General features: G+C 45.9%; 2 protein-coding genes across 3 annotated transcripts; one reads left to right on the plus strand and one right to left on the minus strand.

Annotated features, from left to right (window-relative positions):
• Positions 1–23,534: 23,534 nt before the first annotated feature.
• LACTB2 (lactamase beta 2) lies at positions 23,535–38,930 on the minus strand. Its single transcript, XM_083187239.1, has 7 exons — positions 38,759–38,930; positions 38,250–38,413; positions 37,449–37,575; positions 34,571–34,749; positions 33,049–33,197; positions 27,538–27,619; positions 23,535–23,792 (listed from the first exon to the last, which is right to left on the minus strand). Exons 1-7 carry the CDS (start codon positions 38,881–38,883, stop codon positions 23,749–23,751), a joined length of 870 nt encoding a protein of 289 aa, XP_083043365.1. The 5' UTR covers positions 38,884–38,930; the 3' UTR covers positions 23,535–23,748.
• Positions 38,931–46,944: 8,014 nt separating this feature from the next.
• On the plus strand, positions 46,945–58,701 carry XKR9 (XK related 9). 2 transcript variants are annotated; one of them, XM_083186232.1, is made up of 3 exons: positions 46,945–47,381; positions 53,494–53,696; positions 57,007–58,701. In XM_083186232.1, exons 1-3 carry the CDS (start codon positions 47,110–47,112, stop codon positions 57,639–57,641), a joined length of 1,110 nt encoding a protein of 369 aa, XP_083042358.1. In that variant the 5' UTR covers positions 46,945–47,109; the 3' UTR covers positions 57,642–58,701. The 2 variants fall into 2 exon arrangements, with proteins under 2 accessions (XP_083042358.1, XP_083042359.1); XM_083186233.1 differs by having other exon boundaries at positions 53,494–53,597.
• The last annotated feature ends 2,269 nt before the right edge of the window (positions 58,702–60,970 follow it).

Raw genomic sequence — 60,970 nt, forward strand, 5'->3', positions numbered from 1 at the left:
AAGCCAAAGTTGAGTAAAAAAAGGACCCAAAAAAATAAATTAAGATCATTGGAGGAGAAACGTAAACTTGCCAATGTGCCATGTACGACACGGAGTGGCAAGGAACGGTTAAGGCCCTGGCCTGTATTCATGATTGGTGGTTGGACTTCACATGACGATGCAAGCCCTCCTACTCCCCCTTTAGAGATTTTAAGAGATTTCACCTGTCAAAGCACAGCAAACATCTCTGCCTACTAAAGAAGACATGTGATCACAAACCTCCAACTAGAGTCCAAAGGTGTTGGTGGTTGTGATGCCTGACCTTCCCATCGCTGTACGGGAAGAATCCCACTCTATATCTAATCTGCACTGTATCTGCATTGTACCAATCCTGCTCTATATACCGCACTGTATTCTACTCCGCCCGGTGGCCCTTATTCACATCAGATTGCAGTACAAATTTGCACTCAAAAAGGGCAAAACCATGTGCACTGCAGGTGGGGCAGATGTAACATGTATAGAGAGAGTTAGATTTGTGTGAGTTATTTTGTTTCCGTGCAGGGTAAATACTGGCTGCATTATTTTGACACTGCAATATAGATCAGTTTCAACACACCCAACCCAAATTTAGCTCTGCACATGTTACATCTGCCCCATCTGCAGTGCAGCATGGTTTTGCCGATTTTGAGAACAAATTTGTGCTGCAATCAGATCTGAATAAGGGCCTGTATACCGCTCTATGGGCCTGATTCAGACCTGATCGCTGCTATACGAATTCACAACGCAGCCGATTATTGATAGACGACTCATGCGCATGGGTTGCAGCACGCATGTGCGTGGCCGTACTGCGATGAAGGCCTGCTACTTTCTATAATCACTGACCGCTCACAAGATGATTGACAGGATGCTGGCGTTTGGAGGGTGGTAACCGACCGTTTTATGGGAGTGCCAGATAACTGTAGGCGTGTCCGGGGAAAGCACAGGCGTGAGGGAGGGTGTGTGACATCAGCTCCAGCCCCGATTAGGCTGATTTCATCACAGCCAGTGGCAGGGGCGGATCCAGGATAAAATGACAGGGGGGCACCATGATAAAAGAGGGTTTGGGTTGGGGGAGGGCGGTGTCAGTGGTGCCAGTGTACATGCTAAGAGAGCGGCAGAGAGAGGGTGGGAATGGAATTAAAAATAGGCCCTGGTATTTAAAGTACGCAGGCCCACCATGGCGACAAAAGTGAAGGATGTAGTTGTGCGCGCGCCGAAGGCGCACTCCGGAAAAGGGGTGTGGCCACTCAACAGGGGTGTGTCCTTGAGTGTAGTCTACAACACCATAAACAACTTCTACACATTATGCAACAATATACCAGAACCCATTATACTTCCCCCTTACACATGATGCCAAATGGAATGAGCCAAAATTCACATAATTACACACGGATTGAGCCAAAATTCACCGAATGCCACACGGATTGAGCCAGAATTCACATAATGGCACACAGATTAAGCCAAAATTTACAATACGCTTCATAAACAGGGACATTGTCCACCAAAGGCGTGCATTAAACATTTACACCATAATGTCCATTACACATTAAGTTACACGCCATTATGTCCATTATGTATTATGCCAAACACCATAATGCCTATTAAAAATTATGCTACATAAGTGATGCTTATCTACATGCTCATTGCCAAGGGTTCCATGCTCATTGCCAGAGGTTTCATGCTCGTTGCCATGTGGGATTACATGTTCATTGCCAAGGGGGAATACATGCTCCCGGTAAATGGGGGACAGCCGCCACCAGGCAGAAGTGATAGCCACTGACAGTGGCAGAGCCTGGCTGTATTCAGAGCACTGCAGAATACCCCTTTCTCACCAGAAAATGCATTCCCAGGTTGGCCCCTTTTACACCAGCCTAGTCCCTGCATTTTCTGGGGTGAGGGGCATAGGCGTGCGCAGCCCATTTTCTTAGGGGGTGCACCATTGGAGGGGCGTGTTCATCACGCCTACTGGGCGTGTCCATCAAAGCCTACTGGGCGTGTCCATCACTGCCTACTGAGCATCAATGCAAACTAAATAGGTGACTTTTTTATGTATATGGGCTTCAGGATTAATTATTCCCATCACACACACCAGAAACAGGGACAGTGCGCGTCGAAAATTTACACTGTAATGGCCATTACACATAATGCCACACACCCTAATGCCCATTACACATACTGTAATGCCACTCACCCTAATGCCCATTACACATAATGCCACTCACCATAATGCCCATTACACATAATGCCACACAACATAATGCCTATCACACATAATGCAATACACAGTAATGCCCATTCCACATAATGCCAACCAGCATAATGCCCATTTCACATAATACCACACACCATAATGCCCATCACACATAATGCCACACACAGTAATTGACATTGCACATTATGCCAGGGCTTGACAAATTTTTGTAAAATAGGGATAATAGGGATTACATAGTATACCACATGCCATTATGCCCAACACACGTTATGCCACACACCGTAATGCCCAATACACATTATACCAAACACTGTAATTCCCATTACACATTATGCCACAAACTGTAAGGCCCATTACATATTACGCCTCACACTGTGATGCCCATTACATGTTGCACCTCACACTGTGATGCCCATTACACATTACACCTCACACTATGATGCCCCTTACACATTGACTCAGACCACTATGCCCATTACTCCTCACACCGTGATGCCCATTACACATTACGCCTCACACCGTGATGCCCATTGTACATTATGCCAGAATGCCCAGTACACATTATGACACATGCCATAATGCCCATTACATATTATACCACACATTGTAATGGCTATTACATATGATGTCACATAAGTGTCGCTGGGAGACCCACACGCTGTACACCCTTCACCCATTTAATTCTACTCACCTCATCATCGGTCCGGCAGAGCAGCGGTAAAGACCACTGGGAAAATGGCGGCATGGTGACCCATATTCACATTACACAGCATGTAGTGACCCATAATCACATTACACAGCATGCAGTGGGGGCATATGTGTATCTGGCACTGTGTGGGCATATCTGGCACTGTGGGGGCATATGTGTCTCTGGCACTGTGGGGGCATATGTGTATTTGGCACTGTGGCGGAATATCTGGCACTGGGGGCAAATCTGGCACTGTGGACATCACATTGTGTGGTGCAATAGGCATCATGGTATGGGGCGTAATGGGCATTACGGTGTGGGGATCATTGGGTAATTGCCATCACAATATAGAGTGTAATGGGCATCAAGGTGTGCGGCATAATGTGTAATTAGCATCACAATGTGCAATCTGCAGGTACACAATACAATCATGGAATAGGCCACGCCCCCTTATGATAGGCCACACATCTAGGCCCTTATTCTGATTGATGCGGACTTTACCGCGTTCTTACGGATAGCGTCTTTACGGCGTCTGCGCATGCGTGGAGAACGCTACGCGCATGTGCCACGCCTTGACTCGGTACCAGTTCGGACAAAGCCCGTCCAAAACTGGTCACCGCAATCAGTCGGGAAATAGGGGCGTATTATGGGCGTCATGCGGAATGACACATGGGCGTAGTTTCAAAGTGGGCAAAACGGGGCGGAAACATGGGCGGACACGGGGGAGTACACTTATGTTGGGGGGCGTACATTCGGAAACCACTCCGAATGCACGCGAGCAAAAAGGGCTGAAATGTGCGGTGTCCACAAGTGTACTATTGCTTTGCGGACACCACTCGTTCATGCGGTAGGCGAACGTACGCCTAATGACTACAAGCATTAACACCTGAACCCAATAGAATCGACTCCTTTACTCATTACTCACTAATAGGACGCTTGTCAGTGCTTTAATTGAAACCATTGCACTTCAATTGCTGTAAGGGTTAATGTGTGCAATGCATGTGTTAGGCATGCTTGTAAGGATATATTGGAATCTAATTGATTCCAATTCCAAATAAGCAGTTTTTTATGAGGATAGGTAATTGAATAAGTGGGTCATGTGATGTCTTGCAGAAGATACTTCATAGTGGGTTGTTTGGCGTAAATACTCCGCTTACGTGCGGTAGCACCGCTTGGCTCCCGGTCGGATGCGGTATTCCCGAGCATACTCTGTAATACTCTGTAATACCGTGCCGAATCGGAGTGTTTCTCCCGCACACGCATGGTTTGTATGTCGTCCGTAAACACGCCCTGTTCTTAAAGAGTGAGTCCGTCCGAATGCGGAGGACACGTGGGCGTTTCTACGGACGATGGCCGCATGCGGCAAAACACCGTGGCGTGCGGACCGCTCCGTAAGAATGCGGGAATTTCCGCACAGATCAGAATAAGGGCCCTAATTTTTCAGCGCACCTCTGGCGCGCACAAGCGTTCCATCTTCCAGAAAGTTGGGGGGGGGGGGGGTATGGGCCAGTGCTCTGGACTTGCCCCCTAGGCTAAAAGTTGCCAGCCAGCCCCTGCTCCTGCAGAATGTAGGAGGGGAGGTAACTATGATGTAACAGTGTAATGTGGTCTAGGTGACATGAGGGAGATTGCTAGACTAATGAGGGAGAGGGGGAGATTGCTGTTATTTCAGGGAGTCTCCTGCAGAATGCGGGAGGGGATGTAACTATGATATAACAGTGTTATGTGGGCTATTTGAAATGTGGGAGATTGCTAGACTAATGAGGGAGAGAGGGAGATTGCTGGTATTTTAGGGAGTCTCCTGCAGAATGCAGGAAGGGAGGCTACTATGCCATAGAGTAAATCAGTTAAGGACAAGTTATTACCTAACTATGGGGGTTTTTCAGAGCTGCTTGTTGTGTGTTGATTCGCAGGTAGATTGATTATTGAATGACTGCGCATGCGCAAGGATTGTAGCACGCAAGCATGAGGCCAAACAGTGACAAAAATCAATTGACTGACAGGTAGCTGCTGTTTGTGGGTGGTAATCAGCCATTTTCTGGGAGTGTCAGGAAAATGCAGGCACGCCCAAGCGTTTTCAGGGAGGGTGTGTGACATCAGCGCCGGTCTCGATCAGCCTGGCTCTGTTGCAGAGTTGTGGAAGGGTCAGAGTCACACACACTTGCACAGACTGGAAAAATAATTTAATGGTGAACGAGTTGCGTATAAATTTGAAGTAATTCGCAGGCTCATTTGGGCAGAGACTATCTGATCGCAGGATGCTGCAATTTTGCACAGCAGCGATCCGGTCTGAATAACCCCCTATGTGAGTCATGGGCATTTTATTTTTATCTGCATTGAAAGTGAAGCTACCAACCAGGTGTTCACTAAAGACATCTAGCTGCTCTATAATATCTAATTAGGTGACAGCTCATCTCCTCCATTCTGTAAATATTTTAGAAATCCCAGAATGAGTGTAATTAAGCCAAATAGCAGTACTTGGAGGGTGTGTTCTCTCCACTTTAGGGAAATTACTAATTACATTCAGTGTAGTAGAAGAGCACGGAGAGAAGAAAATGTTTAGCCTCAGTGGTCCAACCATCTCCACTAATCTCAAAATCAGGTTTCTACAGATGGATCCTCGCTCATTGTTGCATTTTTTTTAGGTTTTGTAGCGCCTCAGTTGGAGCACGCACAGGCGCATTGAGGACCGTTGAAGCACAACATACACAGCATGCAATACACTTCGCCACCACTGGGTGGCTAATGCTCCACTATTCTACACGTGATTGTTGTGCCAGTGGCAGATTTGTTTATATATTTATTAACAGTTTCTTATACCCCTTTTACACTGCCGAAAAATCCGGTTCAGCGGCGGGTCAGACCCGGATCATTGGCGGTGTGAATGGGACACACTGTGTCCCTTTACACGGGACTTCTACCCAGGTCCTGACCTAGGTAGAACACGGCCAGGACCTGGGTAGAGGGCGGTGGGGGACGTGCAACCTGCGGACTGCAGCGTCCGCAGGTTGGATGTGGGGAGGGGGGCACAGACAGCCTGCGCTGCTGTCTGCTATACCCTGCAGACAGCAGCAGCGGAGGAGGTGAATTAATGCCTGTGTGCAGCACCCATTCACCTACCGGACAAGGGCTGGGGGGTGCACGGGAACTGGGGGCAGCCCAGCAGATTACCTTAGTGCTAGGCTTGTCCCCAGCACAGCTGTCCGGGTCCCAGCGGCGGCGATCAGCGCTTGGAGATGATGTTATTCCCTATCACATATACATGCGCACACATTCAATCTTGGGTTAATTTTGTTGAGACCCAATTAACCTACCAGTACATTTTTGGATTGTGGGAGGAAACTGGAGTACCCAGAGGAAACCCAGGCAAGCATGGGGAGAATATACAAACTCCACACAGTTAGGGCCATGGTGGGAATCGAATCCATGACCTAAGCAATGTGAAGCAGTAATGCTAACCATTACACTGTTTGTGCTGCCTTGGATATACAGTAAAATACACATTTTTTTTTATTCCATGTTTTTGGTCTAACATTCATACATTTAAACATGAAAATAAGCAGACATTGTTGTGCCTAGTGATGCCCTCATACTGTATGGAAATCTGCCCCCAATTACTGAACTGTGCATGATCTCAGTGTCTGCTAATACAGTACTCTGTAGCGTGAGGGGAAACTGTTCCAAGAGATATAGATTTTGACAAAAGGTACTGTAAGAAACACCTGGACCATCTAGCCTTCAGATAAACAGACCAAAAATACAAAGTTTAAAAAATCCTTTGAAGTCATAATAATGCTTTATCCTGCCATATACTGTAAAGTACAGTATGGCGCAGCTCAAATGCTATAGACTGAGATGTACTGTACTGTAGCCATGCTTTGTAAACTTTAAGTACGTTTTCAAGCACATTTGCAACAAAGAAACACTTTTGAATACAGAAGTCTTTTCAAAAAATGATCTTTGTACTGTACTGTAGATGTCATTTTTACAGTAATGTACATTTTGGCCATAGAAAATGTGTACTAGATGCATATTTTAGAAATGGACTACTGTAAGTCGCTCATTGTACTGCAGCATACAATTTTGTATGCACACTGTACAGTACTGTATGAACTGTACAGTTGTTATTACTGATACTGTACTGTACATAATGAACACAGCAGGAGCCCCATGAGATGCATGTACTGTACAGCCGTGCCCTTACACAAGCAAAAACACAGTATGCGATCGCTAGCTGCGTACTCCCATGAAGCCCTGGTTCAAACCCATTAGCCATTTAGTTAACCCGAGTCTAGCCTGCTACAGTATGTAGCAGGCCAGTTCCAGCATGGTTAAAAGCTTGATCCCCAGATGAATTATGGGAGATTCTAGGTACTGCTTAAAGTCCTTAATTTACAGATCGCAGTATCGGGTGGGACAGTATGGAATCGGAAGCTGCTTCAGGTGCCTTGGGCTTTGGTCATGTTGGGCTTTGAAACTCAGTAATTTAATCTTGAAGATTATTCACCGTTTTATAGGCAGTCAGTAAAAGGAGTAGAGAATGGGAGTTATGTGGCTAGAATGGTACTGGTTGGTTAATAGCCTGGCAGCTGTATTTTGTACCAGCTGTAATCAGTGCAATGCTTTTGCTGGGAGACCAATTTAGAGGGCATTGCAGTAATCTAATTGAGATAATACAAATGCATGTAGGACTTTTGGAAGATCTTCAGAGGGAATGAAGTGTTTGATTCTGGCTAGGTTCCTAGATGAAAGAATGAAGCCACCATCCAACACAATGCCAAGATTCCGCACATGGTCAGAGTTTTGGAATTCTGTACTCCCAAGTGTCAGTCCAGTTAAATGGCTATGCTGCAGTCTTGTACTTTGATGCTGAGGTTCTATCATAAGGACCTCTGTTTTATCAGGATTCAGGGCCTTATTCTAGTTCACTCTTTCTGACAAAATCCTTCTTAGATGGACAAATCGATTTGCACTGCAGGGGGGGCAGCTGTAAAATGTGCAGAGTGAATTAGATTTGGGCGAGTTATTTTGTTTCTGTGCAGGGTAAATACTGGCTGCTTTATTTTTACACTGCAATATAGATCTTACTTTGAAGTAAAATCCCACCCAAATCTAATTCTCTCTGCACAAGTTACATCTTCCCCACCTGCAGTGCACATGGTTTTGTCCATCTAAGAAGGATTTTGTCAGAAAGAATGAACTAGAATAAGGCCCTCAGTCTCAGGCACTCATCCACTGCTCGAGCTCAGCTAGAGAGCCATTTAGGGGTGTTATTGGGTTCTCAGTGCCCGGAGCAAAGGAAAAGTACAGCTGTGTATCATCTGCATAGCGCCTAATTAATTCAGCCAGTGGCAGTATGTACTCTCCAAAAAACATGGGGAACCTTGTGGGATACCACACGGCAGTTGCACTGATGGTGACGAGTATACTCCAGATGACACTCTCTGTGACCTGCCAGTGAGAAATTATTTGAACCAGCTAAGTACTGTGCCATCCAGTCCACAGATATTTTTCAGGTGCTCAATCAGTAGCCCATGGTCCAGTTTATTCTGATGGGTCAGTCCTGATTTCTGTGGCTTTTCCTGCACAATCAGGACTGTTCCCCAACTGAAGAGAAAGTCAAGATGTATGTCCCACTGCACACTGCTTTGCTGATGAAGGAGTAACCTAATAGGGGTCTGCACATTATTACCTATATGTTTGAAGAGGAAGGAGTTAAAGGGCAGCCACTATCTAAAGTTCCCCTTGCATACTGATAACATCTACTCCAGCAGCAATGTGTCACACACAGCTGCAGTGGCACGTTCATTGTAAGTTTATTTTTTACATTTTTTTACAGTTTCTTGTATATTGCAGAAAATTCCGTTCTGCTTTACAAAAGGAAATAGTGATAAAAAAAGAGGTAGTAACAAGCCAACATGGAGGTAGGAGGGTCCTGCTCGTAAACTTACAATCTATAGGGATAATAGGAGGGATACATAAGGATAGGATTCCATAGCATGGAAATCCCACCAGATTGCAAGACAGTCCTGATGGGATGCAATTAGATATGACTGCTAATGGAGTTTATGTGGGGGTCTGGAATATGATAAGCTTGCCTGAAGAGGTGAGTCTTCAGGGAACGCTTGAAAGTTTGGAGGCTGGAGGAGAGTCTTATTGTGCATGGGAGGGCATTCCATAGGGTGGGGGCTGCCTGATAAAAATTCTGCAATTGTGAATGAGATCTAGTAATAAGTGTGGATGAGAGACGCAGATCTTGTGCAGAGCGGAGAGGTTGGGTGGGGATATATAATGGCATATATTCAATGCCGTGGGCGAGCGGTGACTGCGAGCAGGACTTTTTGCTCGCAGTAACCGCTCACCCTGTCAGTATTCAACTGACCCCCCTCATTCGCAAATTCCCCCTCGCTCCGTTTTTTGAGCGAGGGGGAATTTGCAAATGTGCCTCCAAAAGCTGCGAGAATCGAGGCTAATTACAGCGAGTTTGCTGCACTAGCCTCGGCTCTCGCAGTTTAGGGGAATCCTCACCGTTCTGTGACGGCGAGGATTCCCCCGGAACGTTGCATAGTGCGAGCAGCCGGCGTGGGGGTTAAACTGCGAGGATCACTGGTTTTCTGTGATCCTCGCAGTTTAACCCCCTCGCCGGCCGCTCGCACCGGCATTGAATACCTGCCTTTGAGATAAGCGAAGAGATATACTGTATGTTGGTGTATTCAGGTTAATGGTCTTGAATGTGAGTAGTAGTATTTTCTATAGAATACGATAAAATACAGGCAACCAATGAAGGGACTGACAGAGTGGATCAGCAGACGATGAACGTCTAGCTTGGAAGATCACCCTTGCAGCTGCTTTCCTTAGGAAGACCAGTAAGGAGGCTATTGCAATAATCAATGCATGAGATAATCAGTGCATGGATTAGAGTTTTTGCAGTGTCTTATGTAAGATATGGACGAATTTTGCATATGTTTTTTAGATGCCACCTAGGCAGCGAGCTTGTGGAGTATGCTTGATTGTTGTGTTTTCAAGAGTTCTAGAGAAGTTTAACAATATGTTCATGAACAATTAGATGAAAAATAAATTATGATATCTTTGTGATTTGTAATGTCTGCACTTTGAGTCAATGTATGGAATGCCAGTCACTGGTACTGTATGGTGTCATGGGGGCTTTGTGTACATTACAGCAATCACTGAAATGCTGTGTATACTATATGGGGGATTGTGAGAACAAGGAGGAGGGGTTCAGGAATCACCATCTCCATTATTTAATTTTGGCAATTTTATTGGTTGACCCCATAAGTTAAATGAACTGGGGTCCCCCACAAACCTTAATTCAACCTGGGCAGTTCTCAATCATCAATAGAATAATTTATTTCTGCTGGGAATGATCCTCCAACATAACTTCTCTATGTCCTCAGTGTCTCCTCTAACATAGCTTCTATATGTCCTCAGTGTCTCCTCTAACATAGCTTCTCTATGTCTTTGGTGTCTCCTCGAACATAACTTCTCTATGTCCTTAGTGCCTCCTCCAAAATAACTTCTCTATATCCTCAGTGTTTCCTCTAACATAACTGCTCTATGTCCTCAATGTCGCCTCTAACAAAGCTTCTCTATGTCCTCAATGTCTCCACTAACATAACCTCTATATCCTCAGTGTTTCCTCTAACATAGCTTCTCTATGTCTTTGGTGTCTCCTCAAACATAACTTCTCTATATCCTCAGTGTTTCCTCTAACATAACTTCTCTATGTCCTCAGTGTCTCCTCTAACATAACTTCTCTATGTCCTCATTGTCTCCTCTTACATATCTTCTCTATATCCTCTTCTAACATAACTTCTCTATGTCCTCAATGTCTCTTCTAACATAGCTTCTATATATAGTCAGTGTCTCCTCTAACATAACTTCTCTATATCCTTAGTGTTTCCTCTAACATAACTTCTCTATGTCCTCAGTGTCTCCTCTAAAATAACTTCTCTATGTCCTCAGTGTCTCCTCTAACATAACTTTTCTATGTCCTCAGTGTCTCCTCTAACATAACTTCTCTATGTCCCCAGTGTCTCCTCTAAAATAACTTCTCTATGTCCTCAATGTCTCTTCTAACATAGCTTCTATATATAGTCAGTGTCTCCTCTAACATAACTTCTCTATATCCTTAGTGTTTCCTCTAACATAACTTCTCTATGTCCTCAGTGTCTCCTCTAACATAGCTTCTCTATGGGCCTTATTCTGCTTGGTGCGGTCCATTCCAAATTCTTTCGGAACTGACCGAACGCCACGCCGTGCTGACATTCTAAGAACACACGCCCACAGTTCTTCCGCATCCCTTCGGACGGACTCACTAAGAAGAGGGAGTGTCTTCGGACTTCATCCAAACGTGGGGACACAAAGATTCTGCACGGTCTTACCACGTCCGAACGGACGGGAAGCTGGCCGTACGCACCGATTTGGTGTATTTCCACAAACCTCACTACCTCACTACTCTATTCGGAACTCATGCTTCTGCAACATAACACACGTTGCAATTAGCCAACCTCATTACAAATTGTTTATTTTTAAATTTAAGTAATTAATTCCTAATTGATACTTAAACACATTACTAGCACTTTAGATTAACCCTTACATCATGTTAAGTGGTATTACTTCATTGTTGCCCCTTTACCTATGTTTTATATGATATACATGTCAAATGCAATAATCTACAATGTGCAAATTATGAGTAACACATACTAGATTACATTTCTGGATGGTCTTGGCGAGGACGAGTGCCGAGACACTACGTTGCACATGCGCAGATGGCTAAAATGCGCCCTCCGAAAGAATTCGGAACGAACCGCACCAAGCAGAATAAGGCCCTATGTCCTCAGTGTCTCCTCTAACATAACTTCTCTATGTCCTCAGTGTCTCCTCTTACATAACTTTTCTATGGCCTCAGTGTCTCCTCTAACATAACTTCTCTATGTCCCCAGTGTCTCCTCTAAAATAACTTCTCTATGTCCTCAGTGTCTCCTCTAAAATAACATCTGTATGTCCTCAATGTCTCCTCTAACATATCTTCTCTATATCCTCAGTGTTTCCTCTAACATAACGGTACTTGTTTCCTAGCACGGCCACACCGATTTGCAACGGGGTGATTGTGTCGGGAAAATAGCGTCGGTCGCATCGCATGCGACCGACGTGATCGACCCGATTTTTACATTGAATCAAATGTGAATAGGGTCCCTGGGACCCTATTTTACATTGGATTCAATGTAAAGTATTCCCCAGACCCCCAATTTTACCCCCTCAACGCCACCCCACGATTGACGCCAACCCGAAGCATGGCGAACACAGCAAGCCCGCGAGGGGCGGTGGTGCGCGTCCTCCGACCTTTTCATACCCCTACTATCCACGTCGGCGTGGAGTTGAGAATATAATGTGAGGGGACGCGTATAACTTCACAGGTATACGCGTCCCCTCGCGGGGCTCGCTGCACTCGCCACGCTTTGGGCTCGGTGGCTCGCTGCGCTCGCCACACTTTATATTCTCAACTCCACGCCGACGTGGATAGTAGGGGTATGAAAAGGTTGGAGGACGCGCACTGCCGCCCCTCGCGGGCTCGCTGCGCTCGCCACGATTCGGGTTGCCATCAATCGTGGGGTGACGCTCACAATGGGGTTGCGTAACCCATGACGGGGCCATATACAATGTGAAATGGGTCATATTGGCCCATTTCACATTGTTTCCTATGTGAGATGGACTTAATCAAGTCCATCTCATCTTGTGCCATTATAATACAAGACCGACATGATGCTCCCGATTTCAATGTTACAAATATTTTAACATTGAAGCCTATGCAAAATCGCGGGCATCGCGTCGGTCGCCATGTTAATGCACGCGACCGACGCGATGCCCCCGATTTTGCCTTTGCCGGCAAAATGGACCTGATTTCAAAGGAAATCGGGTCCATCGCGGGCATCGTGTACCTTAACTTTAAGGTACACGATGCCAGCGATTGTGGCCGTTCTAGGAAACAAGTACCAACATAACTTCTCTATGTCCTCAGTGTCTCCTCTAACATAACTTCTCTATGTCCTCAATGTCTCTTCTAACATAGCTTCTATATATAGTCAGTGTCTCCTCTAACATAGCTTGTCTATGTCTTTGGTATCTCCTCTAACATAACTTCTCTATGTCCTCAGTGTCTCCTCTAACATAACTTCTCTATGTCCTCAGTGTCTCCTCTAACATAGCTTTCTATGTCCTCGGTGTCTCCTCTAAAATAACTTCTCTATGTCCTCAGTGTCTCCTCTAAAATAACTTCTCTATGTCCTCAGTGTCTCCTCTAAAATAACTTCTCTATGTCCTCAGTGTCTCCTCTAAAATAACATCTCTATGTCCTCAGTGTCTCCTCTAACATAACTTCTCTATGTCCTCAGTGTCTCCTCTAACATAACTTCTCTATGTCCTCAATGTCTCTTCTAACATAGCTTCTATATATAGTCAGTGTCTCCTCTAACATAGCTTGTCTATGTCTTTGGTATCTCCTCTAACATAACTTCTCTATGTCCTCAGTGTCTCCTCTAACATAACTTCTCTATGTCCTCAGTGTCTCCTCTAACATAGCTTTCTATGTCCTCTGTGTCTCCTCTAAAATAGCTTCTCTATGTCCTCAGTGTCTCCTCTAAAATAACTTCTCTATGTCCTCAGTGTCTCCTCTAAAATAACTTCTCTATGTCCTCAGTGTCTCCTCTAAAATAACATCTCTATGTCCTCAGTGTCTCCTCTAACATAACTTCTCTATGTCCTCAGTGTCTCCTCTAACATAGCTTCTCTATGTCCTCAGTGTCTCCTCTAACATAGCTTCTCTATGTCTTTGGTGTCTCCTCGAACATAACTTCTCTATGTCCTCAGTGTGTCCTCCAAAAAAACTTCTCTATGTCCTCAGTGTCTCCTCTAACCTAGCATCTCTATGTCTTTGGTGTCTCCTCTAACATAACTTCTCTATGTCCCCAGTGTCTCCTCTAAAGTAACTTCTCTATGTCCTCAGTGTCTCCTCTAAAATAACATCTGTATGTCCTCAATGTCTCCTCTAACATAGCTTATCTATATCCTCAGTGTCTCCTCTAACATAACTTCTGTATTGTCACAGTACCGGGGGGTACTTACCGGGTCTGGGGGCGCTGGTGGCGTGGGCAGCAGCGGCAGGGGTCCAGGTATTGGTGGCGGAGGTCCGGGCAGCGTGTGGACAGGGAGACCACGGGCAGCTTTTTGACATCTATGTCCTCAATGTCTCCTCTATCATAACTTATCTATGTCATAACTTCTTTATATCTCCAGTGACTCCTCTTGCATCACCTCTCATTGTCCTCAGTGTCTCCCATACATACCTACATCCAAATGTAGGCAAGTCCTAAAGTAGCGGCTAGAAAGGACCGCCCAGCGTATTATGGGCGGCCCCATGAAAATGGTGGGCGTTCCCTGCTCGGGGCAGGCAGCTGATGTTCAGTGAGGCAACGATAAGGTTCTCACTAGGCAGTGACTGTACACTCCCTAGTGATCCAACTTGGATCAGGCCCTTTGTTTGGTTCAGTGGTGGAATTCAGATCCTTTGTATTATGTGATTATAGCAGAGGTGTATTAAATTACCACACCATTATTAATAATAATAATAATAATAATAATAATAATAATAATAATAATCATGACAATGTAAGTATTTTAATACATTCTATAATGATATAATAGTAATTAGGAATACCGGTTATACATTTTGGAAAAACAGGTTCACACCCTGTACTGTCCCTGTCACTCTGCACTTTAGCTGAAGTTTCTTAGTTAATTTTTAACATAACCAAACATTGAGCTCTCTAACAACCTGCCAAAACTAACACTCCTTGGAAGGGTACTTCAATGACACAGACCTATGATAGTTTCAAAATGAAATGTTACAAGTCAATAGTGGTAAATTGGTTCCATTGTGTTTAGATTCTTTTAAGTCATTAGCAGGGGTGCCATCACCACCTACAGAGTACATGTAATAGAGCAGTGATGGGTAACAGGTACTTACGGATGACTATCAGAGCCTGTGGTCCACACATCCTTTCAGTTTTATGTCCTTTCCTCTGCTTTCTGTTCCAGTGTCCCTGGCTCTTCTTCTCTGCAGTGTGATCTCCATGTGAAAGCACAGTGCCACAGTGGTTACAGTGGTTAGCATTGCTGCCTTATGGTCATAGATTCATTTTCAAACATGGCCCTATCAAAGACTGGTGTAAGGCTTCTCAGCACTACTGAGAAGCCTTACACCAGTATATACTGCCACCAGTATATACTGCCACCAATACCAACCTACTGCCACCAATATCCACTTTCCAGCCCCTTAAGTGTGGAGTTGGCATCTTCGAAGTTTCACAGTTGCCACCTGTATAAAGTACAACAAGGATGTCTCCCTCATAGCGATACTATGGCAATATAGGCAGGCTCGGTGAAGTCCACAGATCCCTGGGCTCTAGGCAGCTGTCTAAAGTTGCCTTATGCTACAAACTGCCCTGTCCCTATCTGCGTCTGGATGCTTTCCCCATCGCTGTGAGAGTTTATCCTGGGGCCTCAAGCTTCCCCTTATAGTCCAAATACAATAGTAGTTCACTTGGCTTCAGACATCAGGAAAGCATGGGAATCAGGGCTGGATTAAGGTGTGTGGGGGCCCTGGACAAAAAGGTCTGTGAGGCCCCCCTCCCCTCCACCGGATGGAGACATCATCTCCCCCCCGCCCTCCGCCGGACAGAGGCATCATCTCCCCCCCCCCTGCCAGACGGAGGTGTCACCCCCCCCTTCCCCGTACCTGGGCAGCGTGAGGGTGGGTGACAGGGTGTCAGGCAGCGAGATCTGGGAGCACAGGGTGGGTAGCGCTGGCAGGTAGGGGCCCCGCGACCTCCTCCTCCTTCAGCTGCGCATAAGTCATTGCTGTGGCCAGATGCCCGGGACCTTCACCGCTGCAGGAGGACCCTTCACCGCCCACCCGGGCACCTCAGCAGCAGTCGGACCCAGCTCTTCAAAATACAGGCAGCTCCCCAACACCGACACCCTGCAGCTTCAAACCGCCAGAGGAGCCCGCTGCAGGAGCCGCCGGGATCTTCACTTTTGCTGGCTGCCCTCAGTTCTCAGTCTTCTGCAGCTTGGAAACTTTAGATCAGAGGGAGATACATCTTCACATGAGTTCTTCCTCTGCAGGACTCGACTACATGATGTGAACTCCCTCAACTCCCACAGATTTGTCAGATGTTTGTTATAGTCTGTAATTATCTTGTATTAAAATGAGGTTAGACACTGATGTTGGACAAGAAGTCGTGTCTTGCAATCCCCGTTCCAGTTCATCCCAAAGGTGCTTGATGGAGTTGAGGTCAGGGCGCTGTGTGGGCCATGTTCTTCCACACTGAACTCATCAAACCTTTGTCTCTATAGTTTTTTCTTTGCGCACTGGGGTACAGTCATGTTGGAATAGAAACGGGCCTTCCACAAACTGTTGACGACTTTTTTTGAGGCATACTGATGAGCTAGCATTGCTTGCTATAGACAGAACTTTTTCACCCTGCATGGGATGGCTGTACGATACCGATGATGGTAACTAGGTCTATGGATGGAACATCAGTGGGTGTGCAACTATACACATGGAGATGGAAGCATATATGAATGGATCCTTACATCAGCACAAGGTAATAAATCCGGCTGCCACAGATATCCGCAAAATCACTTTTGTATTATTAAGTTAACAAGCTCATCCATAAAGGCAACCAAATGTTTCTGTATTTCCCCAAGGGCACTATTGTTTAAGCACATGTTCTAGTCTGTGTCTACTCACTACCCAGAGGCTTCCAGCTACATCAGATGATGCAAATCCTGGTGTGGTCAGGGTGCAAGGTGTGGTCAGGGGGTAAGGTGTGGTCAGGTTAATCTTTGCACAGAAATAGTCCTATTTAATCAGAAATAAGGTTCTTGTGTATTATCACGGCGCCATCCGTAGCCCAATGGCAGCCTAGCTTAGTCAGCGTAGTGTCCCTGCGGCAGCCCTGTGTAGTCAGCGTAGTGTCCTCATCAGGCAGCGTAGTCACCGTACTGCCCTCGCGAGCTGCAGCTCTATCCCCGGCAAGCCTAGTGAGCGCCTTTCACAGATCCCCTGCACTGACGGAGAGGCAATCATGCGGGCGCCGGCGGATAGGCGCTCCATCTGCCTGAGACTCACGAGTGTCTCATACGCTTGTGAGTCACAGCAATTCTTGCAGCTGGGTACGGCAACCCTACCCGTGTCCGCTTCAGGGAGAAGGATAGGGTTAGGGGTTTGGTAGCACGTGCGTCTCGTGCACAAAGGGGGGTTGCGGTGTGCAACTGCATCTCATGCACAATAAAGGAGGCATTTGCCAGTGCTCCATGTTACATACTGGCAAATGCTTCCATTTCAAACCCCCACTATCCACACCAGCCCGAAGCGTGGCCAGTGCACGCGTTACACGTCCTCCCGACCTGTTCATACCCCCACTATCCACGTCGGCGTGGAGCTGATTTTATAAAGTGCCGAGCCTGAAGTGTGGCGAGCGCAGCGAGCCCCACGAGGGGATGCGAAATACACGTCAAGTAATATGCGTGTGCTCGCCACGCTTCGGGCTCGGTGGCTCGCTGCGCTCACCACACTTTATGAAATCAACTTCACGCCGACGTGGATAGTGGGGGTATGAACAGGTTGGGAGGACGCGCACCGCGTCCCCTCGTGGGGCTTGCCGTGCGTGCCATGCTTCGGTCTGATGTGGATAGTGGGGGTTTCAGGAACACATCATTCACACCTGTCATGTCAGGCAGGTTAACAATTGTCAATGGTTTCCACACAATGTAATAAGCGCTGACACAACACTGACTGACTACGCTAACTACCTAAGCTCCGGCTAGCCGCGAACGTACTGACTACTCTGGCTGCAGGAGCACTACGCTGATTCTGACAGGGACGCTGACTGTGCTGTGCAAACCCAGTGTGGACGCCATTGGCAAGTATCAACTCGCAGAGACATCCACACGGCAGGGGAGAAAGGGGGGTAGGCAGGCACGGCATCATTGGAGCGCCACGTGTCTTATGGGAGTCCCCATGAAAATGCTGGGTGTTCCCTGGGATGCAGGCATGGTGTTGCCTGCTCGGGGCGGGTGGCTGAGGTCACATGATGTCAGCATCCACCCCATATTCGTATCAGCTACAGAAATAAAAGTCAGTTTAGACTGACTTTTTTTATCAAAGGGGAGAAGAACACGACCATCAAATAATTTCTCTCTCCTCGGAATGCGAGGGGATGAGTTCTCCTACACATCCCCTTGCATGCTAGCGAGTGGATGCGAGCGACGCGGGTGGGCCGGGTGTTCTGCGCTGACCTGTTTCCTAGGCTGTGAGTATCAGGCCCAATGTACGAGCCAATAAGCTCCTTCCATTTTTCCAACACAGCCTGGAACATAACAGAAACTAATTGGCTGGTATTTTAGCTGTCTCCAAGGTTTGATACTTATCCCCAGTGAGAGCTGCATGTCATATAAGGTAGACTTATGAATTGATTTTCTAGGGATAAAATATTACAGGGACCAATCTGGATCTTGGAACGATTTGTGAAAAATTGCCAATTCAGTTCAAGTGCGTGACACCAAAACTCGGCAAAGTGGATGGTTATACAGAATACCTGGCGCGCAATTAACAAGCATACATATCTTACCAGGACAATGAACTTGTGTACCGTGATCATATGGGTCTCACTGTGAGCAGCTGGCAGACAGGATAGAAGTTCTATCGCTGCAGTCTGTCTTTGCAGTGAACCTAAAAGTTTAATTTACATTAGCAAACTGTTGCCATGTAAAACATTTCTCCTTCTTGTGGACATAAGTTTATGATAGAGAACACGCCTTGACTAAATGTGTATCTTATAGGTAAACCGTAAACATGTATGTTTGATGTATTGAGCGCAATGTTTAATTCCACATGTTGCATTAAGATAAAGGGTCAGTTACTGCTGACACATAGCAATGCTTCAAGGTGCTTACCTTCCAATGCAGATCATTTACAGGATCTCCAAACTGGTTTGAAAGACAGCCAAGTGTCAGCTTTGGAAGTATTTGCTTTCTAGCATTGTTTTTCAGGGTGATATCCTTCCCACAATGCTTTGCTACAGAACAAGTGCCCTTAGAAATGAGAACTTTTATCAACCAGGCTAACTCGCAATGTCTCGGTTTGTGCTTGTAGCAATTTAGCCTTAAAAGAGCAATAGTGTTTTATAATTGTAACTAGCAATCCGGACATGCTTCGCACGGGTACATGGTTGCCTCAGTTTGGAGAATATCTGTAAGGGCAGAGGCGTAACTATAGCTCCGCAGCCCCCACAGTGGCGGGGAGGTGCAGAGAAAGTGTGGGCGCTGGAGGTCTGCGGGGCTATAGTTACCCACTGCTGTCTCTGCCGGTACCTGCCTGTCGTGCTGTCATGGTCACGTCTCTCCCAGCGCTGGCTCCGGTCCTGCTGCTATAATGAAAACTGACACTTAGAAAATGGCTGCCCCAATACTGCAGACAGTTTTTTGTCTGCAATATGGGGGCAGCCATTTTCTAAGAGTCACTTTTCATTATAGCAGTAGGAGCCGGCGCGCCGGGAGAGAGGGGACCGTGATCGCAGATAGCAAAATAGCTACTTACGCCACTGTGTAAGGGCACCCGCAGCCCAGTGCGTTCCCCTAGAGTGCTTAGGCTCTGTCTAGTGTCCTGCTGCGGTGTGAGCGGCAGGCAAGGTCCAGGGTCATGCAGAATTGTGAGTGTGTAGCTGGTCCCCCGCCAATCAGATCAGCAGTGCCTGCGACCATCGATGACTAGAAATCATCGGTGGATTATGGTCGATGGGGGGGGAGAACCAGATGTTCCGGATATTCAACAAATAGTTTTGTTTTGCTTTCCCCCCCCAAGGGGCCGGGACACGGAGCATAGCTCCGCCCCAGACAGCCGTGAAGCCCCACCCTCATATTTAGATTGGCTCACAGGAAAATGGATAATCACATTATGTGAAAACAGTGATGTCATCCATTGCATAGTTATACACTATTGATGGCCAGTTGCACTTTTCAAATCAATGGCAACCATCGATGGCAAAGGCGACGATGGCCATCCCTAGCCTGCATGAGTCCCCCAGGGCGTCCACGTGCGGGAGTCGGAAGAGAAGTGTGGAGATGTCTCCTGCATCGATGTGACCCTACGTCTGGTCGCCGGTCCAAGCTTTTGTCCAGTCTCCTGGAGCGTGTAGTACGGCCCCAATGAATTTTCCTGTCAGCTGGTGGTGTTGTTTCCATGCGTTGGTCACTGGGGTCTGTAGGCGTTCCCCAGGGTTTGTATAGGGAGATTAGGTACGCCCAAATCTGCATTATGACAATGTCACAGGGAGGGCATATAGTAAAGCAGGTTACAGGGCTTAGAATGATGTGTACATGTGGGGAACCTGAATGCAGGAATAACAATTTGTAATGCGATCAGTAAGGTGTAACTTACACAGTGGCCCTTTCTAATCTGTTCGGATCCCCCTCGAATTTGCACGGCAAGCAGACAGTCCAAGCAGACAGTCCACCAGGTGCACACATCCAAGGCTGCGGCAGGGGGGGGGGGGGGGGGGGGGGCGGCGGCGGGTAGGCGAGCTTATGGGAACACCCAGCGTTTTATCGAACGATGTGGGTGTTTATGTTAACCACCTTTTGCAGCCTGTGCAAATGTACGCAGTATATGGAGGGGTTTGTACCAGCATTCAACGGGCTGTGTCTGGTGGACTTGCAAGGCTGTGAATTTGCAGCCTTGCGAATCAACCACAATAACCCCCATTGTGTCAGGCATGGCAACATTGAGTTGTTCCCTGCTTCCCTACTTGGAAAATGCTCATCATGCTCATGGACCATAGGCTTTAGGTCAGGCATGTCCAAAGTCAGGCCCGGGGGCCAAATGTGGCCCGTACTGTCATTTCAAGTGGCCCGCAGCCTCCAGATGGAAGCGGGCAGAGCATCAGATGTGGGAAGCACAGCACAGGACACTAAAGGTGGGGCCCCGGCCTTTACCTTGCTGTCTGCTGCAGTGAGGAGGTGCCGGCCGCCACAGTCAGATGTGTTTGACGTCCTACCCCTGCTGCTGCAATCGTATATCACCCTACTCCACAATCACAGTGACAGCAGTGTTTGGGGAGGGGGGCAGCTTGCACCCGTAACATGCAGAGCGGAGGAGGGCAGCAGCAGGAGCCCAAGCATCTCCTGTCCAGTTCCTGCTTGTCCTCTCCTTCCTCTGGCTCACACAAGGGGCAGAGTGGGGGACATACAGTGAAGGAGGGTCAGGCTGGGGGACATACAGTGAATGGAGGCAGTGATGGACATTCAGAGATGGGGGAGCAGGGGCAGGCTGGGGGACATACAGTGAATGGGGGAAGAGTGGGGTACATAGTGAAGGAGGCTCAGGCTTGGGGACATACAATGAATGGAGGTACTGATGGACATTAAGAGAGGGCAGGCTGGGGGACAGAGTGAATGGGTGCAGAGTGGGGAATGTTAAAGTTGAGTTGCACACACGCCATTTTAGAATAGTATGGCTGCCATTTTGGTTCGCAGAGTTGCGCAAATAAAGTATAATACTCGAGTCTGTGTAAAAAAGTGGATCATAAGCGCAGCCATACTAATACACATAAATTCATAATATCACACTAACACAAAATAAAATATAGTTAATTAAAGGATTAATGCACTACACATAGTTTAATTAGAAATACACGATTGTTTCTGTACATGTTTGGTATCTTTATGTTCTGTGTCCCGTGCGCAGCATTCCGGTCGCAGCCAAATATTCGCAAGTCCTATGGTTTGATAATTACGGACAAAATACTTATTATATGTACTTTTGCCATGTGTCCTGTGTAAGACAAAGGAATCAAGTTGTAACCGGTTCTTGTTGCTGATTTACGACTCTGACGACGATGCCAACAAACAAAGGACACCAAAGTACCCTCCCCCCTGCACCAATCCAAACCAGGTGTAATACCTTGCCCCAATCACTGAGGACTGGACATTTGAACCCTTGACCAATCGTAAGGGCCTTTGACCCCCCTTCTTGGACCCTATAAAATAGCTATCCCTGAGCTGGCTCGGTCACGTTGGCACTGCATCTCTCCCTACAGCTTGACCGGGCTAAGTTCAGTTTGAACGTAGCGAGCTCCGACCGGACTGCGCTGCGATATTCTCTTTACGGTAACATTTGTATTCCTGTTTGTGTAAATGTGGCTGATTATATTTTGTATCTGTAACCGTTCCCTTGTTAGTTTAAAGTGTACTTATTATTGTTAGTTTAACTGTATCACGTGTTATCCTATATTTCTTCTTTCTGTAACCCCCTTTTGTCCGCTAGGGACTAAATACAGTATAAAGGGAGAATCTATTTCCTCACTTTGTCTCGTCTATTATTCGCATCTAGCGATAAGGTATATTACGGACATTGTCCTTAAAAGGTATTCGCAGTTAAGGGATTAAGTACTGTGAAGGGATATTCTATTACTGGAACTGATCCAGCGTGTACAACGCTTCACGGAAAAGGTCCGCTACGTTGCGCTACGCTTTGTTCGCACGTAGCTAGGGATAAAGGGTACGCAAGTTACGAAAAGAGTACGTAAACTGCGCATTTCACTTATTGTCCTTCTGGTTATATAAATATCGGTATTAACAGGAATATACAGTGAATGGGGGACATACAGTGGAGGAGGGGCAGGCTGGGGGACATACAGTGAATGGGGGCAGAGTGGGGGAAATACAGTGAAGGGGCAGGCTGGGGGACATAGAGTGAATGGGGGCAGAGAGGGGGACCATTCTGATGTGATTAATGATTCAAAGAATGTCAGGCTGAATGGTCGGCCCCCACACATTTACACTTCACCAAATCTGGCCCTCGTCACAAAAAGTTTGGACACCCCTGCTTTAGGTCAATAATTAAAAAAAAAAATTAATAAAAAAAAAAAAACCTCCTGTAAAAAATGCTGTCCGAAAAGTGCAGTACAATTCCACCTGTGGGTTGTGAGATTACCCCATTCCGACAGATGTGACTTTGCTTTATACTATGCAAGGATAAGGATTGTTTCAGGTTACAATACCCTTTGAAACAATGGACAATGGGAGATGAACAATCTGATGCTATAGTGTATTGTATTCTGCATTGTTTTACACAACCTCATTGCTGACTTTGGGTCGAATTTGATTTAAGGTGGAAAAGGGTGAAATATTCAATATTTAACTCCTGGGGCTATTCAATTCCATATCTTTTTTTTTCACTTGAGCCCTTCTTAACACCTGCTAAATTAATCTGTTAATGGGCGTTAACACATAGAATGCATGAGAATTCTAATGCGTTAATAGTGTTACGGCACCCGCTAACACGCTCTTTATTGGGGGATATATAAAACCCTGTTAAGTGTAGCCACCAGGACGCCTTCGGGTCACTTGAATAGGTAAATGACCACAGTTAATAGAGTTCCCACCTTTTATAGCAAAGTTCCGGCCATCATGCTCTGTGGTAAACAGTCTTCGATTTTATATTAAAAACAAGTGACCAGAATTAGAATAAAATCATTCCTGAAACCTTTAATAAACTTTATTTAAAAATACAATTCGTTATCCAAAAATGTGTTACAGTAAATATTCAACTAAATACAATTAAGAAAACATTAAAGTAGTTTGTTAATCAGAATGAAAGGCAACAATACATTTGCATATCGAATCATTAGCTTATCACAGTTATGCATTATGCAGAAGTTTATTTGAGCAAGATCCTGCGGTTTCCTGTTCACAATTGACTTTTCCATCGGACAGTGGGCGATTGTTCTTGTACTGCAATCAGACAATTGTACAAAAAATAAGTTTCACAGAAATACAGTAAGAATGTGCAACAAACAGTGTGCCCCGTGGTGAGAGCATTACTTATTTCTTCTTTGTCAGTACATCAGTGTCATCTGGATCAAGCAGTATCAGGTGATGTGAAACTCTTGTACCCCAGGGACGTGCAGTCAGGGGAGGCAGTGGAGGTGGCAGCAGGGGATGGTTGCTGGCTGCTGTGTGGGGGGGGGCAGCGGCTGAGGACGGAGGTTTGCGGCAGGGGACGGATGCTGGAGGAGGGGGGCAGCGGGTGTCGGCGCAGAGGCAGAACTCTGGGAGGCAATGGAGTCATCTGCCGCCGGGCTCCTGCTCCCAAGGGGGCACCTCACCTCCCCTGCAAGTTTAAATCCATTAATTGAAAGCCAACAATATCACTTCTCTGGCAGAGTTCTAAAATATGTGTTCTCTATATATTTCTATAAATATATATATATTTTATAATACATATTTTATAAGGTTGTGGGGGGTCACCAATATAGATCTTGCCTCCGGGCAACTCAGACAAACTTACGCTACTGTGTCGGCGGCAGCCAGGAGCGTGGGGGGGGTTGTTGCAGTGCGGTGGTGGCTATGACAGTGCTTCTCCGCTCACAGCCACCACCGCACGTCACTGACTAACCCAGATCCCTAACCTTCTCCCTAGCTCTAACCCGCACCCCCAAGATCTGCTTGGATCCCTATGACAGCACTATGCAGAAAGAAGGGACTGTAAGCAATTGTTAAACACTGTATTGTGAATAGGAAACTGGTGCAATGCTCTTATATTGGCTTCTCATATTTGTACCTATCAGCACTTTACAATAGACGTTTGTTAAGTAACCACTTCCTAATCATTTGCAAAAAAAAAGGAAGTCAATTTAGTGACTTGGAGCAATTACCATATATAAAAAGAGTTACTGACTGCACACCGCTGACCAGAAGTGGAACATGCTGGTACAATTTTTTTAAAGTCGTACAAAATTGAGGCCATTGGGAAATCTTTTTTTTTTGGGGGGGGGGGGGGGGGGGTCCATTAGTTAACAAGAGACATTAGTGTAATTGTATGAGTCACTCATTGTAATGAAGATCGTACTGTGGAGCTGTAACGTAGGCCTGGTACAGCAACACAGACACCTGTAAATGTGGTATCACTTACAAGTGCCTGAGTATTGGTACAAACACAATAATGTCCTGCCTAAACTCTGCTACCGCAGACGGGCCTGCCCACGTATTAGTGATGCTAATCACTATACTGCATAAATCATTTTTTTTTATTTAAGGTTTTATTGAAACCTTGTAGCGAAGAAATGGTCAAAACACATGTCTGTGTTATAAGTTTACATGACGTATGTGCATTGTACATCAGATCCGTATTCTACTGACCTCATTGACTAAGGAGATCCAGAGCTACCATATCTTCCATTGGCCTACCGCTAGTTGGTGTAGCCAGAACAGCACCATGACTGAGCATTTGCAGAAGCATTTATAGCAACACATAGAAAGTCACAGGAAATTCTACTTCATTCACAAATAGAACTTTAAATACACCATCTGTACTTTCCCATAGACATCAATAGGAACAGCTGATTCAGTAACAGTGGGTTTGTGACTACAGTACCTCAATAGAACACAAATAATCACCATTTTTAATATGACCATGTGAAGTTGTCGGAGACCTCAATATGATGGATAAACACGGGAGAGAAGCACATGGGGCACTGTGCATACATCATGGCTTATAAAGGCACAGCAATGGGTATGCAAATTAGCCCAAGATCTTCATGTATGTATGTATGCTGTATGTGTAATACAGTGCATGTGACTTGTTTTGGCCAATAGAAATGCTTTTGTATAATTTTGTCCATTGAGGGTGAAAAACACAATTAGAACTTCAAATAGAAACCAATGATGTATTTGAGCTATTTGGAATAGAAACACTGGGATACATTTACTAAGTTGGGAGTTCTATTTTGGTACTTGTTTCCTAGCACGGCCTCAACGATTTGGATCTCGGGCATCGCAGGTAAAAAAAATCGCGTCGGTCGCATCGCATGCGGGCAAAAAATCGCATGCGATGCGACCGACGCGATGCCCACGATTTTACATAGGGAACAATGTAAAATGCCTCAATTCACCCAATTAAACATAGGGAACAATGTTAAATGGCCCACAGACCCCCCAAAAAAACCCTGAAGTGTGAAATGGCCCCCCAAAAAATTGTTAACGCCACCCCACGATCAATGTGAACCCGATGCGTGGCGAGCGCAGCGAGCCCGCGAGGGGCGGCGGTACGCGTCCTCTGACCTTTTCGCAGCGCAGCGAGCCACCGAGCCCGAAGCGTGGCGAGCCCCGCGAGGGGCCGCGGATACCTTCACAGGGATCCGCGTCCCCTCGCGGGCTTCACAGGTATCCGCGTCCGCTCGCCACGCTTCGGGCTCGGTGGCTCGTTGCGCTTGCCACACTTTCTATTCTCAACTCCACGCCGACGTGGATAGTGGGGGTATGAAAAGGTCGGAGGCCGCGTACCGCCGCCCCTCGCGGGCTCACCACGCTTCGGGTTGACAATGATCGTGGGGTGACGTTAACAATTTTTTGGGGGGCCATTTCACAGTTGAGGTTTTTTTTGGGGGGTCTCTGGGCCATTTAAAATTGTTCCCTATGTTTAATTGGGTCAATTGAGGCATTTTACATTGTTCCCTATGTAAAATCGCGGGCATCGCGTCGGTAGCATCGCATGCTTTTTTTGGCCGCATGCGATGCGACCGACGCGATTTTCACCTTTTCAATGCATTTCAATGGCAAATCGCGGGCATCGCGTCGGTCGCATCGCATACCATTAGAAATGACCCGCGATGCCCGCGATTGTGGCCGTGCTAGGAAACAAGTACCTCTATTTCAGATGTGATGTTGCTATGGGCAACCAATCAGAATATACTTCTTATTTATTTAGCATCTTCTAGATTCAGATACAATAATAGATAGTATCTGATTGGTTGCCCATAGCAACATCCCATCTGAAATAGACTTCCCATCTTAGTAGATTTACCCCAGTGTTTCTATTCCACAGCTCAAACACATTATCGGTTTCTATTTGTAGTTCTAATTGTATTACATTTTCCCCACTGTGGTTGATTTTGTGGGGATGTTGGTTCTATTCTGGTCAATTTTAAATGGCACCCAAAATTAACTTTTAGTAAATATATCCCCAGGAGTGCTATAGATCTATTCACTTTCTACATCCACACACAGATAGTCAAATACAGATATTTCAAGACAAAACTAAAAAAAATGAAAGAAACACTGGTGACTACATGACACAACCCATTGAGAAGACTGCAAAATACAAGTCTACATGGCAAGTGCATATATACAGTTACGCCTGTGTGCTCCTGGTGACATTGGCAAAAAAAAAAAGAGATGCATAAAAGAATTTGACTAAAAACACTGATTGGGGAGAACGTAGCTGTAAGACAGCGGGAATCAGGTCGTACGCAGGTCGTGATGTGCACACAATCCGTCGCACGACCAGTCGAGGTTGGACTGTTGGGTCCAATCTCGTTCTGATGTATGGGGGGCCTTGAGGCTCTGGGGACAAAAAACCCTCCAAGCTCCAATCTTGTGTATACTACAAAATGATAGATGACTCAGCATATTACAGCTTTGTAATATACTTTATAATAGGATGAATGCATTTGATATGTATTACTACAGGCCAACATACCTATTTTATCTTCTTTCTTCAGTTTGTGTAAATGATGAGTAAGGTTGTTTTCTGCAGCTGCATGCAAATACTCTGGGGTATCCTGGAAGAACAGCACAAACTGTGTTACAGGAAAGTGGATCCACTTTGTAGAGATATATAAAACTACCATGCTTGATAAACACTGCTTCTGTCTTTGGGTTTTCATGCAGAGGATTATCTGTCCATGAGGGACCTCTAGTGGCTAAAACTGGTACTCGTTGCAAAACCTGGCCTATACAGTATATTCTGTATAGTAGTACATCAAATCTTTTTTAATGACTTATATTTGCATTTATGTACAATAGAGACTAGAAAGACCTTCAGTGAATGGACATTGTAGAACAACAACAGACACTATTACAATGGGTGTGGTATATTTCACCGACAGCTATTTAATTCTCCCTCTATGGGGGTCGTGGACCCCCACGAGGGAGCAGTCGGGATTCCGACGTTGGAGTAATGACTGTCGGAATCCCGACTGTCGGGGAGCCGTCCGGCACCCATTACAATACAAACAATGCAACCAGCTTCAAATCATCCAACTGTGCAGAACAGACCTACAGCATAGTCTTAAGACAAAATGGTTGATTTGTTTGTCATTCACATGTAAGAAACAGTGCAAGCTATATAATATGATTTTATTTGGGTAGTTGTATTGGTTAAACTTTGATATCTGTAAAAAAAATGTATATGTATATTAATAAAATTGGCCGTGTTACGTCATTTTTTAAAAGCTTTGTAATGTGTTTTATATATGCAGGACACAAAGTAATGCAGAAGAGCGAACAGGGTCAAATGAGATTTTCAGTAATTATTGGCGCATATATCACATGATTGATGTGTGATGTGAACCCAGATTTACGCCCTTGGCTGAATAGTATTAGCTGCCCCTTCGGTTCCCCACTGACTAATAAGTGTCATTTTTCAGGCCTTTCAGAGGGGATATTACCAACAAATTCAAGCTAGACATTTGATATTTAGGGGCTTATTTACTAAGATGGGCGTTCTATTTCGGATGATATGTAGCTGTGGGCATACCTCCCAACTGGAAAAAAAGGGATATGGATATCCACAGAAAAAGGCGCTATGTATGAGCTGATTGGCTAAGGGCAGCAGCAGTCTAAAAAAGGGGGAGTCAGCCCCAATAAGTGGAAGGCAAGAAGAAGGTGGTTGACTGCGCTAAGTGGTAAAAATTTGATTAGTGTGAATGATAAATTACATTAACATAAACATATAGGTCAGGTGTGTGGTAAAGAAATTTTTTGACAATTTATTAATTCACATAAAAAATGGGGGTAAATTAAAACAAACAATAAAATAGATAAAAATGACACTGATATTAATAGTCACCCTCAGATGATAAGGGACAGTTCAGTCCGATATGGCGGTCTTTGGTTTTCGGAAATTGTAGGATTGGATGAATATGTCCACACCAAGAGATGTTGAAATTTTCCACTGGAAATAGTAACAAAGGCCCTTATTCTGATCGGTGCGGCCCGATCAGAATATGCGGCCGCAACCGTGCAGGCGAATCCCCGCCTTCCATACGGATCGCCACCTGCCGTCCGTACGCGGATATGTGGCGATCCGCATGAAATTGGACGGGGATACGCCTCCTCCGTCTTGGGAGCTGCCCCTGCATTCGATGGTCGTCGAACATCGAATGCAGGGCCGCACGCTCCACCAGGTCCCGCAACACAAGACCACACGGACACTTGTCCGTGTGAAATCATGTATGGGGGCGGGCAGCTGACATCCGGCGATGTCAGATGCCCGCCCCGTACCCACGCGTCACGGCCTCATTACCATGCATACGCCCCGCGTTTGCATGGGAACGCCCATGAAACGCGGGGCGTATGCATAGGGTAATGAGGCTAAGTAGCCCCTCACGCCCCTCTACGCCCCCTGTGCGGCGTATAAAGAATCCATGCGGCGAAATCGCCTGCACATGCGCAGAGTGACCTCTGCACATGCGCAGACGATAAACATCGGCGGGCCGTACGCAAGCGGGAATATCCGCACCGATCAGAATAAGGGCCAAAGTGAGGGGCCAGTTCACTTTGTAGTAGAAATTTTGTAAACCATGGTGGATGGTACCAAAAGGTGGTAAGCGTGGTACTTGGGGGAACACTGGACCTCTATGGACCCAACCGGGCTTGTTAAGGGGGTGGCGTGCCTCCAGATGAACCGAAGCCTCGGATGGGGATATGGGTATCCCAAATGTTCCACTCGCTGTTATAAATGATGAAAAGAAGGTATTCTGGGGGGGATGCGGTCATTCGTCAGACTGCATTTAGGTCTACAGTCATTAGGTCGACCCCACTAGGTCGACTGGCAGGAAGGTCGACCTGACTTAAGGTCGACATGGGCCAAGGTCGACATGACTTAAGGTCGAATTTGCATAAAGGTCGACATGAGGAAGGTCGACTGGTCATAAGGTCGACATGAGTTTTTCACTGTTTTTTGAGCCGACATGTGCCGACAGGCGGTATTTCATGCCCTACCATCCACTAGGGCGTGGTGGGAGAATAAAATAGTGTGCCGAGCGCAGCGAGGCACCGTGCCCGAAGCATTGCGAGCGAAGCGAGCGATGCGAGGGTCCGATTCTCATTGCCAACTGTGTCCATGTCTGTGTCTGTGTCGACATTCGGATCAAAAAACAGTGAAAAACCCATGTCGACCTTATGACCAGTCGACCTTCCTCATGTCGACCTTTATGCAAATTCGACCTTAAGTCATGTCGACCTTGGCCAATGTCGACCTTAAGTCAGGTCGACCTTCCTGCCAGTCGACCTAGTGGGGTCGACCTAATGACTGTAGACCTAAATGCAGTCTGACGAATGATCCCATTCCTTCTGGGGGTATATTCTCCTGATGGAAAGGTGTGGAGTCCAAACCATAAGACCATTCTCAGGAACAAAGCTCCAAACTAACACCTGCCTCAGCTACTCCTGCAAACCCCCTAACCAAACAGAAACCTAATTTAAAATAAAAATTATTTCTGGAAATAATTTTTATTTTAAATTAGGTTTCTGTTTGGTTAGGGGGTTTGCAGGAGTAGCTGAGGCAGGTGTTAGTTTGGAGCTTTGTTCCTGAGAAGGGTCTTATGGTTTGGACTCCACACCTTTCCATCAGGAGAATATACCCCCAGAATACCTTCTTTTCATCATTTATAACAGCGAGTGGAACATTTGGGATACCCATATCCCCATCCGAGGCTTCGGTTCATCTGGAGGCACGCCACCCCCTTAACAAGCCCGGTTGGGTCCATAGAGGTCCAGTGTTCCCCCAAGTACCACGCTTACCACCTTTTAGTACCATCCACCATGGTTTACAAAATTTCTACTACAAAGTGAACTGGCCCCTCACTTTGTTACTATTTCCAGTGGAAAATTTCAACATCTCTTGGTGTGGACATATTCATCCAATCCTACAATTTCCGAAAACCAAAGACCGCCATATCGGACTGAACTGTCCCTTATCATCTGAGGGTGACTATTAATATCAGTGTCATTTTTATCTATTTTATTGTTTGTTTTAATTTACCCCCATTTTTTATGTGAATTAACAAATTGTCAAAAAATTTCTTTACCACACACCTGACCTATATGTTTATGTTAATGTAATTTATCATTCACACTAATCAAATTTTTACCACTTAGCGCAGTCAACCACCTTCTTCATACCTCCCAACTGTCCCGCTTTCTGTGGTACTAAATAGTCACCACCTGTATACAAAACACAGGACCGGAGAGACACTTGACCCCAGATAAGTAAGAATGAACCAAAACTTCAAAAGAAGACTTGGTTGAATTTATCGGTTTTGCAAAACAATGATAAACAAAAAAACAAAATGAACTAATCCTGTCTGTATAACACTCAACTTTTTTTTTTAAAGATATTTTGCTAATGACTTTGTAGCCTTAAACAGACATTAAAATCCAGTAACATATGGAGGTACAAAATACAGCAGTAGAATGTACATGAGACAGTCAAACAATGATGAGATGTTTAATCTCACATACCGACAAACAAATGTAATCATCATAAACAAAGCACACGGATTGTGGAAGACACACCGTGCGAGGACCCCGAACAATAAGATTACCCTATAATGGCAGGTAAACAAACAACTTTTAATACATCTTTATTTGAAAGCAGAATCTACGCGCTCAATGTTTCGCAATTGCTTGTTCCTGTTTGACTCTTCGAATTTGCACCGTGGCACCGAATCACCACACAGCGACATCGCCGCTCAATGCTTTTCTATGAGCCATGGCAGAAAATTAGATGCATGCACATGGCGTGGGATTGCCACAACGTCGATTAGCATGTAACGAGCTATCATTTATCCCCAACAAAGTGCAGTTTATATGGTACTTGCCACTTTTCTCCCTGGTGCGATGACTGAGCGCTGATTCACAAACACACACACAGACACACACACACACAGCAGACTTGGTAGGAAACCTGCTGCTACTGGATATGTGCAGCAGCTGCAGTCCGCCCTTTATACAGCATGTAGTGACAACTGGGCTGTGGGAAAAAGTGGTTTCTGGGCAACTGGAACCCACACCACCACCATCACCCTACCCCTGCATTTGTGTATGGGTAAGGGAGTATTCTAATACACTTGTGATCTTCCATTATGTATGTTTCTTTACATATTAAAAGCAACATATGTCCACTGAGCTAAAGCCTTCATCCTTGATATATGGCTGTTATTCCATGCAGTGGAATCCCCCAACAAAGCACAGTGCAATTTGCATTTCTCAGGAACATCATTCTGTGATCTAATATGCTGTATGTGCATCGTGAGTGATGTTGGGTATTTCTGTTTTACATTGGATTTTGCCCCATGCACAATGTAAGTCAGATCGCTCTTCCTAATCACTGTGTCACAGATGGTCAAGCAGCTACAACCTTAGACACACTCTCCACAGTGATTGTGGAAACATACAAATGGCTTGCCGTTGTGCTGCACCTTGCGATGGAGTGTAGGAGCGCTGAGACTCCCACTTTCAGGCATTGTGGTCTGTGCAGTTGCGATGGAGATTGTAATCATGCCAACATCGATGCATCGCAGCCGCACGATTGTGTAGCCTAGGCTCTAAAATCTTTAATCAAATCAAAGCACACATGGCCTCTGAGGCAGTGGATCTGTGCCTGAGAATGCAGCACTGCTCCTAGACATGCTTCTGACACTCCCACAACACGCCCATGAAACTGTCACTTTAGGTCACCTCCTATTCTCCACCATGACATACTGAGGGATCACAAACCTCTACTCAAGGATCTGCGATGCCGTAAACAATTGCGAAGCCGTCGGACTCTGGGGTGTGTGTTTGCGCAGTAACGGTCTCCAGGACTTTTCGCACATGGGCAGTAACAAACTTAAAATAAAAAATTGCTCAACTGTGGGAACATCAACACTGCGCCTGTCCCTGCATCAGTCCCAGGGTAATATAGTAACTGATAGCAGCCGCTTACCTTGTAGACAATTTTAACAAGCTCCATAGCGGTCAGTGCTTTGCCTGAATTCTCTTGCAGAGCTTGGAGGATTTGCTGCTCCCTGGCCTGTCTGTGAGAGATATACTCCTGAATTTTGCCCATTGCACCTTGAACAACTGGACCGTGTCCTGTAGGATAAAGGCGAAAGTGTAAATAACATTTCAAATATAATATTAACAACAATAGTATAAATTATTAGCTATGACTTGTCTTGACTCCAGCATGCATGAGCCAGGACAGAGCTAGTGCCACTGAAGAGGGGGACCTGGCTGGCCACCGGGAACAGGGTAAGTAAAGAGGCAGGAGGTGATGGATCAGGGGGGTTATGGGTAGGGCAGAAGCGAGGAGAGGAGGTAATGGTGAGAGGGCGGGAAGGGTGTAAGGACGGGCAGCAGTCAGAGTTGGGGGCCAAGCAGTGGAAAGAGGTGGGCAGGACAGAGCAAGTGGGCAGACTAAGGTGACCCAGTCCCCTTTACTAGTAGTAAAACAATCCACAAAGTAACCACATATTTCATGTCATGAAGCGTTAGATCAGATTTGTAAGGTTTCTTCACTCTTATATAGCACAATATAAAATGTTGGTTATATAATACAAATGTAAAGTAATATTAAAATGATAATATACTAGGTGACATGGTAATTTCTCCCCTGACATGCCATTTTAATAGTTTTGCTAGGTTAGCTAATAAAAACTGGATGTTGTTGTGCTGCATTTTAAAACTTTGAGTTGCACAATGTATGTGATGACATGGGATGTATTGCATGACATGTATGGGATACTAGAAAGCCTGGCACATATCAGCGCATATGTGGCCTCAAGTGTTATGTGATGCCTGAAAATAATCCAGTCTAAAGTAACTGGAGAAGTTATGATGCAGGAAGCACTGAGCTTAGCCCCGCCCCCTGACCCTACTAAGCTCTATCCCCATATCTGATTGGCCTGCTGCCCTCATAGCAGGGATGGTCTTCATTGGTATAAACCATTGATGCTCTGCATAGATGGGTTCATGCATTCGATGTTAAATAATGATGGCACCAATCATTTGATGGCCATCCCTTTAGATTTATATAGAATGATTATAGGACAAGGCAGATCGGCAAACCAACTACACAGGGACAGACGTAATGCCTGCATGGGAGGGAAACCAAATTTAAGGCGATCTATTGCATTAGTGATGCAGAAAGTGGGCAACATTAAATGCACTAGGGTTGTAAGTAGTGAACAGCCAGAACTTTGTCCCAGCTGCAAAGACAGAAATGAAGTACGTCCTCCATGGTGCTTATCAGCATGAAAGCTAAATCACAGCATTACCAGGGAGAATACAGGGGGCTAGAAGCAGACTCACACTTGTTAAGTCCTAGCCTAGCCCACAACAGTCTGACCTCACCCCTCTTAGGGGGGTCATGACCTCTTTATCTGCACAGAACCTCATATTAGCTCTCCTGGCCTGTATGAAGAGATTAAGCACTGCACACACATGCACATCTGTACTGTACCAACCTGGGTAAATCTTGTCAGCCTTAAAATCCAGAAGCTTTTGCAAGGACTTCATATAATCATACAGCTCCTCAAACACAGCCGTCCCTTCTCCAAGGATACAGTCGCCAGAGAAGATGGCATTTTCCTCCAATAAGAGCAAAGCCATGTGATCATCTGTATGTCCCGGTGTATACAGAACTCTACATAGAAAACACTGACTGGTTAAGGTATTTATACTGATATTCTGTACTGGCTAATGAGAATTATTCTGCAAGCTTTGTGTACACACTTGTACAATCTGCATGAGATCCAGATGAGATTTTGACTATATAGTCAAAATCTCATCTGGATCTCATGCAGATTGTATGGGTTTTATCCCAGATGCGTTCAAGATGCGTTCAAGATGCGCGCTCCCGTATCGCAGCCAGAAAGTCTTGGCTGCATAGACTATATGGTGCAGATCTGCACTATATAGTCTAAATTGTATGCAGATAATTGTAATCTCATCTGGATCTCATGCAGATTGTACAAGTGTGTACACAGACTATTCAGGGGGAGATTTATCAATTTGTGGAAATTGGTAAATAGAGATTGCACACCAATAGAAACTTATTTTTCCAGCACCGCCTGTAAAATGACAAGCTGATTGATTGGTGCTTTCTCTTTTGCCACTTTACCGCTCTCCAAGATTTGATAAACAACCCTCTTAATTTAATTTTTTTTTTTTTTTAATTGGATTGCAAATAGAATGGGATTCAGTGTGAGGATTGGTCTTTATATACTGTGCACTGTATTTATTTATGATGCTTAAGGCCCCTATCCACTATGGCAAGGTATCACATGCGCTACCATGCATACGATACCCCATCATCTCTGTTGGAAAACAGGTGGATTGGCTGCAGATCCACCTGCTTTTGACATAAATGCGGCCAAATCCAACAGGTTTTGGCCCCATTTCCGTCAATATGAAGCCAACTTGAAAAGATGTCAGATTGAGCCAGGAGTGACTGGGCCGGGTGAGTAGCAGTAGCTCATCCGGCGCCGTCCCAACTCCCACCGCCTCCTGCCGTCGCTCACCCGGTTCCGGCCAGGTGAGCAGTAATCAGCAGCCAAATCCGACATTCGGATCTGGGAGCTGTCAAATGAATGTCGGAATGGATTGAACACTAATTGAATATATACCATAGCCCATTTAAATCTAAATCACTCTGTGCATGCATTACAGCTACCCTACCTATCGTGCATCGTGGTTATGCCAAGGTGCTCGCTTTTTTTGCTTTACTTACTTGAGTCAGGCCCACAGTACAATTACAATCAAGGAGATTTAGATCAGTGCTTCATATTAAGATTTAAAGCATCTGCAGTAGTAGAGACTATTCATAAATCACTGATTTTAACCATAATGCTCAGTCATCCCTCTTAAAGCCCTGTACACACAGGGGAAATATATTGCTCAGTTTCTCCTTTTCATCAGCGACCAGAGATGGTCGCTGATGAAAGGGAACCTCTGCCGGCGGTGCCGCATAGGTAATCAGCTGGTCGCAGGAGGAAGCTCCTGCGACCAGCGATTAGAACGGGGCTGAAAACGGGAGCGCGCTCCAGTCGATTTATCCCCGGGGCACACTCCCAACACTGGCAATATGGTCGCCTGCCCCTATCGCCCCCGTGTGTACACAGCTTTAGAAAGGATTTTGGAAGCCTTTTAGTGCAACTTAATAAAGCTTTATTGATTGGATTTGATAATTGGACTTTTGCTGCCCAAACCAATCAAGATGCGCTCTAAGCCAGTACTTATAAGCTGGGTAAACAATAGACTTTTTTTAACGATATGCACAATAACGTTAACTATATTTTTGTGCATATAATTTCTTATGTACACACTATGGGTGCCGGACGGCTCCCCGACAGTCGGGATTCCGACAGTCAATACTCCGACGTCAGAATCCCGACTGCTCCCTCGTGCTGGTCCACGACCACCATAGAGGGAGAATAAAATAGGTGGCGAGCGCAGCGAGCCGGCAAGGGGCATCATTGCGCTCCCCACGCTGTGCAGTCGGGATTCCGACGTCTGAGTAATGACTGTCGGAATCCCGACTGTCGGGTAATTATACCACCCCCCACACTATATCATTAACGATGTGTGACCCCACGGGTCTTAAATACCCCCCTCTGTCGTCTGTACATTCAGTAAAATCCTGATTATATCGTCAACAGCTATATTCCTGGATGTGGTGACTGTGTAGGAACTATATTGTTTGTCATGGAAAGCAGCCAGTTCAAAAGAAATTACTGATAACTTTGCATCGATTGTGGTCTAATATATACTCAGCTTAAGGGGTCAATCAAATTAGATGCATAGGGTGCAATGTGCTGCATTTCAATGCTGGCAATGGCACGCATTCTTGTAGTCTTTGCGGACTATTTCTGCCAGAATTTTCACAAAATCGCTCAGAGCCCTATGTAAGTGTTCATTCTAGCACCCGCCATATTTGAAAACCCATGCAGTTCCTCTTCCCTGCCTGGGGTGTCGCTGTCTGCTGTAGTGCTTCTAGCACAGTGTGATCTGTATATGAGCACTGATATGCAAACCAGATCTGCGCTAGAAACGCCACAGCAGACAGCGACACCCCAGGCAGGGAAGAGGAACTGCATGGGTTTGCAAATATAGCGGGTGCTAGAATGAACACTACTATGTGGTAGCTCCACAATGACTGTGAAATGTCATGGGTGGGAAGCAGCAGGTATGTAGCTACAGCCATACTGTACTAACTGGATGGCTGCAGGTGTACACAGTGATAGTCACCTTTCTACATTAGGCACATCAACCCTTGCATGTCCTGCCCCCTGTCCTCTGCCTGCTGTGTCGCCAATGATTAATAGACCAGGTCAGAGCACTTACTGAAGAGTAGCTCCTTCTGTGGTTATCATATCTCCATCTTTAAGATATTTGTACTTTTGCTCGCCTGTTCCGATGACCTCCTCTGTGTGTGGGATGCGGGGAAGTTTACTGACACAGAGGTCTGACCCTTTAGAAAGAGAAAGGATCAATTATTCTTAACTTGCACACAAGAGTATTTCAGCATCAGAATACAAGTATTTACTATTTAGCAGACAAACAAAACCAGGACAACATGAAGCTTTGAGTGTGAGTTATCCAGAAAGCACCTGTCACAGCGTGGGCTTGCCTGCCGGGCATGTGACAATACTGATGGAATGGAAGTCATGTGGTATGTAATTCCTGACTGTGATTCTAAATAGTATCATCAGATGAATGGACATATGCATGGGCAAAATTGCAGAGCTTTACAGAGAATATATGAACATTCACATCAGTCCCTGCTCCAGTGGAGCTGACAATCTATATTCCCTACCACATGTACATCATACTTGCCGACTTTTAAAATAGCCTCTCCGGGAGAAGCCCGGGGAGGTGGGGTGGGGGGGGTGGAGTAAGGCTCTGGGGGGCATGCGGGAGACTTGTCCACCTTCATGGGGGGGCTGGGAGGGAGACCCGATTCTGGGAGGGTAGGTAAGCATGATGTACGTGCGCACACAGACATGCTAGGATTCATTTGTTGTGAGCCAATTAACCTACCAGTATATTTTTGGATTGTGGGAGGAAACCGGAGTACCCGGAGGAAACCATGCAAGTAGGGGAGAATAAACTCGAGCTATACCAATTAAAGAAATGACATCCTACCCGTCACAATATCCCTGCATATATCCGTTACACCGCCGGAATGGTCGTGGTGCCAGTGAGTGACAATGACTTCCTGGATGGCCGAGCTGGATTCCCGCAGAACCTGCTTCAGGCAGCTGATGTATTCTGGGACCGCAGGCTCTCCTGTGTCTATGAGGATTCTCCTAGGCAGATCAATAACACATTAATCCACAAAGTGTTTAATAGCAATGCAGACAAGTACAATGTCACAAATATCATACACATCAAAGGATGGGAACAAATATATTAAAAACAACTTTAGGTGCCACCATAAAAGCAACAGATAGAGCACACAGGTGGGTTTATCTGATGGCACAGCTTGGTGAGGTAATGGTGAACACACCAATAACGGGATATATACTGTAGTAGCAGGACACTTGCATTGATTGCTAGCATAGCTGTCACCGGCCCACATTATACACGCACTATCCCCGCACCCCGCCAGGGGCGCTGTCCGCTCCACAGCAGCTCCGTGCGTCTATATGTACCTCCGGCCGGTGCCCACCAGGTATGTGTTGGTGCCCTGTAGTGTCATGGGTCCCGGATTACAGCCCAGAACCCGGATTACCCGGGAGGACAGCTGCTCCACACGGGGAAGAACTGACAGCGCCATGGTTGAACTTGATAGCACACTAGCAGCAGCTGCAATCCACCTAGCGCACAGACCAATCTCCGATCGTAACGTCAGAGGGGGCGTGACCAGTGGGGATTGTCGCTGCTGCTGCTGCTGCTGGTAGTGGTAACACATTCGCTGCCAGATAGTACGGCGCACTCTGGCATATCCGTGTTATCCCCGGGCGCTTCCTCCAGCTGGGGATTCCCGCTACACAATGCGGTGTGATTATGAGTAATACACGGGCTTTTCTTGTCTGTAACTGTCACACCTGGGTTTGGTCCATTATAAATATTTTATATATGTGGGTGCATACTTTGCCTGCTTTTGAAAACTAGTTTTAGGGAGATTATAGTTGGAAATAGAATTTTGCACAGCGCCCCACTGAGTGGGCTTGTCATGCTCCATTTAAAGGGCGTGTCTAGTGCCTTCGATGGCAAAAGTGCAACTGGCCATCGATAGCGTGTAACTATTCACTGGATGACCATCAATGTTTCTGTATATAGATGGTCATCCAATTTCTGTGATTGAGTGGCCTGTGGGCCAATCAAAATGTGGGGTCGGGGCTTCGTGGGTGTCCCGGCACTTTAGGGAAAAAACAAAAAATAAACTATACGTTTAAGCTTTACATCGATGGTGGGAAACCATCTGGTTCTCCCCCATCAATGGCAAAACATATTCGACATCGGCCCTAAACCATTGATGATTTCTAATCATCGATGGTCGATGACCATCCCTACTGTGAAAAGAGATTGTGAACGTGGCACCTAGAAGCGTGGGTGCGTACTGCTACATCTGAGACAGGGCCGGTGCTAGGGGGTTCGGCGCCCTCCTGCAAACTATAAATTTGCGCCCACCCAAACTTTACAAAGGGACAGCGCACACCAAAAGAAAAACGTGTGATCTCACAAGCAAGGGGAATGGCCACACAATAGTACTCCCACTCCAAATTACACCACATAGTAGCACAATTTTGGTGCCATGAGTTAAAAAAAAGAGAGCGTTTGCGCTGTAGGCGCACGCAAAAATGTAGGAGCGTAGCTTCATGAGAAAGCTGTGTGGTCACATAAAAGTACCAATTACACAGTTATCCCCATAACACATTATGCTTCACACCTCAATGCCCATTACACATTATACCACACACAGTAATGCAAATTATACATTATGCCACACATCATGATGCCCATTACACATTATACCACACACAGTAATGCAAATTATACATTATGCCACACATCATGATGCCCTTTACACAATATGCAGCACACTATAATGCCCATTACACATTATGCCACACACCCTAATTCCCCTTACAAAATATGCCATGCACCATAATGCCCATATGATATTGACACACATAATGCCCCGAGAACTCCTGCATATGCCCACATTTGAAGGGCTGCTTATTCATAACGCCCACACAAGTTGCAACCATATGAACACACCAGTTGCCAACAGCAGTATCGCTGCCTATACACGTGCCCACACCAGTTGCCGACATTAGTAGGGCTGTCTACACACATGCTCACAGCAATTGCCGACATTAGTAGTGCTGCCTATAGATGTGCCCACACCAGTTGCCGACATTAGTAGCGCTGTCTACACACATGCTCACAGCAGTTGCAGACATGAGTAGTGCTGCCTACACACATGTCCACACCAGTTGCCGACATTAGTAGTGCTGCCTATACACATGCCCACACCAGTTGCCGACATTAGTAGTGCTGCCTATAGACGTGCCCACATCAGTTGCCGACATTAGTAGCGCTGTCTACACACATGCTCACAGCAGTTGCCAAAATTAGTAGTGCCTATAGACGTGCTCACACCAGTTGCCGACATAGAACACTCACACTTTACTCTCCTGGCAGCTGCTCATCCTCTCCTGTGTCTTCTGTCTTCTTGCTCCCTCATAGCTCCGCCCCTTCGGTTCCATGTAGCCCCGCCCCTCCGACCAATTAGCCCCGCCCCCTTTCGCACATACTACTGCTGCGTGCTGAGCACTGCTGACCTCTGACCTGGCCTGATCTGATGTTTAGGTAGGAGCCTGGAGCGGAGGGAGCTCTGTGCCTCGGATCTGCTCCCTGTCCTGTCATTAAGTGTGACAGGCGCAGCAGTAGCAGCCGGCAGCCACAGAGACAGACAGCAGGGGATGCACAGCAGGGACAGCGCCTCTCCTGCCTGGCACCTACCTGCTTTGCATCCTCTGCTGAGCGAGTAGCGCCGGCTCTGATCTGAGAGGAATCTTTTAAAATTATTTTTATCCAAATGTAGATGAGCCCCAAAGCAGTTAGTAAGAGTTACTATACTTGCTGGGAAAGGGTGCTGATGATTCAATGTACATGTATCTGTCTCTCATTCCTTTTCCCCCAAAAAATTTAACAGTATAATGTGGGCTAGGTGACATGAGGGAGATTGCTAGACTAATGAGGGAGAGAGGGAGATTGCTGTTATTTCAGAATGCAGGAGGGTAGACAACTATGTTAGGGTGTCGACAATCTCGACATATATGGGGTGGTCGTTATGTCAAATTCCTACTCTGACATAATGTAAACATTGCCAGAATGTCGGCACTGTGGATTTGCCATGGTAAGGAGAGTGGGCCTGATTCAGACCTGATTGCTGCTGTGCGAATTCGCCTGGGCCCCAATGTGCATGTGTGATACCGTCCAGCGATAAAATCCTGCTAATTTTATTTGCTATCTGCAGTGTTGCCTACCCTCCCAGAATGGCCAGAATCGGGTCCCCCTCTCGGCCCAGGGATGGTGGCCAACCCTCCCAGATACTGGTGCCCCCCCCCCCTCTCATCTCCCCCGCACCAGTGTTAATTTCCTGCAATTCAGCCATACACATCTATTTGCACGGCATCTACATTAATTCACAAGTTGGGATTTCACTCTGGCAGGGCAGCATTCACCTGGGGGGGGGGGGGCCCTAGTCATTTTGTCCCCCGTATTTTAGGAACCAAGACCGGCCCTTGAGCTTGGCGCTGGTTTTAGAAAACCTGGGGATCCTCTATGTTTTTTGTCCCCTGAATTTCTAAAACCAGGATCAGTTCTTTGAGCCCGGGGCTGGCTATGCTCAGGAGGGGGGACCCTATGCCGTTTTACCATAGCTAAAAAATCGCACATGAGCATTAATTCGCACATTTTCATGACGAAAATTCACACTTTATCGCATGACATCGCATTTTTCATACCTCAATTCGCATTCCATTAAATTGTCAATTTCTTCAAAAAAATGTACGATTTAAAACATGTTGCGATTTCAGAACCCTACTAAGAATCACATCCTATTAAATGTCACCCTTGGTGTTGGTGTAGAACTAAAGGCGGAGCTTAGGGTGGGACTAGCGGGACAGCATTTATACACCCTGTTGAAGAAAAAAGATTTTGTTAATGGTACCAGTGTGGTTCTTATTAAATACAATGGGATAGTGGTGGTTGGGACCTCCCAGTATCGCGGGGATCTTTTTATGATTCTTTAACCCTTTGAGTGCCAAGCCAATTTGTCAAAATAGGTGTGAAAATTTCCTAGCAAACCTTTTTGTTCTTCATAATGACCATCATTTCCTTATATAGGAAATATGATCTATTATTTACACAACATTTTTTTATTTGAATTTATATAACAAATGTGATTTTTTGCAGATATTTTGAACATCTCTCACAGAGATGTTGGCACTCGAAGAGTTAACAGTGTTTATTATATGGCTGCTCCAGCTTGGATAACTAATGCATTATTCCCTCATTGTATGAGCACCTCAGAGTACACGGGTGTAAATGTTTGCTGATGCTATTTCTAATAATAGAAATGTTTCGGTATCTAAGTTCCCTGGTTGTCGCAGTCACATTATTAATACTTAAATCTTATACGTGTGACCTCTCACCTGACTTGTTTCTAAAGGAACTCAGTGTAAATTGAAACCAGCCCTGCCCATTCCCGGAGCACTTCCTTCATTGTCATGGTGTGTGTATACCTGCTCCTCTGCTTACTTCTTGGGCACGGTACATTCTTTATATCTGCATACAGATCAGTGTACAGCCCGTTATCGTTCTCCTGCAATAAGCTGCAAGGTAAGGACTTTTGTGTCATATTAGATTTCAACAGTGTTCTTTATTGTGTTATATATTCTGTATACGTACATGTTCTATGTAATGTACCAATATAAAGGTCCCACTCTGTAGGGCTGGTTTTCCCTGTCTCATTCTTCGAGGCACACTAAAGGTGCAGACACACTGGCCGATATATCTGTGAACCACATTTTTCAAAGATATATCGCAACACAGCCGATGCCCGATATGTCTAAAGATATATCGGAGCAATGTTCTGTGTGTACGGGCAATCCGCCGACCGTCCGTGCAGCCGCAGCTAGTGATTGACAGCTCAATGTGCCCGCCCAGTTCTAATGTCAATGAAGACGGATCGGGCAGTGGGTATGGAGAACATGCTGCCCGATCCCTCTGTAGATATATCTGCAGATCGATTGATCTGCAGATATATACTGTATACTAGTGTGAACCCAGCTTAACTGTCCTGGTTGCAATGATAACCATGCTTGAGCACAGATAGTTAAAATAACTGAGATACTAATTGTCACCTGTGCTTATGTATGGCTATGCTTAAAACCCTATTAACACATACCCTTTGGGCCCAGTTTTTGACCCGGGTCTCGGCTATATGTGAACCTACCTGACCTGTTTTAGGTATCCCCTGTCCATGACCCTGCTCGGTACCAGGGTTATTCCCGAGACCGCCCTGGGTCATCAGTAGTGTAAACGGCATTACTTGGGTAAGAGCCGGGGTTTATATGTTTAAGGGCCATAAAGCTTTAAAAAGTGATAAAATGGAGAGTGATAAACAAACAGCCAATCAGCTCCTACCTGTCAGTTTTCAAACCCAGCCTGTAACATGACAGGTAGGAGCTGATTGGCTGGCTGTTTATCACTCTCCATATTATCACTTTTTAAAACTCGATACATCCGGCCCTAAGTGCATTGAGGACCATCTTCGGGAACCCTGCTGTAGGTTTTTTTTTAGGGGACATGAGGGAGAAAAGCGTGAGGTCTTTTGAATATAACTCACCAACAGGTGTGGGCACACCCCATTTATTTGCACCAGAACAATGTTGGGAGGTATGAGCATCTGCATTTCATATGTGCAGATGCGTAAAGAACCATGGTGCCCAGGGCAATTTAAAATAAAATTTCATCCCCGGAAAATGTTTTTTAAATTCCGTCTCTATTGTTATATTTTTACTCAGATAAACATACTGTACACTGTAAACACAAATCAGTGCGACAGTGGTGAATGCTACGTATTCTCTGCTCTCTGTGTGCAACCTCTCTCTCCCATCCCTACCAAACAAACACTCCTCTAGTGCTGTTTCCGGCAGCACAGCATCACCTGACTTTCCTATTACACATAAATGCGGCATTGGATAAAGATGTTCAAAGAGAAAAATTCGAAATAAATGGTTGGGGGTTTGGGGGCTGCTTAGGCAGTTTCATAACGTGACCGTCATTTAAAATGCTTTTTTAAAAACTTTCCTGGCATTTAAATGTTAAGGCCCCCACACACTAGAACGATTTTTTGTCAGATTTACGGCCAATTTATCGGATATCGGCCAAAAAATCGTTCTAGTGTGTGAGGGCCTTTAGACCATTTAGGGTGGGAGGTATTGTGCCCTGCATGTTGTATGTGGTATATCCTGCCACTTATCGCATGCATAGTGCCATTTATTAATGTTATATTCGTGAATAAATACAATTATAAATGTAAAGGACATGTGCACTGGTTCCACAGGTCAGTGTCTTAGGTGGTCATTTCCATTAGTACTAGGGATGGCCATTGACCAGCGATGATTCGAAATCATCATTGGTTTATGGCTGATGTCAAATACTTTTGACATTGATGGGGTAGAACCAGATGATTTCCCTCCATCGGTGGTACAGCAAAACTGATGTTTTGTTTTTGTTTTTCAAAGAGCTGGTGCACTGAGCATAGCTCCACCCCCAACACACGTGAAGCCCCGCTCCCGAGTTTTGATTGGCCCACAGCCAATTAGTCAAAAAAATGAATGACTTTTGATAGGTAAAAACATTGATGGTCATCCATTGCATAGTTTAACACTATCGATGGCCAGTTGCACTATTGCCAATGATGGCAACAATGGCTATGGCAACGATGGCCATCCCTAGTTAGTACTCATTTATTGCCATGTGACGGATGTAAGCAAGGTCAGATTTAGAGGTCAGGCCACCTCTAGGCACAACATTATCGTCACCCACTATCATGTCAATGCATTTTTCATTGTGAGGCCTGAGTCCCAAATCCCAAAGCAACACTAACCTCACCCCTAACACTACCACCACAATTTACTGACCACCATCCGGCTGCCGATGCTACCCGTCACCACCAGTGACACTGCAGTATGCCCGGTTTTGAGGGAGAGGGAAGAATAAAGTTCATCATTACATTGGTTTACACAATCCCGGGTATCCCAGGAATGAGCATTTTTCAATCCCGGGATTGAAAAAGTACCCCAGGATTGTCATCCCTAACTGGGAGCAGAGCAATGGAGGTTGTTGGAGCCTGAGACTGTGAAAATCATCTTCATCCTTACTGGCTATTCCCCACGTGACAGCCAACAGGACAGCCGTGGCATCAACCAGCCATAACTTCAGTGCCGCAAGCCAATAAGAATAAGAATTGAAAAGAGATTTAGGGAGTGCAAAGAGATCAAAACAAAGTCAGTTTATTATACACGTTAAAATACATAAAAAATACTTTCAATATAATAACCACATGTCATCATTTAAAAGGAATTTCCAAGCATTCACAAGCAGGGAGGAATACTGTGGGTACGAGAGTTCATATAATTATTTGAATGCACTAATCTCATTTGAAAGTAATGGAAACCATGGCTTCTGAGCACTATTTTCGACATTCTATGGATAAAGCTGCCGCAGTGTGGTGACATCAACAGCGCAACTCATGTACTCCACTGATGTTTCATGTGTGTCAGAAGTCGATGGGGGAGCTGTAGTGTGGATGACCGCGGGACAGGTGTCAGCGTCTGAACACCATAGGGCCTAATTCTGACCTGTTCACTAGGCTGCATATACTCGCAAACGCTGCCCGACCAGCCAATTTCCCCCCTGAGTCCGCTTGCTAGAATGCGAGTGGATGTATTCACATACACATCCACTTGCATGCAGCCAAATGGAAGAGAAGTCATTCATTGGTCGCTCACCATCAAATGTTTTATCTTCCATTCGCTAATAAAAGTCATGTGACATCAGCCGCCTGTCCTGAGCAGGCATCGATCCGCCTGCATTTGCACATTTTCATGGGCCCATCCACCATTTTTGTGGGCCTCCAGCCCGGTCCGTCGAGTGTAAAACTCGCTGGAGCCGTTCGCTCCTGGGGTTTGCGCATGTGAATATTCGCACATGCGCAAACCCCAAACATCGCCGACGGACCTTAACGAACGGGTCTGCAGGTATTAGCCGCCGGATGAATGGAGCAGTCTGTGGAGCCTTGCTGGAATCACCCGTGAAATGGGATGCTGGTGGAGATATTGGAGCCAGGGAGGAAGAGCGCTCAGTCCTTAACGTTTTGCAGTCCAAATTTTCTTTTTGCAATTCAAACAGTCTGGTTTAAATTAATTTTCATTTTTTATATATTTTTTTATTCAAAAATGGTCTACATTTAATGTTGAACAATGTTAATGTTCTTATTTTAAAGTGGCTCACCACTGGATCTGCTACTAGCGCTAGGGCTGTTGAGCCTGAGTAGACGTTGGACTTGAAAGGTTTAAATTGGAGATTAGTAGAATGACAATGGGAACTCCAGGGTCCTTGACGCAATTCACTGTTATCACAATTTTAGTGGTTTCCTCTGAGATGGATACCAGCAACAAGGTGTACCAATGTTTGAGGGATATGGGGTTTCAGAAACTATAATAGAAAATTATTGTTTCACAAGCAGAACATACAAAAGGAAAATAACATCTTCACTTTTCAATTTCAGATTGGTCAATTTGTGAATAACTGAAAAGGTCACCAATGCAGCATGGTGGATTCTACGTGTTTCAAAAGTTTGACTTCATTACTTGACACATACTGTAATGAAAACACGAACTTCAAATTATTTTGCAAACAGATTTGCAAGTTATTCGCTAAAATGGCGTAATCCACAATCACACCAGGGCTCAGGAGGATGAGCTTTACAAAATGGAATTTTTTTATGACCGTCTCTGGGATTTTAGCCTTCTTGTTTGACATCGGAGCGGATTTGTGGATTTCCCTCAAATACTTTGAGCAGGAACTTTACCTTTTTGGGCTGTTAACCATATTTTTTGTTCTTGTATCCACACTTATAGTTCAAGCTTTTAGTTACACTTGGTTTAAAGATGATTGTGGTGAGAGCAGCTCTAGGAGAATTAAATGGATTCTTGTTGTTCACCTGTTTCAGGCTGGTACCTTACTAAGGTAAGTTAGCGACCAATAGGGTGATTAAATATCTGTTCACTCATTTGTATTTTGAGAGACCATACATCAGGGGTGGCTGGACTATTCGGTACTCTTTACTTATCACGGCGCCCATCGTGGGCATCGCATGCACTAAAAAAACGGGTGCGATGCGACCGACGCGATGCCCGCGATTTCCCATAGGGAACAATGTTAAATGTCTCAATGGACGCGATTTTCCTGTTCAATGCCTCAATGGACCCGATTTTTCCATAGGAAACAATGTTAAATGGGCCACAGAGGCCAAATAGGCACCCTGAAGTGTGAAATGGCCCCCACAATTGTTAACGCCACCCCACGATCAACGTGAACCCGAAGCGTGGCGAGCGCAGCAAGCCTGCGAGGGGCGGCGGTACGCGTCCTCCGACCTTTTCATACCCCCACTATCCGCGTGGAGTTGAGACTAGAATAGTGTGGCGAGCGCAGCGAGCCACTGAGCCTGAAGCGTGGCGAGGGGACGCGGATACCTTCACAGGTAAACGCGTCCCTTCGCGGGCTTCACAGGTATCCGCGTCCGCTCGCCACGCTTCGGGCTCGGTGGCGATTTTTTACCCCCGATGACCACGATCAAAATCGTGGGCGCCGTGCTAAGTAAAGAGTACCGACTATTCTATCCCAACTTTTTTAAACTTACTGACTGGTGATCTACTAGCATCTCCCCCTTTGCAAAATATTTCCCTCCCAGTGCATAACCCCCTCCATGCAATTCTCCGCTGTACAGAATACCCTCCCCTCCCTATACACCAACATCATCTGCAGTAATAACGGACAGGCTTTAATAATAATAATAATAATAATAATGGTGGTGAAGCTGATATAGTACAGGAGGATCAAAGGCCTGGAAAGTAAGGATGTGGTGAGCAGCTTCCAGAAGCTTGGGGTGGTTATGCGGTAAAGATGGTACCGGCACCGATATGAAGCCACTGCAGCGTGTCTCCCCCATCTCCAGTCCACGCTGTCAGCGATATCCTCACTGCAAAGCCCTACACAGGGGAGCCAGCAGAGCGAGGCTGACCGAGGCATCTACCCACTCAGATGCCGCCGCTGAGCTGTCCCTGCTCTGCTGCTGAGTGGATCAACATGGATCCAACTGGATCATCCCATGCAGTGCGTTGATAACGTGATTACGTCACCCGTGCACTGCATTGCTGGGAATGCTGAGAAGCCTCTGCTCGCTTGAGAGGCTAATTAAGGCTGCGACTACAAGAGTTGGCCACAATCTACCGGCAAGAGGTCCGCGAGCTACAGTAGATCGTGATTGACGTTTTGGCTACCCTTTTCATACATCTTAAAGCTGCACTACCACATACATAAAACATTTTCTACAGCATCTCTCCCCATAGCCTCAAGTCCAGAAGCTGCTATATGCAGTGCCTTTTCCCAAGACTCTGTCGGTACAGAACCAGCAAACAAATTTACTTCACCATCTTTAAATGTTGGCAGAGGAATGTGTGATCGTAAAGCAGGACGACATTAAAGTTTGTGGGCCCTATGGCAACTTACTGTAAGTTAGAGGCTTCTACCACATATTTATCCATATCTTTAATGGGTGAAGTGTGTGCGGTGCACGTTGGCCTCTGCGTCTGCACCCATATACAATACTCTCCATAGTCCTGCAAAGGTGCTGCAGTCCTGAACAGCCCTAGCTGGGATCTCTGGGGTAGTAGGAAGACCCCCCAAAAAAGATCACCCAAGGGCCATGGCTGAAGCCTGGGTCTACCCCAGGTACCCTTGGGTGGTGGGAGCTGGGTTGAAAGTTGGTAAAGTGTTAACTTTTTATTTAATTTTGGGTTTGGCTGTAAAACTAAAAGTCCCAGCAAGCCTGCCACGTTGGTACTTGGAAAATCACAATTACCAGCATGCGGGACATTTAAGGCCCGCAGGCTCTTGTACAGTAAATGTACAGCTGGACTAATACTAAAATAAAAACACATACACACTCACTGTGATAGTATAATTTTATTAAACATACAGTCACACAATCATGCAAACATACATGCACACTTGTCCTGTAGAAATCCAATAGGCACCCAAAAGGGTTAAAAAACAAACAATGTCCTGTCAACAGTCGGACTGAGGAGCAGCATGTTTGTTTACACCTGCTACTCCTTCCCCGCGTAAAGGACGGGGATTTCACTGACTTCTGTCAATGGGATTCCCCTCAGCCAACTAGGAGCTCTGTCAATGATTGGCTGTCAGTGTCCTATAGAAGTCAATGTTAAGAAAATAACATTGACTCTTATGGTGGAAACTGGCACTTCAGTTTGAACTGAGGATTTTGTGCGGCATAGTGTGAAAAGGGGTCACCTTTGTGGTTTCCTTCAATTAAGTTTTCAGTTATTGTGAAGTGCTCCCATTTCACACTATGCCGCACAAAATCCTCAGGTCACATATGCTACTGTGCCACCCATGCTGGTGATTGCCCTCATGTGTGGGGACGCCTGGGGTACAACCCCTTACTATGGTATAATTGGTGAAGACCAATCAAGAGATTGCAGCTTATTATGGGTTTTCCTGTGTTAACATCCGTGCTATGTAGGATGGGCTAGTTCTCTTATGCTGTGTACACACGGTCTGATTTCCTTTCCGATGTTGACGATATAGTCAACATCGGATCGGAATCGGATGCAGATCGCAAGGGTTTTAACCCTTGCGATCCCGATCCGATCCCGATGCGCGTTCATGTATCGGAAGCCAGAAAGTCTTGGCTGCCTTGTCTATATAGTGCAGATCTGCACTATATAGTCAAGATAGGATGCAAATCGGATGTGCCTTAAGATCCTATCCACGATCCTATCTGATCAGATCATGGATAGGATCTTAAGGCACATCTACCGTGTGTACACACCATAACATACTGGATCTCAATCATATTGTATTACAAGAAACTGAAATAATGTATGTTTACTTTAAGGGAAGAGAACAATGACTAACAGCGATTTGTTGATCTTGAAAAGGTTGCAGGATATAATGGAAAACATTTATTTCATATATCAAAAATTTTGCTGAGAGATTATACTGTAGTTGACAAGTGAGAAATGATTTGAGCTTTGGCCTAACATTAATAATAGATTAATGGTGTTTATTTGTGACTCATTACCCATATGTAGACAAATAATCTTGGCTTCTATTGCATGACTTATACTATAAATAAATGAGACCTTTCTAGCTTTAAAGTTGAACTACAACCTACTGTAAAATGTAACTAATACCCCTTTCAGACAGAAAGGGTCAACAGGGGTCTAAGGGCCTTATTCAGTTCCGATGTTGCCCATCTGCGCATGCGCAACATCGGCATATGGTATCTGCGCATGTGCAGGCATATGGTGCGTGCACCCACGGCGACCTTTCGGGTCGCCGGGTGCACGCACCCATGGCAGCGAGGGGGGGCGGAGATGGGCGGGGGGCGCCGGGCTGACCCATTACCATATGGGAATGCCCAGCGTTCCATGGGCGTTCCCATGAGAACGCTGGGCGTTCTCATGGGAATGAGGCAGTGACGCGGGTGTGGGGGGCGGGTGGCTGACATCACTGGATGTCAGCTGCCCGGCCGTATCCACACCAGCGTGCACGCATATATACGCAACTGAAAAGTCACTTATATATGCGTGCACGCTAAACATCATTCGATGGTCGGTGACCATCGAATGATGTGGGCGGCCACCCCAGCAAAGCGAATGGATGTTTATGCAAAACATCCATTCGCTGCTGTGCGGGCGAAGCCGCACTTTGCTGGGGCGGCGGGGGGGCGTGCGTTCGCCGGGCGGGGTTTGGTGGACTCGCAAGGCTGCGAATTCGCAGCCTTGCGAATCAACCTGAATAACCCCCTAAATTCCCTGGACTTTGACCCAGGTATTTGCCTGGGTTTTTCCCGTGTCTCACCCGTGTTCCTGGTTGTGTGAAATTTTTATCCCGGCAATTGATAAAAAGTGCTTATTGGCTGTGTAGCATGGCGCTGTGCAATTGGCTGGGTATTTCTGGGTTCCTGATTGGCTGAGCGGGCGTGGCAGAGGCATCAGACATGTGCTGTGCTGCAGCACAAAAGCAGACAGGCAGGGCGCATTGGAAAGACAAGGAGGTCTGTGAGCTGCTGGTGGTCAAAGGGAAGGAAGAGATCAGGAAACAAATCACTGGCACAGTCAAGGACGCTGTAGTCGGGTTCAGCAACTTGTCAGCCATGTTTAATGCAATGCAATGAGCAGACACCTCCCACTTTTCATGACCTCATCTCTGTGTGCCTTTGAAACTGTCCTTTACTTATGACTAGAGACAGGATTATATGCAACATAAAAAGCTTGAAATATGCATGAAAAGTGATCAAATATGCTACATTAAATAATAAAAAAAGTAATTTTAACTTATTTATTTAAAAATGAGCATACAATTAGTTGCAAATAAACCTCAAAAATAGGCCCACAGCATCTGCAGATGTCTAGTGATGTACACATGATATTTTTTCTTCCTGGTAGCTACAGCAGACTGCAGCGTCCTAGGCTCTTCTTGCATCAACTACACGGACCCTCATCTCCAGCACTGATGGATCAAATGTCAGCATAGCATGTGAGGGTGGCGCAGTGGAAGGCTTCCTCCCTGCACCGCATACTCACTGTGACGCAGCATTTCCTCCGCGCCGCGTGATGTCACAAACCTTCCACCCGCCTCCTCTGCTGCAGAAGTCTGTCTCTTGGTGTAAAGTCCCAGGCCAGGGGCAGGCAAAGGTTCAGGAGCTTCATAATGGCATCCGCCCAACTGACTTTTATCAACAAGGATTGGCAACCTAGAGCAGTGTCAGACATAGCTTACATCCAAGGTTCCCCACACTGCACACATATTGCCCCAGCCTGCACACTCTACCACTATCTGGCCAGCAGCAGCAGGGCAAAGCAGTGCTCTGACTCGCGGGTGGGAAGAGGGTGGAGTCTAAAATATGCACCATCACTAGATTTTAGGTAAAATATGCAATAACCAGTGAGAATGGGCAAAATATGCAAATGCATATGCAAATTTGCAAATGCATATAATCCTGTCTCTACTTATGACACACAGATTTGCAGGAAAAATCCGACTTCTGTGTGAAAGGGGTCGACACAGAAAATACCCGGGTTTTTTTTTGCTGTGTGAAAGGGGGTCAGCACCTTTCAGCCTAGTTCTACCGGGGTTTTTGTATCCGGGAAATAGCTGGGTTTTTGGGGATTTTCTGCCTGATAGGGCTATAACATGCTCTACTGCCAGGTATTAAAAATGAAGCCAACAGATTGGTCAACCCGCTCACACCCTTCCCTAATGAGGTTTTAAAAGGCGTGGCAAAAGGAAAAGAGGACCAGCATATACAGTATTGCTAGGGAGAGGGACACATTTGTCAAACACATTTCTGTCTGCCCTCTCAGCATCTGAGTTTTCTGTTTTACATATGTTATAATGTGTTATAGTTGGCATAGCCTTGAATAACTTATGTTAAAAACATAGGTGACTGTGAAAGTGTTTTCATCCATTGGCTCTTTCCTGGACTCAGAACACCAACATGTCCTTTTGGGTGTTCCGTAATTGAAGACCTCACTGAGGGCCAGATGTATAAAGCTTAAAAAAGTGATATATTGGAGAGCATCATTGGATATAACCAGCCAAGTGTCTCACAACTGTAATTTTTCAAACCCAGACTGTAACTTGACAGTTAGGAGCTGATTGCCTGGTTGATTATCACTCTCCGCTGTATCACTTTTTAAAGCTTGATACATCTAGTCCTAAAACATAAATGTCTAATAGAACCCATAAATTTGACAACTCTGCTGATGCCTGGGTCAGTAAATTGGGGAAATTAAATACGTTGAAAATCTTTGATTTTCTGACTGAGGGATTTTTAACTTGCTGTATTTTGCCAATTCACTGATGGACCACGAATCATTGGTGACCACCAGTCTGCATATTTTGCTGGATGTTGGCAAAATGGGGAATCACCCGTAGATGTAAAAGCACTGAACAATACTTTTTCATTCAACTTGACATAGCAGCACTTTTTTTTTATTACTAAATATAACTAAACTAACTAAATAATTATTTTTCTATTCACATGTAGATACTGGTATGCTGTGAAGTATGGATACCAGGCCACACATGATCCTAGTAAAGAGAAACGCATGGATACCAAGAAGAAAGCGTTGGAAGCCATGACAGACTTGAGTATGTTGAGGTGCTTTAAAACTTATTTGGAAAGTGCTCCCCAGCTCATTCTTCAACTTTACATCTTGATGGATCACGGTCAGATAACTGTAATTCAATGTATGTAGAAATATTTATCATTTACACTGCATTGTCAATTTAAATCACAGATAATCCCAAAGGAGAAGCGCCTTGTATGAAATGAATGATATATACAGTATATGGCACTACTGCTAGTCATTACCCCATCTTTTAGGTTTCAGGTTGTGTTACATTTGACAGTGTCATAAATTTTGCAACAAGTGTTCCAAATGGCCTGATCAGGACCGTGAAAGTGTAGCAGTAATATCATGATGTCACAATTGGTAGCAAACAGGAAGCCCAATTGCTGGCTGTCCGTGAGCCAACTAGAACAGGGGAAATGTAATAGGGGTCTTGTTATAAAGAACCTGTTACATTTCCCTGTTTACAAAGTGTCATCAGCAGAGCAGGGCGCACGTGTGTGTGTGTGCGCATGTGTGTGTGTGTGGGCGCGCATGTGTGTGTGGGGTGTTTGTTAGGAAGGAGAGGGAAGGGGATAAACGAAAATTGGGGGGGGGGGGGTATTGGAGTTAGGGGTGGGAGGGGCTGGAGTTAAGGGTGAGGTGGACTGAGGGGATCCATTTATTAGTGTTACAATAGGATAATAAATAAAAAAAAGTAATGCTAAATAGCATGAATTATATCCATTATGCATAAAATATCAATAAAAAAAAACTGATGTTGTGTCAGCTGCCCGCCCTCTGCGTTATCGGCCCATTAGCATGAGAACGCACTGCGTTCTCATGGGAATGCCCATGAAATGCTGGGCATTCCCATAAGCAAATGGGACGGCCTGCGTCCCACGCCTCTCTCCGACCACCGCCCGCACACTTGGGTGCGTGTGCCCGGCGAACAATCTGTTTACCATGGACGCACGCACCCAGTGTATGCACATGCGCAGAAATGACCCTGCGCATGCACCCACCATCGATGCCCTTACGAAGATTCTGGTCCATGCGAACGGACCAGAATAAGGGCCAATGTATCTGCAATGGATCTGCACCAGTGGCAGCTCCAGAGGTGGGGCTGCAGTGCAGTTCAAAATTCAAATACTGTACTGCCGCACCAACTGCCACAAACTGCCATTCCAAAATGACTCACTGGCACTTGATGTGGCTCCCCTATTTGAATTTTTGACTGTGCTGCAGCCCATCTTCTGGAGCTGGCACTGACCTGCATTATTATTCAGATATTATGTATAGGTATTGAGCTAAACCACAAAGAAACATGAAAATAGCAGATATAGGAGATCTTCCAAGTTACAGGCGTATTTTAACACCAATTCAACATATATAATTTAATAGTTGTTATAAAAACTCCACCCACTGTTATTCCTAAAGGTATGTACAGTCACACTGGCATTACAAGCGAATAACATAGTTTAGTTTAGGTGACATTAGCTACATTAAGGACCTTATTCTGGTTGACATGCAAGAATGAAAATTTCACTGCCTTGCAAGTCGCCCTGGCCGCCACCCACACGGCCGCCTGCCCCCCCTCGCACGCCACGATCCCCATCAGGCATGCGACCATCTAATGATTTCTCCAACGCTCGCAGATCTGAGAAACCTCTGTGGTGTCTCAGATCTCCGAGCACCCTATTGCGGAAAGCGGGCAGCTGAGATTCGCTGACATCAGCTGCCCGCCCTCTACACCTGTGTCACCGGACCATTACCATGGGAACACCCTGCGTTTTCATGAGTACGCCCATGAAACGCTGGACGTTCCCATGGGCTGTGCCCCTGCCGCAACCCCACGCTTGGACTGCTAGGTGCGAGCGGGACGGCAAACATGCAGTTCGCCATGCCCACTCGCACCAAGCATCTGCACATGCGTGTAACTGCGCATGGGAAGACACTAATAATTCGTCCCCCTTGCTCACACGTGGGGGACCGATTAAACCAGAATAACACCTATGTGCATCGTAATAGGAACATCAGTGCCTGGTTAATGGGCAATTAATAAGTATAATGTAGTACCTTATATTGTCTGAACTGGTACTTGAGCAGGGGCAGATCATCGGGATATGGTCAATTTCCGTGTGGTTGGAATCCCGGCGGTCAAAATCTCGATGCCGGAATCCCGACACTTTCTCCCTCCGTGGGTGTCCACAACACCCATAGAGGGAGAATAAATTAGTGTGGCGAGCGCAGCGAGCTCGCAAGGGGGGCGATCCACGTCCAACCCTTTGTCGGGATTTCGGCGGTCGGGATTCCATACCGAATCCAGATCATCTGGTCCAACTATGTTCACAGTCTCCAATCTGCTTCTCTAATTAAACACATGTATGATGCAGGAGCTAACAAGACCATTTGGAAGCTGCCCACTAAATATTTAATTTGGGGCTTCACTGCTTATGCACTGGTTCCATACATGCTTTGAAGGGTCGATGAGTGACCTCAGAACCTGATGAACCAATGTTACTGGGTAAAGTGCACCTCAGGGCCAAAAGTGGTAGTCCCATTACTGAGCTTGAACTGATAAACTGAATAAATAGAAATCTAAAATGAAAAGTTCAGCCAATACTACCAAAACTGTTCAATGCCTTGGAGAAGTCTCCACCGGTTAGGAGAACTAACCCTTGCCAAGCTTGTTGTCCCTGGGTTGACAAGTGGGAGCAGTTCCTTTTCAGACTGCATTGACTATTTCCAGACAGCTAGTATTGGACATAACCTTTAGCGGCTCCAGGAGTAGGGCTGTTACACAGCTCAAAATTCAAATAGGGGAGCTGCAGAAACTGCCAGTGTCAGTTTGGAATGGCAGTTGGTGTGGCTCCCCAATTTAAGTTCTGAACTGTGCTGCAACCCCTTCCCCCTTTGGAGCCTCCCTTGACACAATGCAGGTTTAACCAAACCCCTATCAGTTGTATGCGGCCACTGAGTCGCTCCACGACAGGGGGGGAGGGGAGAGGAGGAGAGTTGCGGCAGGTTGCTCTACCTCTCACCTCTCACCCACACACACGCTCCATGAGGGGGAGAGTTTACAACGAGGAAGGGGAAGGGGAGGGGATGCGGCCGCCGCTGCCGAGTCCCTCCACAAGGGGCAGGGTGTGGGGATGGTGCGGACGCCGCTGCGCTCACCAGGCTCCACGGGGTTTGGGGACGGTGCGAGCGCCGCTGCGGCACTACCTATCAACTTGCTACATGAGGGGGGGCTCCCAAGTGCCACCCTCCAGTGGCCGGCACCCTAGGCAAATGCCAAAAGCTGCCTAGTGGTGGCGCCGGCCCTGCGTATTACAGTGTTCTTAAAGCTTTTTAATTGTAACTTTGCCGGATCTCAAACTAAACTTGTCTCTTTTAACTTTAGTGACAGATTCATCTTATTAGTAATATATATATTTTTTTATCAGATGCATCCATCCTGATATCAGTGTCCAGTATCTCATGGTCTACTGTTGACTACCAGATGTCATTACGAAAATCTCTTCCGGGAAAGAAGGGGATCAGCGTGGGACTTCCAATGTTCTCTTACGTGTCCTACAAACTTCTCACCTTGACCTCATGGCTTCTCAGCATAGTCTTCCTCCTAAGCTGCAATGTTCATATATTTACTACCCTTGTGATCCTACTCGGTATCACTGGATTTTGCTGGGCTTCGCTGCAACACACGGATTTCTGCCAAACCACAGCAATGGAAATATTGTATAGGATTATAGTCGGAATTATTCTAATTTTTACATTTTTTAATGTGAAAGGACCCAGAACGAGAATCTCTATTTCTATTTATTATTTTGTTCGAGTTTTAGCCACAGCAGGGATTCTTGTCTTGTGCTTCTACCAGAAACCTGCCTTTATATTCACTTTCGTATTCACAGTACTCAGTATTGCTGTTGTGGCAGCTTTGGGGTTTGGAATTTTGTTTCTGATTATCTATTATGCCTTTTTCCATCCAAGCCTCCGTTGTATAGATCAGACTTCAGAGGATATAGTGGATGCTCCAGCCAGTAGGGCTGAGAGTAGATTAACACACTTCTTGAGGCCTTAGAAATTGCTATATGACCTAATTATATATATCCTATGAGTTTTGAAAACAAATCTTCTACAAGATCTTCACCCTGAACATAATTGCGATTTCCTCTGACGACTATGCCTTAGGCATAGGCAAACTAGGCAATTGCCTAGGGCATTTTGGAATGCCTATTGGCACCAGCAGCTTCTGCTGATTGCAATGATATGCAGCATGCCTATACTCTGTGTGTTAGTGAGGCTGTATCTACATATGAAATTGTGTATTCATGGAAATCATTGTAACATAGCATTCCGTATTCAGGTACAGCCACAGTCACACACAGAATATATTCATGCCACATATCATTTTAATCATCGGAAGCTCCTTGTGTGTCCTGGTCACATAACAATGCAAATAAGACAAATTTTCAGCAAAAAAGGCACCCAACGTTAGCAGAACTGGCCAGGAGCTGCATGGCCTATTGAGGCAAGATGTATGAGGAAACATCTGTAGCCAAGCAGAGGCAGAGGTCACAGTGTTAGCGGCTGTGCGAGTGCTGTCTGCGGGTGAGTTGGTTGTGCAATAGTGTTCGGCATATGTGTAAGGGGCATTATGTGTGTCATGTGTATAAGGGCATTAATAATGTGCAACATATGTGTAAGGGGTATTATGGGTGTCATTATGTGTATGAAGGGCATTAATAAAGGTTGGCATAATGTGTAAGGGGCATTATGGTTATAAGGACATTAATAATGTGTGTCATGTGTAAGGGGCATTACTGTGTGGTATTATCGGGGGTACAAATTACCCAGGCCAAAGTCTGATGGAAGGGGCCCTGGGCCCCCTCCCCTTAAGTGACAGCAGCAGCTGCAGCTCTTCTCGACTGCCCAGCACACACTGCTTTGTGCTGGGTTGCAGTGTGGCCATGGAGGGTGCTTAAAATACAATAATTTCTTAGGATTTTTTTCTAAGGGTATAATGTGAATAATGTGAGGAGTAAGGTAAAGTGGTACTACTGTGTGATGTAACGTGAATAAGGGACACCATCGCATGATATAATGTGAATAAAGTTGCACTACTGTGTGACATAATGTGAATTGGGGGTACTATTGTGTGGCCATGCCCCTTCCCAGCAAGAACACACCCCTGTTTGGGCTGCGCACCGAATGTGTGCACTGTTTCTATTTAAAATATTGCGGGTAGGAGCACCAAAATGATGACCGCTATGATGAGGGTTGATGGTGCTGGGAAAGGGGAGCAGGGTCAGAGGCGGAACTAGTGGTGATGCTAGGGGGCACCAGCCAAAATCTTGCCTAGGGCGTCATTTAGGCTAGGGCCGGCTCTGCTGACGACTGTACTGGATGGAATATTTAGCCATTTCCTAGTACCTAGATTTGTTTGGCCATGGGTCATAGAGTTGACAGTATGAAGGTTGACTTACATTAGCCCGTCCACTAAAGGTCGACAGGGCTTAAGTCAACCTATGAAATAGGTCGAAAGGCCTGTCGGCTGGGTCGGAGGTAGGGATGCCAATTCCGGGGCATTTATTTTCAATTCCAGAAGTCGGGATTGAAAAATGCCCAATCCCAGGATCCCGGGATTGGCTTCCGTAATATAAAAAACCCGCCCCGGCCGCCCCGCATATTTACATACATGTGCGGTGTGGCCGAGAGCCGGGAAGGTGGGCAGGCAGTAAAGCCGGGAGGTGGGTGGGCAGTGAAGCTGGGAGCCCCAGTGGAGCCCGGGAGCAGGGCTAGTAGGCGGGCAGTGAATTGCCAGGAGCCGGGTGGGTGATGCAGTCAGGGTGGGAGGGCGGGCTGATCAGATGGGAGGGCGAGGCTGTTCAGCTGTGTGGCCTGTGCAGCATGACCTCTGACCTCGTCACACTGCGCAGAGCCGCACTGCCGGGGACAGGAGATGCTGAGCAGCGTCTGAGCACTCGCTCAGATGCTGCCCGGCATTAGACTGCGCATGCATAACCCCTGGTAGAGCATGTAACTCCAGGCAGAGCATATAAACCCATAGCAATGAGCATGTTAACCCCTGGCATCAAGCATGAAGCCCATAGCAACGAGCATTTAGGTAAGCAGAACTTACAGTATGGGGCATAATAAGTGAGGTATTATATGTAATAGACAATACAGTGTGTGGCATAATTGGCAATGAGCATTACATTGTGTGGAATAATATGTAATGGGCATTGTGGTATGCGGTAAAATATGTAATAGGTATTACGGTGTATGGCATAATGTGTACTGCCCACTACGGTGTGTGGCATAACGAGTAATGAGCATTATGGAATGTGGTATAATATGTAATGGGTGTGTGACATGTGTAATAGGCATTATGGTGTAAATTTTTGTGGCATAGTTATGAAAGGATGAAAAGCCCTATTTCTTTAAAAAAAATGGAAGGTTTTATTTTCCAGCTATATTTAATTTAGCATTTTTGGTTCCTGGATATCTGTCACATTGGTCTTCATGGTTTATCTCTCTGGTTTAGACTGTACTTACTATCTTTTTTAAGAGCCCACTCTGAGAGTCTAGGAGGGAAAAACCATGTTGGAGGATTTGGTGCTGCAATCACATCATTGTGACCCTCCCTATTCACTTACTATTTGTGCCATTGTACCGCAGGAGCGGGGCTACAAAGGCATGATTCAAGTGATGTCATAAAACCCTGGACCATCCATTTCACTCAGGGGGCGGGTAAATGTATGAAGCTGGCACACTCCTACTTGGGAATCCAACAAAGTCTCCTGAAGTTCAGGTCTTTTTAGTACAGTTGACATGTAAGGCTTTGGCGCCTCATGTGTTTTGCTTGGTGCGGCCTATGTAACAAGCATTGTGGTAACAAAAAAATATGAAAACATTAATGGAGGCCTGTCATCACATACCAGCATGCTTTGCCAGATATTGGCAGCTGACAGTGTAGTCTGGGACATACAGTTTCACAACATACACATGTAAATCCACAGACTGTCCAGGCCTGCAGCAATGTTTTAAAAGATCTTAAGCTAGCTGACATAAGCTCACATCCAGGGCCAGATGTATTAAGCTTCAAAAGTGATAAAATTGAGAGTGATAAACAACCAACTGTTAAACACCGCTGTCCCGGACCCGCCGGGACAGCCGGTGTTAATTCCGTACGGAGGAAGTGTCGGGGGCGTCGCCTAGCTTCCGTCCGTACAGGCCACGAGCCGGGGCGTTGCTAGGCAACGCCCCAAGCCTGCAGAGGACGCGCCAGCGCGCTGACGTCAGCGCACGCGGCGTCTGACGTCACGCGCGGCGGGACATTGAATAAATAGTTGGCGTCTGCACCAGGCAGACGCCGGCTATAGCTTTGTTTATACTAAAGTGTTCCCG

Source organism: Crinia signifera, chromosome 5 (genome assembly GCF_055691185.1).
Source record: "Crinia signifera chromosome 5, ASM5569118v1, whole genome shotgun sequence".
In the NCBI taxonomy this organism is placed as follows: domain Eukaryota; kingdom Metazoa; phylum Chordata; class Amphibia; order Anura; family Myobatrachidae; genus Crinia; species Crinia signifera.

What these genes read in the sequence shown, in the direction of transcription:
- XKR9 (XM_083186232.1), top strand. Translation starts at nt 47,110, where the DNA reads ATGAGCTTTACAAAATGGAATTTTTTTATGACCGTCTCTGGGATTTTA. An exon ending in CAGGCTGGTACCTTACTAAG is followed by an intron (nt 47,382 to 53,493) that starts GTAAGTTAGCGA and finishes ATTCACATGTAG; the next exon opens with ATACTGGTATGCTGTGAAGT. An exon ending in TCAGATAACTGTAATTCAAT is followed by an intron (nt 53,697 to 57,006) that starts GTATGTAGAAAT and finishes TTTTTTTATCAG; the next exon opens with ATGCATCCATCCTGATATCA.
- LACTB2 (XM_083187239.1), bottom strand. Translation starts at nt 38,883, where the DNA reads ATGGCGCTGTCAGTTCTTCCCCGTGTGGAGCAGCTGTCCTCCCGGGTA. An exon ending in CTGGTGGGCACCGGCCGGAG is followed by an intron (nt 38,414 to 38,758) that starts GTACATATAGAC and finishes TGATCTGCCTAG; the next exon opens with GAGAATCCTCATAGACACAG. An exon ending in ATGCAGGGATATTGTGACGG is followed by an intron (nt 37,576 to 38,249) that starts GTAGGATGTCAT and finishes CTCTTTCTAAAG; the next exon opens with GGTCAGACCTCTGTGTCAGT.